Source organism: Phalangium opilio, unplaced genomic scaffold (assembly GCF_054372755.1).
Source record: "Phalangium opilio isolate 3A_F unplaced genomic scaffold, DU_Popi_V2 ptg000041l_1, whole genome shotgun sequence".
Lineage (NCBI taxonomy): Eukaryota > Metazoa > Arthropoda > Arachnida > Opiliones > Phalangiidae > Phalangium > Phalangium opilio.
Window position 1 is genome coordinate 801095 of NW_028324165.1, and position 61967 is coordinate 863061.

The window sequence follows — 61967 nt, forward strand, 5'->3', positions numbered from 1 at the left end:
TCCTGCTTATTATCGTCTACAAATTTAGCGCTGGCGTGATTATAAACCCTGTCGGTTAACTTGGCTTCAAATAATCCCCGATGAGCTGCGGCTAACATTACTCTGTGCTTTTCGTTTTGACATGACACACCTCGTTTGAAAAATGTAAATACACTTATGAATTTACTCGACTTTAAACCATACAAACTAGAATAAAACATGATTGTTTAGCCGAGTTCTGAAAACGCACAGGCTTTTATTTGCGGATGTAGTACATACAGGTATGCTACACTCGTAGATGTGTTTAAATTTTTGCAAAGAATCACAGCAGATGTTCATATCAAAAACGCAACCACTGACGCAACTACCATGGTATATGCACGCGTCAATTTATGAGTATCATAAAAACGATAAGTATAACACTGAAGCAAATACTTTCATGAAGGCGTTTCGTTATAAAACCATTTTCGTCACGGATAATTAAAACCCAAAAGCCCTAAGACCCGTGTACCTAATATTAAAGGAATCTGTTGAAATGTACGCGTGTTATTCCATAAAGGTCTTTTTCTTTCAGGGTCGCCATTGTTCAAGATGGTGACCTTTATTTCTGCGCGCCTACTGCTTAAGAATAACGTCCCTGTAAAAATTTCAGCCTTATAGGTCAAGCAGTTTGTACTGTGTGTTGAATATCAATCCGCCAGTCAGCACTTTCACTTACATCAACGCAATCACAGTGGCGAAAAACCCTTCAAATGTGATCAGTGTGACTTTGCAAGTGCGTGGAATCATAGTTTGATCACACATCAACGCATTCACAGAGGTGAAAAACCCTTAAATGTGATCAGTGTGACTTTGCAAGCACGCGGAAGGATAATTTGATCGTGCATCAACGCATTCACAGAGGTGAAAAACCCTTCAAATGTGATCAGTGTGACTATGCAAGCACGTGGAAGAATGCTTTGAAAAGACATCAATTTATTCACAGTGGTGAAAACCCCCACAGAATTTAATTAGTGCGAATATGCTAGTAATCTTTTGAGTAATTTGATGATACAATGGTGAAAAACGCCTCAAGTGTGATCGGTGGGACTATATATATGCAGACAGAAGTGTCATTTGATAGTACATAAACGTAGAAGTCACATGAACGTAGAAGTCACATGAATGAATAGATGGATTTTCAATTTAATTGTGTAGGACAATAACCATATTTCATCGGCTTGTGTAATGAATGGGCCGACACTGTGTATGTAACAATCCATTAAATTTCTCCATTATAAATTGTATTAACGGAAGCGCCGCTCATTTTCAGAGACAAGACTTTAGGGGCACTATATCAAGTTGTAACACCGCCATTTTCAGAACTAATTTTATATTAAATGTAATATAATTCACAAAGACGATGCTAAAATAAGTCATAATAAATTTTGGATACGTTTTTCGAATTGTTCCAAACTTGTTTCCAACGTTTGAGGTTTTTTCTTTCGAGCGATTTCCATTTCAGTTATCAGTCCCCTCGGAGCTTTCATTAGCACATAAATTGTCGGAAGTTTCTTCAGGTTTTGTCGTAGTACTTGCTAAAGGTCCTGGATCGTCATTTACGTCTTTAATTACTTTAACTTCGTCATCAGCTCATGTACTAGATGGTTTCAACAGAGACACGAAAATTGTCGCTAACCCGGACTTTACCGTTGAAATCAGGCTTGTTGTGTTTTCAGTATTTATTACGCTTATCACGTATAGAGGTTTAATGGCAGAATTTTACTGTTTGTTCATATTGTCAAGTTTATTTTATCATACATTTATCGGGTTAAGTTTTCAAGCTGATGATTCTGTATATAAAGTAAACAATGAAAACTTTTCTGTACCTTAATAAACATGTTTTTAATTAATTTCAATTAGAATGACCGAGTTGCAGTTAACGAGACCGGGATAATTCGAAAGTGGAGGTCAATTAGTATCTTTATGCTAAATTTCAAGGTAATTAACCGTGGGGGGGGGATTTAAGGTTTTTGTTTTTACTCGCAAAAACCTGTATTTTAATTAGCTCTGTATTGTAATTATTTTTTATTAGAACGAGTGATTTGTGAGTGTAGACATATGATTTGATTTCATCGCAAAATATCTACTTTTACAAAAATATTTAGTTTGCTTTTGAAAATTGTTATAGATAGTTTTTGCGGTCCAAGTCTGGCAGAATCTCCGATATTTTCTCGACATGATACTTCTAGAGAACCACAGTTCACTCCGCTGTAGGTAAATTTTATTTTGCAATTTCGATCAATTATAAAAATTAAAGTTATATAACAAATTGCTGAAGAACATCATAGAAAATAAACATAAATTCAATGTAAAAACCCACCCAATGCCTAATATTCGAATACAGTTTACTTCTTATTTGGAGCTCCTTTGGCTGGTGATGAAGCTACCGTTTTCTTGGAATTCACTGGTACGCGCTCCGAAGCCTTAGCACCATTTTTCTTCACAGGCTTTTGAGGGGCAAGTAAAAATGAGCCGGTTGCCCCACGTCCGGTTTTTTGTACTAATAATCCGTCCTCAACAGCTTTGAGCAATGCCTTCCTGATATAAATTGAGAACGATTTTTCACCTCTGTGAATGCGTTGATGTTCGATTAAAGTACACTTACGGGTACTTACATAGTCACACTCATCACATTTGAAGGGTTTTTCACCACTGTGAATGCGCTGATGTTCGATCAAATGAGACTTTCACGTACTAGCATAGCCACACTGATCGCATTTGAAGCGTTTTTCTTTGATATCCTTTCGAATGTCATGTTCAATATCCCTTTTATTTGCTGGTGAATATTCGTATCGAGCTGAACATTTTTTCTTGGATTTTCCTACAGAAAGGAATTAAATTAAAACCTCAAATGATATCATACAACTCGCATCACAAACATTTCACTATCCAAAGGGAATTGATATAACAAGTTATGCTTAGGCTTAAAAAAACACAAAGGCAAACGAAACAAGTTCAGAAACAATAATAATCCATGTCCGAGTCGAAACAGCGGTTTCCAAAGACCTGACCCTACCAAATCTATTATATGCGTTGAGAACGTGGAGGATTCAAACTTGATCCCACGTTAGACACTTGTGTAATACAGAATGCAAACTTCCCCGTAATAAACGTATAATAAAATATACGTGACAATATGAACAGCCATATTCTGCCATTAAACCTCTGTAGGTGCATGATAACACCTACAAACTAGTGAAAAAACACAAGTACGAATTCAAAGGTAAAGTTAAAATTATCGACAATTTTGCTGTCTCTCCTGATGTTTCTGCTGAAACCAACTAGCACCAGAAGTGATGACAAAGATGAAGTTATTAAAGAAGCAAATTAAGATTCAATGCAATAACATATTAATCAATTATTAGGGTAACATTTTTATTCTTTAATAGCGAAGATGATATTCCATTTTTAATATTATTATTGTTAGTTATAGTCAAATAAAGGGCTATATTCAATATTGTTGGTGAACGATTTATAAATAACTAACACAAACATAGTATTACTACCAGTTTTCCGTTAAGACGTTAGGCTAGTAACATTTCACAATTTTATAATACGATATAGCCTGTCCGGTGATTAATTCGTAACGATAGGCTTTTACAATTTTCCCACGAACAAAAACTTTTTTCTTAGTGAGCATCTACTACATTTAACAAGAACAGCAATGTGTGAAACGAAAATGAAAAAGCGTTGCGCAATTGACACATTTTGAAATGGTTCTTTCCAAGGTTTAAATTGCTGAGTATGCTTAACTTCAATCCATTTTATTAGTCCATGTGATTATAAAGACGATGTCTGATCAAACTAATCTTCTGCGTGCTGCCATAATCACACTGATCACATATGAAGGGCTTTTCGCCGCTATGAATTCGTTGATGTATGATCAAATGAACCTTCTGCGTACCGTCACACCGATCACATTTGAAGGTTTTTTTTTACAATTGTGAATATGTTGATGTCTGGTCAAATTACTCTTCCGCGCACTTGCGTAGTCACACTGATCACATTTGAAGGGTTTTTCACTACTGTGAATGCCTTGATGTCTGATCAAATTAATCTTCCACGCACTTGCATAGTCACACTGATCACATTTAAAGGGTTTGTCAACACTGTGAATTCGTTGATGGATGATCAAATCAACCTTCCACGCACTTGCATAGTAACACCGATCACATTTGAAGGGTATTTCACCACTGTGAATGCGCTGATGTTCGATCAAATGAGACTTCCACGTACTAGCATAGCCACACTGATCACATTTGAAGCGCTTTTCTTTGGTATCCTTTCGAATGTCAAGTTCGAGCTCCCTTTCATTTTCAGGTGAACATTTGTATCGAGTTGAACATTTTTTCTTGGATTTTCCTACAGAAAGGAAATAGATTAAAATCTCATATGATATCAAACAACTCGCGTCACAAACATTTCACTGTTCAAAGGCAATTGTTATAACAGGTTATGCTTGGGCTTAAAAATACACAAAGGCAAACGAAAAAAGTTCAGAAACAATAATCGATGTCCGAGTCGAAACAGCGGTTTCCAAAGACCTGTTCTTACCAAATCTAATATATGCGTTGAGAACGTGGACGATTCAAACTTGATCCCATGTTAGACACTCACACGTTAATAACACCTACTAAGAAGTGAAAAAACACAACCATGAATTCAACGGTAAAGTTAAGCTTAGCGACAATTTTGCTGTCTCTCCTGTTTCTGCCGAAATCAACTAGAACAAGAAGTGATGACGAAGTTAAAGTAAGGAAAGAAGCAAATTATGATTAATCAATTATTATGGTAAAAATATCATTCTTTAATAGTGAAGATATAATTACTTATATACCATTTGTCATATTAAATATTGTTAATTATACTTTAAAAAAGGGTTACATTAAATATTGTCGTGAAGGATTTATAAATAACTAACACAAACATCGTATTACTACCAGTTTTCCGTTTAGACGTTAGGCTAGTTACACTCCACAATTTTATAAAACCATGTAGCCTGTCCGGTGACTATTCCGTCACGAATGGTTTTTTAGTTTTTTATGGTTTTTCTATGATCGAAAACATTTTGTTAGTGAGCATCTACTACAGTTGTCAAGAACGGTAATGTGTGAAACGAAAATGAAAACACGTTGCGCAATTAAAACATTTTGAAATGGTTCTTTCCAAGTTTTAAATTGCTGAGTATGCTTAATTACAATCTATTTTATAAGTCCATGTGATTATAACGTCGATGTCTGATCAAACTAATCTTCAGCGTGCTGCCATAATCACACTGATCACATATGAAGAGTTTTTTCAACGCTATGAATGCGTTGATGTTTGATCAAATTATGCTTCTGTGTACATTTATAGTCACACCTAGCACAATTGAAGGGTTTTTCGCCGCTATGAATTCGTTGATGAGCGACCAAATTACCCTTGTGCGTGCTTGCAAAGTCACACTGATCACAATTGAAGGGTTTGTCACCACTGTGAATGCGTTGATGTTTGTTCAAATCTTTCTTCCGCGTACTTACATAGTCACACTGATCACATTTGAAGAGTTTTTCACCACCGTGAATGCGTTGATGAGTGATCAAATTACTCTTCCGTGTGCCTTTAAAATCACACTGATCGCATTTGAAGAATTTTGCACCACTGTGATTGCGTTGATGTCTGATCAAACTACTCTTCGTCGCACTTGCATAGTCACACTGATCACATTTGAAGGGTTTCTCACCACTGTGAATGCGTTGATGTTCGATCAAATGAGGCTTCTGAGTGCTTGCATAGTCACACTGACGCATTATAAGAATTTTTCACCACTGTGAATGCGTTGATGTCTGATCAAACCACTCTTCCACGCACTTGCATAGTCACACTGATCACATTTGAAGGGTTTTTCACCACTGTGAATGCGTTGATGTCTGATCAAGCGATTCTTCCACGTACTTGCATAGTCGCACTGTTCACATTTGAAGGGTTTTTCACCTCTGTGAATGCGTTGATGAGTGATCAAATTACTCTTCCGTGTGCCTTTATAATCACACTGAACGCATTTGAAGGGTTTTTCACCACTGTGAATGCGCTGATGAGTGATCAAATCACTCTTCCACGCACTTGCATAGTCACACCGATCACATTTGAAGGGTTTTTCACCACTGTGAATGCCCTGATGTTCGATCAAATGAGACTTCCACGTACTAGCGTAGCCACACTGATCACATTTGAAGCGTTTTTCTTTGATATCCTTTCGAATGTCAAGTTCAAGCTCCTTTTCATTTTCAGGTGAACATTTGTATCGAGTTGAACATTTTTTCTTGGATTTTCCTACAGAAAGGAAATAGATTAAAATCTCATATGATATCAAACAACTCGCATCACAAACATTTCAATGTTCAAAGGCAATTGAATAACAGGTTATGCTTAGGCTTAACAAGTCGGGAAAACCAAAATATTACCTCTCCGTGTCGAGAAGATTATATAAACTTGAGTATCCAATGAAAACGTCGACCTTTTTGCCCTCATCCTTTCGCGCGCTTTGCGCTTCCGCATTTCATCCTTACTCTTAACATTATCTTCCTCCATTTTACATACAAAAATCGAATACTCACAAAAAGGAGCGGCAAAAACCTGCTGGCTCTTTACAACCACTTAATTTGACTTAATATCCAACTTCCAAACACAAATATTTACTGGTAGATAAATTGACAACCTACAAGCAAAGAAAAATTCTTTAGAATGGCTCCCGCAAATTTAAAAGGTCTATTTTCAACTAGGTTTTTTTGAAATTTTTGGTCTAACTGTTATCTACACCTAGATGGTTTTCAGAGAAACAAACAAGGAGCATAAACACAATAATGGAAGCTTCAGTTTTATTTAAAACATGTAAAACAATTATCATCTCTGCAAATAGCTTACACATGTCTTTTTTACCAATGCCTAACCGTTTGGATTTTTCTAAAGCAATCTCAGCACCAAAAAATATTTTTTGATACAAAATAAATGTTTTATATTCTTATTAAGAATTAAACAAGAGGATAAAAAAGATCTGTCCTGTCTTAATTTTTTAAGCTTTTATCAAGATTACTCTATACAACAGTAACAAGGAGTATAAACCCATTAGTGGAAGCAGTATTTTTTTTTCCGAAACAATCTCGCTTATGTTTATCCTCTCTAGGCTTCGCTAAATACGTATTTCTCTTACGTAAAATATTAATAGACAGGCAAGGATTCAAACCATTAAAGAAGGAGAGCAATATTATCCATATTTCATCACAATGCACGGGCCTTGATAGATATAGGAGGCAATGAAGGAAATATATCGCATGCACGGGCCTTGGTAGATATAGGAGGCAATGATAATCTCTCTCTTTGCACGAGAAGTTTATCTTTAATATTTAAATAAATATAATTATTTTTAATTATTTTAATCTTCAATAATTAACATTAATAATAGTTAAATCGTTTAAAATAAAGTTATACCTATTATCATCTCAAACTTTGCTAATATTGACGTTTAAAGTGAAGGGTACCCCTCTTGCCCGCTTTTTTCAAATTTGGGGTATATATACGATTCGTTTCCATTATAATAGTAAGGAAAAAGCGCAATTGCGAAAACCTTTGGTGGAGATCCCACCTTAGGAGGCTAGACGTTTCTCGTAACCCTAGCTGATCGCCGCGTATATCCTAAAACCAAACGATGATAATGGAGTAGGAGCCAATGATATAGATTGGTGTCTATGTGGAATAGACTTTGTGGATGGTGGTGTTAGAAGCCAGTGTAAGTGCAGACTGGTGTCAATGTGGGATTGACAAAGAATAGAAGATGGTGGTGGTGGAAGCCAGAAAAGTACCAGACCGGTGTTCATTTGGGATGGACGAAGACCAAACATGGTGGTGTGAGAACTCAAGTATAGATTAGCCAAAGGAGAGAAATACAATTTTCCAAATTTCTGTGAACTGTCAATGCGGTCCGGAAATTGGGAACACGTTTGCTCCGATACGCAAACTGCGAACGCGGTCACGTGGGTGTAACAACGGACAGACACACAGACAGACACACCCACAGACACACACACACACACACAGACAGACACGGCCGTTACAGAACCTCTCCTGGACTACGTCACACGGAGAGGTAAAAAGACACAAAGGCAAACAAAACAAGTTCAGAAACAATAATAATCCATGTCCGAGTCGAAACAGCGGTTTCCAAAGGTTTGACCTTACCAAATCTAACACATGCGTTGAGAACGTGGAAGATTCAAACTTGATCCCACGTTAGACACTTGTGTAAAACAGAATGCAAACTAACCCATAATATACGTATAACATAATATACGAGACAATATGAACAGCCATATTCTGCCATTAAACCTCTGTAGGTGCATGATAACACCTACTAAGAAGTGAAAAAAACACAAGTTGGGAAACCAAAATAACCCTCTCCGAGCCGAGACGAATTTACTTTCTAAACACAGGTCCACCAGCCAATGAGAAAAACCGGAAATACATAGTTCAAATTGGCGAAATATTGACAAGGTGTTTAGCAAAGGCTTAAGCGTTTAACAATTTCCATTGTATCCTCAATAATTCTAATGAGGACCTAAAATGTATCACTGAAGGGTGTATTTAACTTTCGGCTCACTCTGAACCGTTAACACCTCCTATAAGAGGAGGCGAAACAAGGTTATTTCTAGTTTAAATCTAGGGTATCTTAGTTCACAGACCCAATCGTTTGTGGACAGATGAATAATTAACATCCATATTATCTAATGAATATAAAAAATGCGTTTACACTATTCTAGAGGGCCGGTAGGCCCTTCTAGATAAGAACCCACACCCTCCCGTAATGTTAAAGAAATAATTCACAGATTTTAGGCTTAGCGTCCCATAGAAAAAGCATGGAATTTTTGGTGGTCCACTCCATCGAATAACTCAGAAACTACTGCGAAGTTAAGGTTCGGAACACTTTTGAATTATCAAGCAACTATTGAATGTTTAACTTCTGAAGTTTGATTAAGAACAATTAAGTCTAAGTATTTTATTTTAATTAATTTATAAATCATGGTAAAACCGTTACATATATTACACTGTTGGCATATAATTTTGTATAGCCACCAGCGGGTTTGTGGAACATAGGGTAACGCATCTTCCTACGGAGTAGAAGATTGCAGGTTCGAGTCCAGGCAAGCTCTGAGTTTATTTTTACAGATCTTTTATGCATCACAAAAGAAATAATCCTATAAATACAATGTTTGAATAATTTTTTTTTGTTACGAAGTACGGGCATGTTGCGTAATGGATAGCGCGTTGGCATTCGAGACAAAACATTGAAGGTTCGAGTCTTGGAAAGCTCGTTGTCTATGTTTGATGAAGATTCTTAGTAAATAGAAGGGAAAGTTCTTAAATAACAAACTTTCAATGAAATGTGCGCGTGTTGGAGCATGGTTTAGAAATAACTTATTTTTTAAACCTATACAAAAAGGTCAACTGAACTTTACACTGAGATATGTGCCTTTGCTAGACTATTGCTGTAAAGTTTTGTTGTGAAAAAAGTGCACCCCTTGGTTGCGAAACCTTGGGTCTAACTCTGAAAATTATTTTCACGTCGTAATGTTAAGCTCCGTAGAGATTAACATTAAGAGTTTAGGATTGAGTATATATAGAAAATCCCTGACGCGGTTTTCTAAATTATGGGTCATTTAAAAATTTTATTGGACAAAGTTCCGTGTGCTGTTTTTATTTCCGGCCCAGGTCAGGATACGTGAAACTATCTCAGGGCCGTAAATCAGCACAGGACACTAGACATTGTGTTCCATAACTTTTATTTAAAACTAAAGGGGTCACGGATGACAAGCATATAATTAATTTTATAACAGATTAATACAAATTAAGGCTGAAGGAACAGATATTATATAAAAAAAGACTTGGTTAGCCCAAGCCTTAAAAACAAAACGATAAGAGTTTTTCCAGTTGACTGAAGCGTGGATATTATTTTTTCCATTGAATTTTTTAAAACAATCCGTATTTTACTACTCTTTAGAATTTAATTCAATCACCTGATTTTACGGCTAATGGATTCGTTTCCAGTAAATTAATTGAAATAAAAAATTACTTATCTCAGATTTTTCAACAATAATTCCATTTTCCTGAAACATTTTATCATGCATTTATTATTTTGAGGGATATCGTGTAAATTTAATCAAATTGACACTTTCTTTTTAAATTTCCGAGAATTTTCGTTTCAAAAGGTTTTAAACACATCAAGTTTTCATAATGTTGTCAACTAAACAGCAACTCAACCAACACTTCTAAAATCTTGCCCACAAGTTCTGATATACACAGTTCAATAATTATGGCTGTGCTAAAAGAAGAAACGAACACCTTTATCAAATATAAGAAAGGTGATGACAGCCCCCTTTTGTATTCGAAAAGACCGCATATAATACATTATTAATGAAAGTATTATTTGAAAATTAAAGTACGTTCTATCTTGAAAATGAAAAATTTCATAATAAAATGTTTCAGGAATTGTTGTTGAAAAATCTGAGATAAGTAATTTTTTATTTCAATTAATTTACTGGAAACTAATCCATTAGCCGTAAAATCAGGTGATTGAATTAAATTCTAAAGAATAGTAAAATACGGATTGTTTTTAAAATTCAATGGAAAAAATAATATCCACGCTTCAGTCAACTGGAAAAACTCTTATCGTTTTGTTTTTAAGGCTTGGGCTAACCAAGTCTATTTTTTATATAATATATAAATGTAATAAAGCTGAATTAAAAAGTAAACACCAAATTTGAAATGTTAATATCAAAAGATGTTCTTGGAATATTATGATGAGACAGAGCTTTATAGCTACACAACTACTTGAAGAATCGTAATGCCGAAAAATATTTAAATATTTCCATTTAATATTCTGCAAAAAGGAAATGCTATCGTTTTGTAAGAGATCTTATCATCCTACTCGCTTTATATTAACTTTGATATGCGTGTAGTGTTTCGATTCGGATGCAATCTTCATTACTCGTTCTATATAAACTCTCACTTGTGTCATTACATAGAAATAAGTTTACCTTAAATAATTAATTAAATATAAATGATATTAATTATTTTAATCGCCAGTAATTAACTTTAAAAATTGTTAAATCGTTTAAAATAAAGTTGTTCCTATTATCTTTCGAAACTGCTAATATTGACGTTTAAAGTGAAGGGTACCCCTCTTGCCCGCTTTCTTCAAATTTTGGGGTATATATAAGATTCGTTTCCATTATAATAATAGATAAAAACGCATTCGCGTGAACCGATGGTGGAAGCCCTGCCATTGGGAGGCTAGACGTTTCTCGTAACCCTAGCCGATCGCCGCGTATATCTTAAAATCAAACGATAACGATGGAGAAGAAGCCGAAATGGACAAAGACCTGCAGATGGTGGTGCATAGAAGCTGGTGTCAATGTGGGATTGACGAAGAACAGAAGATGGTGGTGCTTGGAAGCCAGCAAGTACAGGTTAGTGTCCATGTGGGATGGACAAAGACTAGCAGATTGTGGTCCTTAGAAGCCAGTTAGTAAAGACTGGTGTTGGTAGATGAATGGCCAAATTTCCGTGAACCGTGAACGCGTTCCGGAAATCGGGTATTTGTTTGCTCCGATTTGTAAACTGCGAACGCGGTCACGTGGGGTCTGACAGACACACAGACAGTTAGACAGACAGACACACACACAGACAGACACGGCCGGTGTAATACCTCTCCGTGACGTCATCGTCACTCGGAGAGGTAACAATCATGAATTCAACGGTAAAGTTAAGCTTAGCGACAATTTTGCAGTCTCTCGTTTCTGCTGAAACCAACTAGCACCAGAAGTGATGACGAAGTTAAAGTAAAGAAGCAAATTATGATTAATGAATTATTATGGTAAAAATATCACTCTTTAATAGCGAAGATATAATTACTAATATACCATTTGTTATATTAAATATTGTTAATTATAGTTTAGAACAAGTCGGGAAAACCAAAATATTACCTCTCCGTGTCGAGAAGATTATATAACCTTAAGTATCCAATGAAAACGTCGACCTTTTTGCCCTCATCCTTTCCCGCGCTTTGCGCTTCCGCATTGCATCCTTACTCTCAACATTATCTTCCTCCATTTTACATATAAAAATCAAATACTCACAAAAAGAAGTGGCAAAATCCTGCTGGCTCTTTACAACCACTTAATTTGACTTAATATCCAATTTCCAACAACAAAAATATACCGGTAGTTTAATTGACAACCTACTAGCATCGAAATTCTCATTAAGAATGGCTCCCGCGGATAAAAAACGGCAATTTTCAACTAGGTGGGCGTTATCTCATTAGATTTGAAAAATATCATTTGTCTTTTTTACCAATGCCTAACCGTTTGGATTTTTTAAAGCAATCTTAGCACCAAAAAATATTTTTGAATGAGGATAAAAAAAGGTCTGTCCTCTCGTAATTTTTAAAGCTTTTCTCATGATTACTCTATACAACAGTAACAAGGAGTATAAACCCATTACTGGAAGCAGTATTTTTTTCCCAAAACAATCTCGCTTATGTTTATGCAATGAATGAAATATATCACAATGCACGGGCCTTGATAGATATAGGAGGCAATGAAGGAAATATATCACATGCACGGGCCTTGGTAGATATAGGAGGCAATGATAATCTCTCTCTTTGCACGAGAGGTTTATCTTTAATATTTAAATAAATATAATTATTTTTAATTATTTTAATCTTCAATAATTAACATTAATAATAGTTAAATCGTTTAAAATAAAGTTATACCTATTATCATCTAAAACTTTGCTAATATTGACGTTTAAAGTGAAGGGTACCCCTCTTGCCCGCTTTCTTCAAATTTTGGGGTATATATACGATTCGTTTCCATTATAATAGTAAGGAAAAACCGCAAATGCGAAAACCTTTGGTGGCGATCCCACCTTAGGGAGGCTAGACGTTTCTCGTAACCCTAGCTGATCGCCGCGTATATCCTAAAACCAAACGATGATAATGGAGTAGAAGCCAATGATACAGATTGGTGTCTATGTGGAATAGACGGAAGACCAGTGGATGGTGGTGTTAGAAGGCAGTGTAAGTGCAGACGGGTGTCAATGTGGGATTGACAAAGAACAGAAGATGGTGGTGATTAGAAGCCAGTATGTACAGACTGGTGTCCACGTGGAATGGACGAAGACCAGAAGATGGTGGTGTTAGAAGCCAGTAAGAACAGACTGGTGTCCATGTGGGATGGACAAAGACCAGAAGATGGTGGTGTGAGAACTCAAGTAGAGGAGCCATTTCCGTGACTGTGAAAGCAGTTAGGAAATGGCGAACACGTTTGCTCCGATACGCAAACTGCGAACGCGGTCACGTGGGTGTAACAACGGACAGACAGACACACAGACAGACACACAGACACACACACAGACACGGCCGTTACAGAACCTCTCCTGGACTACGTCACACGGAGAGGTAACTGGACTACGTCACACGGAGAGGTAAAAAGGGTTACATTAAATATTGTCGTGAAGGTTTCATAAATAACTAACACAAACATCGTATTACTACCAGTTTCCCGTTAAGACGTTAGGATTGTTATATTCCACAATTTTATAAAACCATATAGCCTTTCCGGTGACTATTCCGTGACGTTAGGACTTTAGTTTTTACAATCTTTCTATGAACGAAAACCTTTTCTTAGTGAGCATCTACTACAGTTGTCAAGAGCAGCAATGTGTGAAACGAAAATGAAAACACGTTGCGCAATTAACACATTTTGAAATGGTTCTTTCCAAGTTTTAAATTAGTGAGTATGCTTAAATACAATCCATTTTATTAGTCCATGTGATTATAACGTCGCTGTCTGATCAAATTATGCTTCATTGTGCTGGCATAATCACACTGATCACATTTGAAGGGTTTTTCTCCGCTGTGACTGCGTTGATGTTTGATCAAATTATACTTCATTGTGCTGGCATAATCACACTGATCACATTTGAAGGGTTTTTCACCGCTATGAATGCGTTGATGTGTGATAAAAACATACTTCCGCTTACATGCATAATCACACTGATCACATTTGAAGGGTTTTTCACTACTGTGAATTCGTTGATGTCTGATCAAATCAGTCTTCCACGCACTTGCATAATCACACTGATCACATTTGAAGGGTTTTTCACCATTGTGAATTCGTTGATGTCTGATCAAATTAGCCTTCCACGAACATGCATAGTCACACTGATCACATTTGAAGGGTTTTTCAGTACTGTGAATTCGTTGATGTCTGATAAAATCAGTCTTCCACGCACTTGCATAATCACACTGATCACATTTGAAGGGTTTTTCACCATTGTGAATTCGTTGATGTGTGATCAAATGATACTTCCGCGTACTAGCATAGTCACACTGATCACATTTGAAGCGTTTTTCTTTGGTATCCTTTCGAATGTCAAGGTCAAGATCCCTTTCATATTCAGGTGCACATTTGTATCGAGTTGAACATTTTTTCTTGGATTTTCCTAGAGAAAGGAAATAAATTAAAACCTCATATGATATCATACAACTCGCGTCACAAACATCTCACTGTTCAAAGGCAATTGATATAACAAGTTATGCTTAGACTTAAAAAGACACAAAGGCAAACGAAACAAGTTCAGAAACAATAATAATCCATGTCCGAGTCGAAACAGCCGTTTCCAAAGACCTGACCTTACCAAATCTATTATATGCGTTGAAAACGTGGAGGATTCAAACTTGATCCCACGTTAGACACTTGTGTATACAGAATGCAAACTTTCCCATAATAAACGTATAATAAAATATACGTGACAATATGAACAGTCATATTCTGCCATTAAACCTCTGTAGGTACATGATAACACCTAAAAAATAGTGAAAAAACACAAGTATGAAGTCAAGGGTAAAGTTAAAGGGGCTGTTCGGACAGTGGGACAAACGACGATCTTGCTCATAGAGCTTAACATAGCGGTTGGGTAAAAAGGAGAGGGGGTTGGACAGCCCCTTTAAGCTTAGCGACAATTTTGCAGTCTCTCTTGTTTCTGCTGAAACCATAGCACCAGAAGTGATGACAAAGATGAAGTTGTTAAAGAAGCAAATTAAGATTCAATGCAATAACATATAAATCAATTATTATGGTAAAATTTTTATTCTTTAATAGCGAAGATCATATTCCATTTTTAATATAAAATATTGTTAATTATAGTCAAATAAAAGGCTATATTCAATATTGTTCGTGAAGGATTTATAAATAACTAACACAAACATAGTATTACTACCAGTTTCCCGTTAAGACGTTAGGCTAGTTACATTTCACAAATTTATATTTTTCCGGTGATTAATCCGTAACGATAGGCTTTTACAATTTTCCCACGAACGAAAACTTTTTCTTAGTGAGCATCTACTACAGTTGTCAAGAACAGCAAAGTGTGAAACGAAAATGAAAACATGTTGCGCAACTAACACATTTTGAAATGGTTCTTTCCAAGTTTTAAATTTGCTGAGTATGCTTAAATACAATCCATTTTATTAGTCCAAGTGATTATTACGTTGATGTCTGATCAAATTACTCTTCTGCGTGAATCCATAGTCGCACTGATCACATTTGAAGGGTTTTTCACCGCTATGAATGCGTTGATGTTTGATCAAATCACTCTTCTGCGTGAATCCATAGTCGCACTGATCACATTTGAAGGGTTTTTCACCACTGTGAATGCGTAGATGAGTGATCAAATTACACTTGATTGTGCTGGCATAGTCACACCGATCAGATTTGAAGGGTTTTTCACCACTGTGAATGCGTTGATGTCTGATAAAATCAGTCTTCCGCGTACTTACATAGTCACACTGATCACATTTGAAGAATTTTTCACCACTGTGAATGCGTTGATGTCTGATCAAATCCCTCTTCCACGCACTTGCATAGTCACACTGATCGCATTTGAAGGGTTTTTCACCACTGTGAATGCGTTGATGTTCGATCAAATGAGACTTCTGCGTACCTCTATAATCACACTGATCGCATTTGAAGAATTTTTCACCACTGTGAATGCGTTGATGTCTGATCAAATCGCTCTTCCACGCACTTGCATAGTCACACTGATCACATTTGAAGGGTTTTTCACCGCTATGGCTTCGTTGATGAGTGATCAAATGAGACTTCTGCGTACCTCTATAATCACACTGATCGCATTTGAAGAATTTTTCACCACTGTGAATGAGTTGATGTCTGATCAAATCTCTCTTCCACGCACTTGCATAGTCACACCGATCACATTTGAAGGGTTTTTCACCACTGTGAATGCGTTGATGTCTGATCAAGCGATTCTTCCACGTACTTGCATAGCCACACTGATCACATTTGAAGCGTTTTTCCTTGGTATCCCTTCGAATGCCAAGTTCAAGCTCCCTTTCATTTTCAGGTGAACATTTGTATCGAGTGGAACATTTTTTCTTGGATTTTCCTACAGAAAGGAAATTGATTAAAATCTCATATGATATCAAACAACTCGCGTCACAAACATTTCAATGTTCAAAGGCAATTGATATAACAGGTTATGCTTAGGCTTAAAAAGACACAAAGGCAAACAAAACAAGCTCAGAAACAATAACCGATGTCCGAGTCGAAACAGCGGTTTCCAAAGGTTTGACCTTAACAAATCTAATATACGCGTTGAGAACGTGGAAGATTCAAACTTGATCCCACGTTAGACACTTGCGTAATACAGAATGGAAAATTTCCCATTATAAACGTACAATAAAATATACGTGACAATATGAACAGCCATATTCTGCCATTAAACCTCTGTAGGCGCATGATAACACCTACTACGAAGTGAAAAAACACAATCATGAATTCAACGGTAAAGTTAAGCTTAGCGACAATTTTGCTGTCTCTCCTGTGTCCGCCGAAATCAACTAGTACAAGAAGTGATGACGAAGTTAAAGAAAGGAAGAAGCAAATTATGATTAATCAATTATTATGGTAATAATATCACTCTTTAATAGTGAAGATATAATTACTTATATACCATTTGTCATATTAAATATTGTTAATTATACTTTAAAAAAGGGTTACATTAAATATTGTCGTGAAGGTTTTATAAATAAATAACACAAACATCGTATTACTACCAGTTTTGCGTTAAGACGTTAGGCTTGTTACATTCGACAATTTTGAAAAACCGTGTAGCCTGCCCTGTGAATATTCCGTCACGATAGGTTTTTAGTTTTTTATAGTTTTTCTATGATCGAAAACATTTTGTTATTGAGCATCTACTACAGTTGTCAAGAGCGGCAATGTGTGAAACGAAAATGAAAACACGTTGCGCAATTAACACTTTTTGAAATGGTTCTTTCCAAGTTTTAAATTGCTGAGCATGCTTGCTACAATCCTTTAATTAGTCCATGTGATTATAACGTTGATGTCTGATCAAAATAATCTGCTGCCATAATCACACTGATCACATATGAAGGGTTTTTTCAACGCTATGAATGCGTTGATGTTTGATCAAATTATGCTTCTGTGTACATTTATAGTCACACCGAGCACATTTGATGGGTTTTTCACCACTGTGAATGCGTTGATGACTGATAAAATCAGTCTTCCGCGTACATACATAGTCACACTGATCACATTTGAAGGGTTTTTCGCCGCTATGAATTCGTTGATGAGCGATCAAATTACCCTTGTGCGTGCTTGCAAAGTCACACTGATCACATATGAAGGGTTTTTCACCACTGTGAATGCGTTGATGAGCGATCAAATTACCCTTCTGCATGGATCCATAGTCACACTGATCACATTTGAAGGGTTTTTTACAATTGTGAATATGTTGATGTCTGGTCAAGTATTCCTTCTGCGCACTTGCGTAGTCACACTGATCACATTTGAAGGGTTTTTCGCCGCTATGAATTCGTTGATGTCTGATCAAACCATTCTTCGTCGCACTGGCATAGTCACATTGATCACATTTTAAGGGTTTTTCACCACTGTGAATAAATTGATGTCTGATAAAATTATTCTTCTGCGTGCTACTATAGTCACACTGATCACATTTGAAGGGTTTTTCTCCAGTGTGAATGCGTTGATGTCTGATCAAAACACTCTCCTGCGTGAATCCATAGTCACACTGATCACATTTGAAGGGTTTTTCACCACTGTGAATGCGTTGATGGCTGATCAAATCAAACTTCCGCGTACTAGCATAGTCACACTGATCACATTTGAAGCGTTTTTCCTTGGTATCCTTTCGAATGTCAAGTTCAAGATCTCTTTCATATTCAGGTGAACATTTGTATCGAGTTGAATATTTTTTCTCGGATTTTCCTACAGAAAGGAAATAAATTAAAACCTCAAATGATATCATACAACTCGCGTCACAAACATCTCACGGTTCAAAGGCAATTGATATAACAGGTTATGCTTAGGCTTAAAAAGACACAAAGGCAAACAAAACAAGTTCAGAAACAATAATCGATGTCCGAATCGAAACAGCGGTTTCCTAAGGTTTTACCTTACGCGTTGGGATAACATGGGAACGTGGAAGATTTTTTAATTCCTGGTGTCACTGATATCAACCTCGCAGCTTGGTCGAATTTGGAAATTAACTAATCGTGACTGTGCATGTCATCAAGAACAAACAAACAACTTAATTTATTTTTCAAACTTCATCCCACGTTAAAACTTGCGTAATACAGAATGCAAACTTTCCCATAATAAACGTATGATAAAATACGCGTGACAATATGAACAGCCATATTCTGCCATTAAACCTCCGTAAGTGCAAAGTAGTGAAAAAAAAACACTACAAAAAGTATGAAGTCAAGGGTAAAGTTAGCGACAATTTTGCAGTCTTTCCTGTTTCTGTTGAAACCAACTAGCACAAGAAGTGATGACAACGATGAAGTTATTAAAGAAGCAAATTAATATTCAAAGCAAAAATATATTAATCAATTATTATGGTAAAATTTTTATTCTTTAATAACGAAGATATAATTACTTATATACCATTTGTTATATCAAATATTGTTTATTATAGTTAAATAAGGGTTATATACAATATCATGAGTGAATCATATACTAGCTCCCTATAAGTTACTCAGCCACACTGGCCTAATGTATCCAGCGTTTTCTTCCCGCCAAAAAAGTGTTACCTATATGCGGCCTTCAGTGAGAGAAAATAACACTTCTCCCGGCTCTTACGTATTTCCGGTAAAAAACCGGAAAAGGAGATCAACCAATGAAACTTTGAACTGAAAGGTAGTTAGTATAAGCATACGACGTTTTAGAAATGTTGTGATTGTTTGCGGACGGTTCACAGTCGTATTCTATCTTTGAAATTATTTTAAAGGGTTAGGGTTGGCGCAATAGGAAGTTTTATTTTTTTCGCATTAAAATGGCAGAAATTTGGATATTTTTTGACAAAGCCCAAATGATAGAAACTCTTTTAAATTCAGACTTCAGAGCGTTGCCTACGGAATAAAAATTTTTATTCCGTATAGGCAAAATTCAGAGGCAGGAACTATTTATGGTGAGAGAACCAAACTTTATCAAAAAATAAGAGCTAAACACCAACTTAATAGTCATCTCGAAAACCTTACTAAACTTTTTAATAGTGCGTCTGAAGAACTAATAGAAAAACTTAAAGAAAGGCCCAACCCATTTTTAACGAAGCCTGTTGTGAAACCAAAATTATTTTTCAATGAGCAAAAGAATGAATGTGACGCAAAGAAGTCAAACCTCCAAAACCGTTAATACCATTTGGAACTATCGTCACTTTCAAGTTCTCGATACATTAATTTCAAAGCCCTAAGAGAGGGCGCCGTCTACTATCACTTTCACCCGCCTCCCCTCCTCTCGACTACAATTCGGAAGAAAATGCTGGATACATTAGGCCAGTGTGACTGAGTAACTTATAGGGAGCTAGTATATGATTCACTCATGACAATATTATATATATTGTGATTGATACGTTGATATCTGATCAAAATATTCTTTTGGGTGCTGACATAATCAAACTGATCACATTTGAATGGTCTTTCACCACTACGAATGAGTCGATGTTTGATCAAATTATTCTTCAATGTGCTGGAAAATCACACTGATCACGTTTGAAGGGTTTTTCACCGCTATGAATGCCATAATGTGCGATTAAAGTACTGTTACGGGTACTAGCATAATCACACCGATCACACACTGAATGTATTATCAAAGAAAAGGAGTTTGGAAACAGAAATAATCCATGTGTCCGAGTCGAAACAGCGGTCTCCAAAGACTTGATCTTACCTAACCCAACATATGCTTTGAGATTGTGGAAACTTGAAAAAACAAATTGTAGGGTAATAAAAATATACAAAACATTCTATATTATTTATTTGAATGATATCCCACGTGAACCTAGGAGGTGCACAAATCTATGACTGTTGAATTATTTGCAGTGATGTAACCGGGTTCGATCAGGGAGGGGGAATGGAAGCTTTCCCCCTGATTCGATTAGTTAAACTTATAGAACCGTCAGTCTCTATTTCGAGACAACGCACAATCTGCTTTTAGATGTTTGGCTCGTGAGAATTTTATTTTCGATCCAGTACGAGCCGTTAAATCTTTGCAGAGACAATTGTAGTTAAACATTAATGTGCTTTGCACATTATATTATCTAAAGAATGACTGTCTCCGAAGATTTTACTTATCAGAAAGTGGAAACTAATGGTTGTTAATTATTAAGAAAATATTTAAGGTTTTAGTCTATTGCAATATATATATGCTGATGAAATAAATACACCACTTTGACATTACCTAGGGCGCCACAGCGGGCTACTGCGAACTAGTACTTATTAAGATGGGCAGGGAAAAAAACCGCGTGGGGTTGCGCTTTTGCTAGTAGGGGTAACAAAGAGCAGTTTCCAGTCTTTCCCCTTGAGGCGCTTCGAGCGCGGGGCATCGGGCATGCGCGCAACAGAATGTCGAAGTGGTGTATTGGAAGAAAAATGATATGACTGCCGTTATTGAAAGGCATTGTAATGTCCTCTCCTCTTTTTTGGTTCTAGGTGATCAAGTTAAAATGCAAGTAACTGCAATTCGTTAACACGTAACTCCAAATTAACTCAAGACTGTGTGGGAAACATTTGGCCCTGGCGTTACCCTTATGAACTGAATATGATGGTAGAGAAAGCGGAAAATTTTCGATAAGTTGGATATCATCATAATTTTAGGATATGATGGCCACTTCTCCGAGGCGTAAGCGGTGTATGTGACAAAATCGTGATTTACTTATTGCAACGATTAAGTCAGAAGAAAAGAAAACGTCTTGGATAGTTTGCAACGACTATAACATTATTTTGCGGAAAGGCTCAACCCAAATCTCAAGGATGTTTACCTTAACACCATTTTCTCTTTAAACCCCTTGTTTCCCCATACATTAAGTATTTTTCAATGCATTACAAATTGTGTCCATTATATTTTCAATAATAGATCGTTTCATATTTCATTATCAGTAAGACCAAAAGCGGTAAGGCTTCACACACAAAGTATGCATCTTGCGCCATAGGTGAGCTACACGATATATTCGAAACGCCTTGTATAGAACCTCCTAGCACGCGAAGGACAATTATTCTCAAGAACCGATTAACCACTTACAAATATTCGAGAACTGCTATAAAGACGGAGTAAGTTCTCTTAAATATTCTTTAGATGAAATTATTCACAGTTTCAAAGACCATTGGGAGTAAAGCACTAAGGTCTTCAATCTGAGCAACGTTTGCTTGGGCTCTTTAAGACACCAAGGACGGCCGGGTACCTGCATTTTTAAAAGGGAATTTTTTTCTCGTCCGGTGGCCACGGAGCTCAGGCTCAACCGCTGAATTTAGGTAACCAAGTTTTGAGCTTAATATTATTCGCAGGGACAATTTTCCGTTTAAATTTAAAGTTAAAAAACGTATTAATTTAAATGAGACAAAATTTTTAGAAACTTAAGATTTAAAATGCTAAACATTGAGGATTAGGTTGAAAAATCGCAGGGAAGACAGAAAGTAATCAGGGTTAGAAAGGACGGGGTTAAAAAACCTGTTAGGGGAACTACCACTAGAAAACTCCGAAACATCCTCTGTTTTTGGTGAGGTTTCTACTGTAAGTGCACTCTAAGAAAAAAAGGTTCTACTTGGCCGAGAAAAGGGTTCTTAACGCTTGTCCCCTATTTTAAACCCTTTTTTGATCTACAAAGAACTCTTTGATATGAGTTCTCTAAAAAGCCCTAAGGAGTTCATCTACGATCCGAGCTGGGGTTTTTCTTTGAACCAAGTTAGTTTCTTTTGGAACCGTATTAGGTTCCTCCCTGAATCATGTGGCGTGTGCATCAGAACCTTGTTCAGTTGTAATCGGAACCATGTGTAGTTTGACTGAGAACCGTGTTGAGTTCGACTCTGAACCCCGCTTCGTACGGCTAAGAATTGTATTGCGTTAAACCCAGAACCCGGTTTAGTTCGACCCAGAACCCTGTTTAGTTATAATCCGAACGCTGTGTAGTTCGACTCTGAACCCTGTCGAGTTTGCCTCTGAACCCTGTTTAGTTATAATCAGAACGCTGTGTAGTTCGACTCTGAACCCTATCGAGTTTGCCTCTGAACCCTGTCGAGTTAGCCTAAGAACCGTGTTGCAGTCATCCCAGAACCCGTGTAGCTCGAATCTGACTCCGGTTTAGTTCAAATCTGAACCTGATTTATTTTGACTCAGAACCCTCGTTTGTTTCAAATCCGTTGGATATATTATAGGGAGAGGGCAAACCCATTCTTGCAACGTCATAGGCTTATATCTCTTACCTCGATTCCATCCCCCTAACGGGGGAATTTCAGCATCGCGCCTTCTAACGCTCCCGTAAGTAGAGGTATAAAATGACGTCGGATGTTCTTTCCCTCCCTGACCAACGCCCTCTCCCTATAGCATATGACCACCTCATAGAGGTTCTTATTTTAACAGTGTTAGGTTGCAATCATGACAATGATATTCAATTTTTCTCTCTTGGTGACTCCTTAAAAACACTTCACCATGAAGTATAAGTTTACACTATATATAAATGTAGTAAAGCTGAATTAAAGAGTAAACACCAAATTTGAAATATTAATATAAAATCATTTCTTGGAATATTGAAATGAAACAGAGCTTTATAGCTACAAAACTACTAAAGGAATCGTAATGCTGAAACATATTTAACATATTTTCATTAAATATTCAGCAATAAGAAAATGTTATGATTTTGTAAGAGATCAATTCATCCTACTCGCTTTATATTAACCTTGTGTTTCTATTCATATGCAATCTTCATTACTCGTTCTATATAAACTTTCACTTGTGCCGTTCCAAAGAAAAGAAGATTATCTTAAATAATTAAATAAATATAACTGATATTAATTTTTTTAATCGTCAGTATTTTACCTTAATTCTAGTTAAGCCGTTTTAAGAAACATTATTCTTAAAATGAATTTAAACATAGCTATTGTTGACGTTTGACTTCTAGCGTATAGCGTTTTCACAATTTTTGGAAATTTAGGGTATATAAAGCGATTCATTCACAAATGATAAAAATGAGAGCAATTGCGTTAGCATTTGGTGGAAGCCCTGCCATTGGGAGGCTAAACGTTTCTCGTAACCGTAGCCGATCGCGCGTACATCTTAACCCCAACGATTATAATGTAGTAGAAGCCAAGGTTCCAGATTGACGTGTATGTGGTATACACAGAAGACCAACGGTGTTGTCAGAAGCCAATAAGTACAGATTTGCGTGTATGTGGTATATACCATACGGAAGACAAGTGTGGAGATACCGTAATGAAGTAGAATTTTCCCAATTTCTGTTAACTGCGAACGCGGTCCGGAAATTGCGAACACGGTTGCTCTGATTTGCCAACTGCGAACGCGGTGATAGACAGACACACACAGACACGTCCAGTGTTATACCTCTTCGTGACGTCATCGTCACTCGGAGAGGTAAAAACCTGTGTTAAGGGAAAATTCAAGTAATTTTATGAATTCCTCTAATTTGAAGACATTCCAGCATATTGAACTCTCCGAGAATTATTTCTCAATGACTTAAAAATGAAAAAAAATATGAGTTCCTTCAAATATTTAGTATAAGGTAGTCCGAAGAATTATAAATTAATTTTGATTATTAAAATCTTTGGGATATTTTTAGAATGTTTCACTATGCAGGTAGAATTAATAGATGATTTCTCTCTTCACCCTTCACGATCTAAGTTCATATTGAAAAACCTTTAACTTAAAAACACACCATATGAGGAAAAAAGTTGTTAAGTAAAGCCCAAAGGTGTTAATCCCCACCATTCAAACAGTTTGAAGTTAAACGACAATGCGATTCGGAATTGATTCGGTTAAAAACGGTTGTGTAATCGTGTCCAATGCGTTGGCAACGGTTGTGCAAGCTCGTGTAAACGCGGCTTATATTTCCGTTTATAAACATTTCAATAAGGGTCAATTAACACCGTGCCGTTTTTCTAAGCACCCAGTGATAGAACATCTTCCAACTGAAACAAAAACACCCTGCAGATTAAAGCACACCTGGAAGAGTTAATAAAACCTAAATGTGTTTCTAAGTACCAGTGAATCGCCATTTCCTTTAAAAATGCCTAAAAAGAGTCAACTAGCACGTTTTTACGGAGAAAGTACCATCCCAGTTACAAAACACTCTAAAAAACACCCATGAAACACCTGTTTTTCAAACAGTGTTCTTTCACGAACCTTTAAGGATCTTTCAAGAACCCGTATTTTTTTCATGAACCCACAAGGATCTATCAAGAACCGAAATGTTCTTTCACGAACCCTCAAGGATCTATCGAGAACCTGAATGTTCTCTCAAGAACCGTGAAGGCTCTCGCAAGAACCCAAATGTTCTTTCAAGAACGTTCAAGGATCTTTCAAGAACCCGAATGTTCTTTCAAGAACCTTCAAGGATCTATTAAAACCCCACACGTTATTACAAGAACCCTTTTAATTAGATACGATCTGCTAAGAACCTTCCTGTTCTACTGTGAACCTTCATCCACGTCTGGGAACCTGTAGCGTTCCAACTAGAACGTAAGAGTGCTATTGAAAACCCTCGAAGAACCCCTTTTTTTTACAGTGTGGCTCAATTTTGACGATTTTTGAGTCTTATGTTCCAGTCCCGAAAATCATTGCTGACCCTAAGCGTAAAATGACTTACCAATTTCCGAACTGGCAGAAGTTGTATTACTTTCGGAACTACTTGACGAGCTACTTTCGGGTGTATCAGAGCCGGACACTGAAGTATTATCTTCAACTTCAATCGGTTCTTTTGCTAAATCGCTTGGCAAGCACAGTTTCATAGTTTCATTTTGTCTATCATCAGTTTTCTTTGAATCGGTCAAGGTGGTTTTGGACTGGTCATCATCAAGATTCTCCCCTGGACCTTCTTCCTGAGAATTGCTTTCCTTATTTGCGTCAAGCGACGACAATTCCCCATGTTTTTCAAGGCACAATTTCTTGGATCGAGTTGCTATTCTCTTGGTCGAAGAAACTCGTGATTTGGGATAAGAATTGTTAACGTTAAGATTATTCTCGGGAGGCGAATCTCTCGTTGGGACAGGAGACATTTCGAACTGCGCTTCGCCTTCAAGGTTAAGTAAAGGAACACCGTCACGGCATTTGAGTTTAGGAATACATAGTTTCATAATTCACGTTGTAAAACGCGCATATTTTTGAGGTAGTTTTAGTTTGGGACGTGTTTCCTTTGCCAATCTCCGCATCACATTCAGGTGATTCTTCCTTAATGTCTTCTTCAGTCAGCGTGCCTTCGATATTGCAAGCACCTTCGGCTTTTACCAACGAACCTTGATGATCAAAACGAAAAAATAACCCTAATAGTTTCATCAAACTGGAACTACATCAGGTTGCGTGTCAGAATCACGATAATGTGACACCATACCTATCCCAAATTGCTCGAGGTTCGTGGCTTCCACTTTAAGCAGACTTTGGTAAATGTTGTTGGTAATCTCAGCTGGTATACTTTGCCAACTATCCCAATAAAAAATCGTCAAAACTGATATAGCAACAGTAATAAAAGATTAATACATTTTATCAGAAGGGGATAATAGAAAAAGGATGACACTCTTTAGTTATATCATGTAACATGATTCTTCCCTGGCGAAGGACCCCTTTTTGAACATCTGCTTTCCTGCTCAACAAACTTCAGATGGGCATCACAACGTGGGGTGAATTCTATAACTGTTTGGTATTTACTAAATCCTCAGCAATGAACCCTGCACAAACCCTGATTGTCTTGACGTGGGACAAAAATGACCACAAGCGCATGCATGCCCCTTGGCAAATAGTTAAGCACTAATTGAGTAAAAATGAGGGGGAACTATTTAACGCGTGTGATTTGGTTTAATACTAACCTTGCTCCAAATATAAAATGATGTTGGGAAGAATCATGTTACAATTACCCCACTTCTCCCTCGAAGCATTATATACTTCTGATTTAGTGATTTTATTCACGATTCTCAGGACAGGGCTTAACGAATTATACTTGAGCTTAAAGTTAACCATAGCCGAGAGTAGGCTATGGTTTAGTTCAAACAAATGACACTAGATGCTCCCGTAGTCGAGGGGTGGAGTTGACAGGCCTGCTTAGCTTAGCATAAGCAAAGGCTAGTTTTAGCTCCGCCCTCGTGGACAAGTTCTCATTGGTTTTTTGCTTTATATACCTTTGTATTTGTTCTTCTGTTTGTTGATTTATCAGAACAGGATGAGATAATTCCTGTTCATTCAGTCCTAAATCATTTTCAACAGGTTCTGATTTCACGCGTTCAATGTTGGCTCTTTCGTGTATTCCACTTTCCTCCTACGTTATAAACAAATAACAATAATTGAACTAATACTTTTAACCCGATTCTCTTTCACATCGACTACGAAAATGAAGAATGTTACAAACCATCAGATCCTGGATTTCACTCTCCAACTCCTTAATGACCCCATTGAACCTTTCAATTTCGTCCAGTTTCTTATTTATCGCAAATAAAATTGTCATTCTCACTTCTTTCATATTTGATATTAAAGCATTACACTGAAAAAAATAGACTGCGTTACAAAATAGGACTTTCTTTTATGCAGAATGTCTTTTAAAGTGTCCAGAAAGAAAACAGAGAAACCAGTGACGTCAACAAAGGGGGATCAGAAGGGGTTTTTTCGTCAAGGGCGCCACCAGAGGCTTGCGGGCGCGGTAGCTTTGCAAGAACCATAAGGAAGGTTGCAGTTTGTGTGTGTGAAGGCAGAGAGCTCCCACAAGGCTCTTGTGGTGCCCTTTAATAACACTTTAAATGGTCGAGGCATGTGTGATAGGCTTATGGTGTTTCTAATCACCCACCAATAAATATTGGTTTACTTGAGGTTTTTCTACTGCGATTTATACTTTGAAGCAAATATCACCTACTGTGGCGCGCATAACACACTGATTAACCTTCTACACACCAATTTTATGTAGCCAAAGGCAGGAACCAATCAGAAATCGTATATGAAAGGGCGGAGCTAGACCTGCCTTTGATAAGCTTATTGGGTCAGTCAACTCCACCCCTCGACTATGGGAGCATCTAGTGCCGTTTTTTTACACTAAACCACAGTCACAGCCGAGACTCGCTTTAAAGGGATACTAGATTGGATGTCTCATGCTGTACTGGCCAAAACGCTATAGGCTTTGAAACTCACCTTGGCTTTTAGTTGCTTTATTTCATCATCTTTGCTTAAGTGATCACAGTTACAATCATTCGCCTCCATTTCCTATAAACAAAGTCCAGTTTTTTGAAATTCAAAATTTCTGTGCAAACCACGGATAATTTCTCAAGTACCTCTTTAAGCGCCACACTTTGAAAACTTGTTAAACTCATTTCCGAAATGTCTGACTCTAAACTCTAAAGACATAACTTTTCCTTTACGAAAATCATTCCCCCAATGTTGCCAAATAAATTGCGAAGGAAGACAGAAAGCCTATAAGTTACAGAATAATAAAATTTAATGCGAAAATTCAAAACCCCTTCAGGTTGGGGCCAGTTTCGACTTGAGAGTGTCTATTCTCACCCCCGGGTGGAAATAGCCTACGCGCTATTCTCACCCCCCCCCCCCGGGTGAAAATAGCTTATACGCTATTCTCACCCCCCCCCGGGTGAAAATAGCTTATACGTTATTCTCACCCCCCCCCCACCACGTGACCTCCCGCGTAACGCCATGCGGCCGAGATTATTTTGGTCATTCCTTTGGTTGAGAGGTAAGCGAACTGTTTTCATTTTGTTCTTCCCTAAAAATTTTGTGTTTTATTTGTATACTCTTGAAAGTAATAATTTATATTAGTCCATATTACTTATTACTAATAATCTTAATATATTTTAGTGTATTTAATATGTTATATTTATATTATTTTATCAATTTATTGTTAAATCCTTTCAAGAAAGGAATCATCATGGACCAAGCCGCAAAGGCTTAGGTCCACGTGGTTTTTTCTTGCTAGCACAATACGGTTTTCATTTTGTTCTTCCCTAAATATTTTGTGTTTTATTTGTATACTCTTGAAAGTAATATTTTATATTAGTCCATATTACTTATTACTAATAATCTTTATATATTTTAGTGTATTTAATATGTTATATTATTTTATCAATTTATTGTTAAATCCTTTAAAGAAAGGAATCATCATGGACCAAGCCGCAAAGGCTTAGGTCCACGTGGTTTTTTCTTGCTAGCACATTTACCAAAATCATGCCCAAATAGACTAGTTAGCTTTTAATACGTTGGAAAATACCATTCTCGATTTCATTTAGTTTTAGTAATAATTGGTTGTTTTGTTAAGTTTGTACTGTTTAACTAATTTATATTTTTCAACTTATTTCATTTCAGATTTCTCCAGCTACTGTGTTTTTCCCTGCGTTTCGTTGTTGTTTTTGGACGAGCTGTTTTGAGGACGTTCAGTTGCCTTGAGGACGTTTAGTTGCCTTGAGGACGTTTAGTTGCCTTGAGGACGTTTAGTTGCCTTGAGGACGTTTAGTTGCCTTGAGGACGTTTAGTTGCCTTGAGGAGGTTTAGTTTTTTAGTGGAGGTTTTGTTGTTTAGAGGAGGTTTTGTTGTTTAGAGGAGGTTTTGTTGTTTAGAGGAGGTTTTGTTGTTTAGAGGAGGTTTTGTTGTTTAGAGGAGGTTTTGTTGATTAGAGGAGGTTTTGTTGTTTAGAGGAGGTTTTGTTGTTTAGAGGAGGTTTTGTTGTTTAGAGGAGGTTTTGTTGTTTAGAGGAGGTTTTGTTGTTTAGAGGAGGTTTTGTTGTTTAGAGGAGGTTTTGTTGTTTAGAGGAGGTTTTGTTGTTTAGAGGAGGTTTTGTTGTTTAGAGGAGGTTTTGTTGTTTAGAGGAGGTTTTGTTGTTTAGAGGAGGTTTTGTTGTTTAGAGGAGGTTTTGTTGTTTAGAGGAGGTTTTGTTGTTTAGTGGAGGTTTTGTTGTTTAGTGGAGGTTTTGTTGTTTAGTGGAGGTTTTGTTGTTTAGTGGAGGTTTTGTTGTTTAGTGGAGGTTTTGTTTCTGTTGATTTCGATTTAACAATGTCAAATTCTACTTTTTATAGCTCTGCTGTTGGCCCTTGTCCAGCTCCTCGTGGATTGGTTCCTGGCAGCAATCCCTTGTGGGTACCGCCAAGGACCTCACCGGCTTCTGTGTTTTGGAACCCTACTTTTATTGCTAGAGATGATGCCGCTAATTTCTGTTCTTCTTTATTGCAGGAATTTTCTGATGACTTTGCTGTAAGGATGGCTGTTCCCCGAAGAGTCGCATACCGAGGATCTTTCCCTTATCGGTATGGAAAGGTAAGTCATGAAGCTGATAATTCTTGGCCTGATGCTTTACTTTCTTTAAAGGTTCTTGTTGAACGTCAGCTTGGAGTGGCGTTCAACGCCGCTGTGGTCAACCTCTACCGAGATGGGCAGGACTCGGTAGGTTGGCACTCGGATGATGAGCGTGGAGTCCACAGCACCATTGCCTCTTTGTCTTTTGGTGTAAGTAGAACTTTTAAGTTACGTTCTCTTCGTTCTGGTGTCCCTGGTGTAAATGTTTCCTTGAACCCTGGTTCACTGCTTGTTATGGAGGGCACATGCCAACGGGTTTGGCAGCACTGTGTTCCGAAAGAAGCATGCAAGTCTGTGAGACTCAATGTAACTTTTAGGTATATGGGTAGTGCTATCTGTGGTCCTATTCTTCGTAATTCTGTCATTCGTCGTGCTGTGTCTGCCCCTTTGCCCATTTCAGGGCTTTCTGCTGTTGCCTCTCCGGAGGTGCCCTCGCCCGCCGCTGCCTCTCCGGAGGTGCCCTCGCCCGCCGCTGCCTCTCCGGAGGTGCCCTCGCCCGCCGCTGCCTCTTGTTGGGGATCTCGCTCTGTTTTGGTTTGTTGTCCTTCCCTACCGTCTGTAACTAAGTTACAGACAGTCTTTCCTCTTTTTTCATCTCTAGAAGAGTTTCCTCCTTTGCCTTTAGCTTCGGCCCCAGTCTGGGTATCGCTTTCTTCCCGTTCTTCTCGCCCGGCCCCGGTTTCTTCTCGCCCGGCCCCGGTTTCTTCTCGCCCGGCCCCGGTTTCTTCTCGCCCGGCCCCTGTTTCTTCTCGCCCGGCCCCGGTTTCTTCTCTCCCGGCCCCGGTTTCTTCTCTCCCGGCCCCGGTTTCTTCTCGCCCGGCCCCGGTTTCTTCTCGCCCGGCCCCGGTTTCTTCTCGCCCGGCCCCGGTTTCTTCTCGCCCGACCCCGGTTTCTTCTCGCCCGGCCCCGGTTTCTTCTCGCCCGACCCCGGTTTCTTCTCGCCCGGCCCCGGTTTCTTCTCGCCCGGCCCCGGTTTCTTCTCGCCCGGCCCCGGTTTCTTCTCGCCCGGCCCCGGTTTCTTCTCGCCCGGCCCCGGTTTCTTCTCGCCCGACCCCGGTTTCTTCTCGCCCGGCCCCGGTTTCTTCTCGCCCGGCCCCGGTTTCTTCTCTCCCGGCCCCGGTTTCTTCTCTCCCGGCCCCGGTTTCTTCTCTCCCGACCCCGGTTTCTTCTCTCCCGACCCCGGTTTCTTCTCTCCCGACCCCGGTTTCTTCTCTCCCGACCCCGGTTTCTTCTCTCCCGACCCCGGTTTCTCCTCTCCCGACCCCGGTTTCTCCTCTCCCGACCCCGGTTTCTCCTCTCCCGACCCCGGTTTCTCCTCTCCCGACCCCGGTTTCTCCTCGCCCGGCCCCGGTTTCTTCACTTCCGGTCTATTCTGTTTCTATAAGTAATCGCTTTGATTGCCTTTCTATGGATATTATTGATGGAAGTTCTGGGAAGTGTTCTTTTGTTTCTCAGCAGGGTGCCAAGAAGAACTCTGCAAAGACGAAGAACTCTGCAAAGAAGAGCTCTAGGAAAAACGCCTTTGTTTCTTTTGAAGATGCAACTTTTCTAGGTGGAGGAGAGGATGAATCCAACTGCCACCTGAAGGAAGATTCTTCAAAAGTTAGCAACTCGCCAATGAAGGAAGCAAGCCTGCCAGAAGCTATTTCAGTAGGAAAGGAATTTCCTAGTTTTAAGGATTTTGAAAGAACATTGGCCAAGTGGAGTGAAAGTAATAGCCACCCTTTGACTAAGCTCAGAAGCGAATTAGCAGGAGGTGAGTATAAATCTATTATATATGTCTGCAAGCATTATGGGGAAGTTAAAACCAAGAGTAAAGGCTTAAGGCCAAATCAGCAACACAATGCACGAAACTGCTTATTTAGATTTAAAGTTGCACGTAGGGGGTCTTCTTATCACATTAATTCTGCAAATCTTGTTCACAACCACCCTGTAAATCCTTCAATATTTGATAAATATCCACAGAATAGAAAATTAGGTGAAGTTGGGGAAAATGATGCTAAATTGTTGTGTGGTTTGCACGTACCAACCTTAAAAATTAAAGAATATGTTTCTGATAAGTATGGTAAGGTGGTCACTTCAAAAGATATTCAGAATTTAAGAGCGAAAGTCAAGTTAAGTAATGAAGGAGGCAGAACACAGGGACAGATTTTAATTGACCAGTTGAAGACACTCTTGCCTCAAGATTCTGTAATTGATATTTGTACTGACGAAAACGATGAGTTGGAATATGTGTACTTTCAAACGCCTACCATGCGAACATCATGTGAAAAGTTTCACGATGTTCTGTTTATGGATGGAACGTATAAGCTAAACATAGAAGGGTTCCCTCTCTATGTAATTTTATGCGAGGATGCAAACCTCAACGGTAGACCCGTTTCCTATTTCTTTGTTAGACGAGAAGATAGTGAAACTCTAGATAAGTGCATTTCCAAATTTGTCAAAGTTAATAGTTGTATTAGAGAAACTAAAGTTGTCATGGTTGACAAAGATTTCATTGAAATGAATCTAGTTCGAAAACATATTCCTTCTGCGCAGGTTTTGTTGTGTACTTTTCATGTTCTGAATAATTTTAAACGCAAAGTGAATCAATACGGTCAAAATAAGGATATTAAGAGGGAATTAATGGTGTATTTAACGGGTATGGTTTATTCTTTTGATCAAGACAATTACGAATTACAGAAAGAGAATTTTAGATTAGTTGCTAGTGATGAATTTTTCACGTATTTTCAAGTAAATTGGGAAAGTTGTAAAGAGAAATGGGTTATGTCTTATAGAAAGGGGTTAAAATCTTTGGGAAACAATACTAACAATTACGTAGAAAGCCATAACAGTAAAATTAAACATTACCTTAATTCGCGAATGAAACTATCTGAAGCTATTGGGGAGTTAATTAAATTTGAAAAGAATATAGAAAATGATATGGCTTTTAAATTATATAAAGAAATTAAAACCACTATTGATACAAGGCGCGTTGATAGCTTGCATGTCCAAATTGCTGAGGTTTGTTCGGTGGGAGCGACAAGAGTTGTTTATTCGCAACTTTGCAAATTGGAAGCGTTACAGAAAAACTATGAGTTTGATCAATTAAAGTTAGAAGTTAGGGTCTTTAAAGGTAAAGGGGTAACTAAAACCTATTCCATCATTAATTTGGTGGAGTGTTCTTGCTCATTTAACATTAATTTTGGTCTTCCTTGTTCGCATATATTTTTTGCAAGAAGAGAGAGTTTAGCAGATATGTTTAGTGAAGACTTAATTCTGGCAAGATGGAAGAAAGCCATTATATTTGAAAATGCTCCTGGGTTAGAACTTTTACCAGTGACTGTTACTAAATTCAAGGAGGGGAGTAGGGTTTTAACCAAGAATCAAAAATTTAACAAACTTATCATTTTAGCAAAGCAAGTTGTCGATTTAGCTTCTAGTGGGGGTATGTTAGAATACCGGGAAATGTACGAGTTTTTATCAGATGTTCTTAAAGCCAAACAGTTGAATCAAAAAATATTATTATCTAAAGGTAAAATTTCTAACAGTACGAGAAACTCTAATTTAAGTGTTAGTAGTCAGGATGGTGTGGGTATTAGTAAGGGTGATGATGTGGGTGTGGGTATTAGTAAGGGTGATGATGTGGGTGTGGGTATTAGTAAGGGTGATGATGTGGGTGTGGGTATTAGTAAGGGTGATGATGTGGGTGTGTCCGAATTAGAGGGTGTGGGTATTAGTAAGGGTGATGATGTGGGTGTGTCCGAATTAGAGGGTGTGGGTATTAGTAAGGGTGATGATGTGGGTTTGTCCGAATTAGAGGGTGTGGGTATTAGTAAGGGTGATGATGTGGGTGTGTCCGAATTAGAGGGTGTGGGTATTAGTAAGGGTGATGATGTGGGTGTGGGTATTAGTAAGGGTGATGATGTGGGAGATTCCAAATTAGAGGGTGTGGGTATTGGTAAGGGTGATGATGTGGGAGATTCCAAATTAGAGGGTGTGAGGATGGAAATTTCTAGAAAAGATCTTAATGGGCAAGATGTCGATGTTGGGGGAGAGACAGGATTAGAGGGGAAATCAAAGTTAAATGTATTGGGAAGGAGTAAAAAGGTACCAAATTTAGTAGAGGGTGGGGATGATGTTGTGAAAAGAGATTTTTACGAAATTAAAGAGTCAAATTTAAAATATTCTGAAAATTGTGAAGCCCCAAATCCCTGTCAAAGAATCTATTTTGAACAATCCTGTTTTAGCGATAATTAGTCATGAAGATGGGGAAAGTTTTACGAATAGTTTCAATGTTACAAATCAAGGTTTGGAGAGGGTAAGTTTTGATAGTTCTGTACCCGTATCGCAATTTATAAATATTGATGAAGATGATGCCAGTAAACCATTACATAATTGTAATATAGATTCTTTTATCGCAAACGTAACTAAAATAGCACCACTTTCATTTGAGGGCGTTGAAAGCTTTAGTAAGTCATCTGCACTATTGCCATTAGCTAGAAGCTCACCCAAGATTTTAGAGGGCCACAATTCCGAAAATATTAATGTCAGTTCGGGTCTAGATAAATTTAAAACAAGTAATCTAGTTATTAAAGCCAACCCTAAGTCCAAAATTTTAAAATCACCTAGATTAGTTACAAGTAAAAGGATGAGTCTAACAGGTCTTAGAGACAAATTAAAAATACCCATTGTTAAAAATCGTAGAGGTAGAAGTAAAAACAGTAAAAAAAGCAGAGCCACGTTTTCAAAGACAGGTTATAAAACTCCTATAGCTAGTCAGCATAGGGTTAAACGGAAGATAGACCAACCGCCTTCGCCTGCCAGAAATATTAAACCTAAATTAGATACAGTAAAACCAATTAAGTTAGATAACCAGAAGCCAGGAAAACATTGTACTTCTGTTACACAGGAAATTCAGGAAAGGTTAGGAAAAATGGATAGTTATTATTGCAATAACATAATAGAGAACTTTTGTAGTTTATTAGCTACGAAATTTCCTAAAAAGAAAGGCTTTCAACTAATAGGTAGAGGTTTTAAGTTAGGATTTGAAACATTTCGAATAGATATGATACAGGTAGTGCATTGTATAACAGCTGGACATTGGTTAGTAGTGTCGACAGTTGGATGTCCTGAGGGAACTGTACGCGTTTATAACACACTACCAAATTGTTTCACGACTGAAGTCTATTACCAGATTTGTAGTATCTTAAAATTTAAAGGGAAAAAGTTAAATGTAGAATTTGTTAGCGTACAAAACCAGTCCGATTGTCATAGTTGTGGTCCTTTATCACTTGGGTATGCGTATGTTTTGGCAGCAGATTTAAATCCCAGCTCAGTTAGATTTAACAAAACTGAATTAAGAAAACACATAAAATCATGTTTGGAACAGCAAAAAATTCTAGAATTCCCTGAAACAGTGTTTGAAAGGCCCGTAAAAGTGAAAGATGTTGTAATTAGAAAAACTGAAGTAATTGAGCTGTATTGTACTGATGAGTGTAGGCAAACTTCAGCTTATTTTGAAAAGGTAACTCATCCCTTTTTTAAAAAGGCGTTAAAGAACATGATTTTATGCATGGTTTGTAAAAATTGGTATCATCAAAATTGCAAAAACGTTGATGAAAAGTATTTTGAAAAAGGTTCCCCAGATTTTTTTGTAGTTTGAGGTGTAAGCAGAAAGGTTATTTGAAGTAACAAAACATTATAGTATATTAATTTATAGTCACACTCTAATATAATTTATAGTCACACTCTAATATAATTTATAGTCACACTCTAATATAATTTATAGTCACACTCTAATATAATTTATAGTCACACTCTAATATAATTTATAGTCACACTCTAATATAATTTATAGTCACACTCTAATATAATTTATAGTCACACTCTAATATAATTTATAGTCACACTCTAATATAATTTATAGTCACACTCTAATATAATTTATAGTCACACTCTAATATAATTCATAGTCACGATCATAATATAATTCATAGTCACGATCATAATATAATTCATAGTCACGATCATAATATAATTCATAGTCACGATCATAATATAATTCATAGTCACGATCATAATATAATTCATAGTCACGATCATAATATAATTCATAGTCACGATCATAATATAATTCATAGTCACGATCATAATATAATTCATAGTCACGATCATAATATAATTCATAGTCACGATCATAATATAATTCATAGTCACGATCATAATATAATTCATAGTCACGATCATAATATAATTCATAGTCACGATCATAATATAATTCATAGTCATAATATAAACAGTGAATAAAAATAATTATTTCGTGTATCCTTTTAATGGATACACGAAATAATTATTTTACCAGCATCTTAATTAAACAAAAAGTGCTTTAGTAACTATCTTTAGAACTGGGAACTTAATCTCTCAGGATGAAGTGGCTGGTTCTAGGGATAGTATATGCTAAAGAATTTTTTTTCATTAAGAATATTGATATCAGAAGGAAAAAGTATAACATTTTGGCTTTTTGGTATCAATCTGGGTTTGCTCTCGAAAGTGTGGCCTCCCCGTGGCGAGAGTGGAAACACTTGATCATTAGTTATGAACAAGTGGCTAACAACACAATTTAGTTCTACTATTTATTTGTATGTTGCCTACTACCAGAAGAAAATATCTTCTTTTGCTTCTACTAAGCGGAACAATTTTAAAAAACCCAGGAATTTTTTTTTAAAAAAAGTTCAAACCTGTTGCATGCAGCTTTAATAATTTTTACTATTTTATAGTTATGTAAACTAGTTTGTAGTACTGCAAATATCTCTGATAAATTTCACAAATAGTGAATGGAACTGGATACTATAAATTTGGTAAATATTTTTATCATGGGAACTACCTAAATTTAAGTTTTTGGAACTTGACTACTAAACTACTATTAATTTCAGCAGAATTTGGCTTGATTATTTATAATTGTATATCTTAAATTCTTTACAGCTTTCAACAGGACTTATGAAATTGTTCCTTGGTTATGAAGAGTAAGCGGAAAACCTCATCAAGATATTCATATTGTAGACGATAAAATAAAATATTAAGGGTGTGGTAGTATATTTTTTAATAACATTAAGAAAACACGGCATGAATAATTAACTCGTCTCAATTTTAATCTTACTCCAATTCCTCGACATAAATACTACACGGATTGTGTTCAACGCCTGTATACAACCTCTAATAAGTTATGGCAACGTCTTCTACCAGAATACTAATAAAACCAACATGACAAGACTGGACTCCCTCTCCACTAAGTGCGCAAAATTTATAAGCTAAACAAGCAAATACTCTTCGGCCACAGACGCGAAACGAACGGCCAATATTGCCTCCCCGTTATACAACTACCATCTTGACTTACTGACTTTCATGTACAAAATAAAATATAGACTGTCCCCCGATACAACTCTTGATTGGTTCACTGAGAACAACAATATAGAAAGAACAAGAGGAAACACTACCAATTTTACAAATGAAGCTTTTGACTCCAATTTCAGAGACAAAATCGTTAAATTTCGAGGCATCAAGCTCTGGAATAATCAACCCCATCAACCCAAAACCCAAAAAACCCTCCAGAAATACAAACTAGAAGTTCAAAAATATATCAATATTAATTATACTTTAATTTTATCTACCATAATAGAATTTTATTTACTTTAATTTAAAACAGACTGGACATCATTGTAAATAAGATCTTATCTTAATGATTGCTCCAATAAAAAGCCTTTTATTATTATTTATTATTATTATTATTATAATCTATTTTGTACTTTCTTATTTATCATATCTAATAAAATAAATATTGTCCTTTCACTAAGTTATTACCGAATATAATTGCACATTCCGATTAATCTATCGCAGCGCTCTCTCCTCAATGTTTTAAGTTAAATATTCAAAAAGGCGTTTTAAACGCAATTGTTTAGCTATTTAGAATAGAGAGCTTTCAGTTGGAGGAGGAGCTTAGTCTCGTGACATAATTTACGCTGCCATATTGGTGGGTTTAAAGCAGGAATGAAGCTGAGGCCAACCAATATGGCTACCAGAACAGCGGCAAGACTTGGGAAGGTGTGACGTACTACTATCCCATCTGAAAGCTCTATAATGACAATTAGGCCTAAACATGTCAGGGAAAATCATAATAAAAGTCAGGGAATTTGAATCTTAAAATTTCGTGGTAACCCTGAACTAGTCCAAATTCAAAAGTACCTGACATTTAACATAATTAAAAACAGTAAGGTAGTTAACTATAAAAATTTCATGGTAAATAATTTAATTTCTACACTATTAACTATTCGTCCAAAGTAGAAAAATCGAAGCAGGTAAGTTTCTCATTTAAGAAATGCTTGTTAATTTAGAAGTATTCCGAAAACTAACTTCGCTATAGTTTTTCCATCACACACAATTGCCTTAAAAAACCGAAAATTTTTTAATGCTTTTTCTAACCTAAAAGGTGTGACTTTTTCTTTAACATTACGGAAGGGTGTCATGTCATATCTACAAGGGCCTACCGGCCCTGTAGAATTAAATATTGATCATATTTTTATAAATATGTTTAAAAGTTCTAGTCTACTCTCGAATATACAGGGTGTTTTTGAAAGGTCCTTTCAAAAACACCCTGTATAATATACATCCTGTAAAACTCCAATAATTTGTAATTTTAAATTATAAAATTTACATAACATATGTTTGAACCTATAAATTGATCATTTTTGGACCTATAAATATCCTATAATTTTGGCGTTTCAGACCTATAATACCCATTATTTTTTGTGCACTAAGCGCTGGGAGCCCTGAGTGTTTTAAACAGCCCTCACCCAGAGATTTTCAGACCTATTTGTGTATCCCTCCCACTGGACCCTGGTATGTAGTTAACAATGAGCAAAGAGACAGAATGATATGACGTTGATAGCTAACACGCCTATCAGCATCATAAAAGTGTTTTCAACTGCCAACCAGAAAGGTGAAACATCCAATAAATTTATATGTCTATAGGCCTATAACGATCTTTTTATGCATTCAAAAGTTCTCCCAACATGAACAGTTTCTATAGTTTAAATATAAAAGTTTTTACCAAAATGACATTGAGTGTCCAAAATAATACTAACATGGTCTAAAGTTAACCTATGGTGTCCAAAGTTAGCTTTGGTAAGTTGTTTTAGGTTTACTAGCCTTTTGTGAACTTATCGTAATAATTTCCATATTTATAGTGCGTAATCTTTAAACGTATGGCTAACTTATTGAAAATTATAAAATATATAACAAGGGTTAACGTTTTTAAAATTTGCGGAATCTCAATTTCTTAGTCACATGGTAGGGTAGAAATAAAGTCTACGCTATGTTTACCCGAGGTAGACTTTTCACTTCACCGGGCGGTGAAAATAGCGCCCAAGCTATTTTCACCCTCCCGCGGTCCTTAGCTAAATTCTTAGTCACGTGGTAGGGTGGAAATAAAATCTACGCTATGTTTACCCGAGGTAGACTTTTCACTTCACCGGGCGGTGAAAATAGCGCCCAAGCTATTTTCACCCTCCCGCGGTCCTTAGCTAAATTCTTAGTCACGTGGTAGGGTGGAAATAAAATCTACGCTATGTTTACCCGAGGTAGACTTTTCACTTCACCGGGCGGTGAAAATAGCGCCCAAGCTATTTTCACCCTCCCGCGGTCCTTACTTAAATTCTTAGTCACGAGGTAGGGTGGATATAGCCTTGACGCTATGTTCACCCGGGGTAGACTTCACCGGGCGGTGAAAATAGCGCCCAAGCTTGGGCAACTTCGCGAGGCGTCCCGTTTACGGATTTTTCGCGCCATTTCCCTCCCCGTGGGGGTGAAGAGAGATAGGATTTTTACGCGCATTAACACACGAGTGACGTGATTCTGTGGACAGTACGGTCCTACGCCTTCCAACTGACTAGAGGCGTCTGCTAGAGGCAGTGAGGCACTCAGGCAGAATGGCAGAGGCTGGAATCGAGTGGTAAGTACTAAATTCATAACTTATTTTAAAATATGTCTTTATTTTTAAATACAATTGTATTTCGAAGTTCCAGGGAAAAAATTAACTTGTCCGAAGTTTTAAACTGTGATAGGGAAGAGTTCAAAGTAATAAAGTTGTATCCAAGTTGTTGTAGTTTGATTTTTAACATTGGGATTGGTTTGGGTAGATCTTACTTTTCCTTTCAACACAGAGTTTTCTTATCGGTAGTTTCCTTGTACGTTAAATCACACTGCGTACTCTTAGCGACATTCATTTTATTAAATAACCGAATTTTCGTCCTTAATTAAACCAATATCCGCATTAACCCGTTGCCTGACGTAACCCTAACTCAAACTGAAGCACAGCAGAAATATAAGCAGACTACACAGGTTAGTTCCACAGTTCGCTACATGGTGGCGTTCGCAATAAAATCTGGTACTATTTTATGCTTCGCGCCGATTGGCCAGATTCAAATTTTAAGGGTGGTAGGGGAATCGACCATTGTAAGTGAGAATCACTGGACGACTTGTATGGCTCAAGGCTACGGCTACCCACTTCCCCTATTTTCTTCTGGTTTTGACGTCATGATGCTCAGCGCTTGCTCATCAGAAAAACCATCTAATCGATATGGTTTTTTTGATGGCGTGACGTAGCGCTTGACTGATGTTGGCGCGGGATTTAAAAGTTAAATTCCAATAATGCTATTCCAACAGTAATTGTATTAGTTTTCTTTACAAAACTACTTCTACCATTCAAATGGACATAATTTTCTTAAACAATTTCATTATTTGCGAGCTCGTTAATAGTGGACAAGAACCATTTGCGCTTCGTAACGTTTTGAGGGCCAGTAAGACATTTCCCCAACCCCATTTTTGAAAACAGCGCTAACTTCAAAATGTGACTTTTCCATTCAACAACCTTTTACGTCACTGTGACGTCTCGAGGCCATCTACCAAACATCAAGAAAACAGCGATGTCTTTGAGATTTTCGTTACTGAACGTACCCCTAGTGTCTGAAGGGGTACTAGTGTCTGAAGGGTAACTAAGTTAGTTCCATGGCTCGACCTTAAAAAGACACAAAGGCAAACAAAACAAGTTCAGAAACAATAACCGATGTCCGAGTCGAAATAGCGGTTTCCAAAGATTTGACCTTACCAAATCTAATACATGCGTTGAGAACGTGGAAGATTCAAACTTGATCCCACGTTAGACACTTGTGTAATACAGAATGCAAACTTCCCCATAATATAGGTATAATAAAATATACGTGACAATATGAACAGCCATATTCTGCCATTAAACCTCTGTAGGTGCATGAGAACACCTACTAAAGGCTCTTTCAGACGATCCAACTTTTTGACTCAGCTCGATGGGTCAAAAAGTTGTATCAACTTGCCCAACTTTTGAAGGGAAAAGTGTAGTAAATCCTTCCTTTTCACACGACTAAACTTTTACCGCCAAATGGAACTTTTTAAGCGCCCTCTACCTTGGCACTTACGAAATAACCCGCGAAAAAGGCTTTTTTTGTAATTCATTTTGATTGGCTGGAGAAATGAACTTAAAAAGTTGAGTCAGCTAAAAATTGGATCACTGATCCAATTTTTCCTAGCCAACTTTTTTGGTGACTCAACTCATCCAACGTCTATTCACACGATCCAACTAGTTGATTCAACTCTAGTTGACCCATCAAGCTGAGTCAAAAAGTTGGATCGTCTGAAAGAGCCTTAATAAGAAGTGAAAAAACACAATCATGAATTCAACGGTAAAGTTAAGCTTAGCGACAATCTTGCTGTCTCTCCTGTTTCTGCTGAAACCAACTAGCACAAGAAGTGATGACGAAGTTAAAGCAAGGAAAGAAGCAAATTATGATTAATCAATTATTATGGAAAAAATATCATTCTTTAATAGCGAAGATATAATTACTGTTAATTATAGTTTAGAAAAAGGGTTACATTAAATATTGTCGTGAAGGTTTCATAAATAACTAACACAAACATCGTATTACTACCAGTTTCCCGTTAAGACGTTAGGCTAGTTACATTTCACAATTTTATAATACGATATAGCCTGTCCGGTGATTAATCCGTAACGATAGGCTTTTACAATTTTCCCATGAACGAAAACTTTTTCTTAGTGAGCATCTACTACAGTTGTCAAGAACAGCAAAGTGTGAAACGAAAATGAAAACACGGTGCGCAATTAACACATTATGAAATGGTTCTTTCCAAGTCTTAAATTAATATAAGACAACTGGATAAACTTAGCGATGATAACACTGTCAGCATTTTATTATCGTGATATTATTTAACTGTATAATAAAAACGTTATTTACACAACGACTTCATTTTTTCGAAATATAGTATAAAGGTAAGCCAATAATTCTTTTTGGGTATAGAACCAAGAAGGGATTTACTATAAGAAGGCCTGAAAAGGCGTCCGGTGCGCGCGTGATAGTCGACAATCCCCCTCATGGGTGGGTGGAGGGTGGAAACGGAGGCGGGACTTAATATTTTATCTTTACTCTATGTTTTCCACTATCTATCTCTTTTACCTTTCTGATTTTCCGTTGTAACCCTATATGAAGCATACTTTACTTTGCCCCTCGCCCTTTTTGAAACGGGTCTATTACTGACAATTCGTTCAAATCGTATATGAAAGGTTTTTAAAACGCTGACAATACGATTACATTAATATCTTAAATGACCACAGGCTTCTAACAATTAGAAACAGATTAACTTACCTGAAGTTTAGTTTTTTAAATAAGTTAGTAACTTTTCAAATAGATTGTAAAATATTATTAGAAAAAATACATTTTCAATTATCGCGCAAAATTCTTGGAGACTACAAAACATTTTACATAGGCAACTGGAACAAATTCATATTAAATCCCATAAAAAGAATGCAAAACAAGTCACGTTACTGAAAATAGATTTGTTTCGAAAAGAAAAAGACACGCTTTACATGTAGCTACTTTAAAATTGTTAATACAAATACCATTAATGATCTATTTTCGTGAATTAACTTTTCATTTGCACAAAATAGGCTATATGAGTATTTTTAAACTCAGATTTTGTCTTAAATCTAAATAACGATAAATTAACAAAAATTGTATTTTAAAAAATTGTGTTAATCTTGTTTAACTATGAAAAGTAACATTACTGTTATGTTGTTTTATATGATATGAAAATGAAACTCAGTTCAATTCAAATTAGTTCTGAAAATGGCGATACAGTTTTGGCCCATTCATTCATTTTAGAAAAGGATTGAATAGGGTTTTTGTCCAACACATTTAAAATGTAAATCCATCTAATCGTGCATGTGTCTTCTACGTTTATGTACGGTCAGATTACTCTTCTGCGTAAATTTATAGTCGCACTGATCACATTTGAAGGGTTTTTCACCACTGTGAATGCGTTGATGTTTGATCAAAGTACTCTTGATCGAGCTAGCATATTCGCACTTTTCGCATTTAAAGGGTTTTTCACCACTGTGAATAGGCCAGTGTTTGATCAAATCACTCTTCCACGTACTTGCATAATCACACCGTTCGCATTTAAAGGGTTTTTCACCACTGTGAATGCGTTGATGGAATTTACCTACAGAAAATATAAAAAGCACAAATTTAGTATCAAAAAATACTTTTCCATTCAAGCGAATCGAGGGGTTAGTCACTTGAATAATCAGGTGTACAAAACAGCAGAAATCGATTACTTGATTTCTAGAATTCTTTGAAAATCATCAGTAATCAAAATCATTTCTGCGGGTAATCAAAGGTAATCATAAATCTCCGATAATCACTGGAAATCACGTAAAATCTTGAGAAAATTAGAAATAATCACATGATTTACTAGCAATCTTTTGTAATCACCTCGGTAATCACGCCTTTCGTGAAATAATCACGCATAATCAATGGAGGAATTCGAAAATCCAAAATAAAAATCATAACAGTTGAAATAGAAATAATCACTGTATTCATCGAAATTCTCGAGGAATCCAGTGGTAATCACGGCATTCACCAAAAATCACCGGAATTCATTGGAATTCAAACGGAAATCACAAGTAATCAGCGGAAATAACTGGAAATCAGTGTAATGATTATGGAAATCACCGAAAATAATCGTAATCACAGAAATCAAGGAATTCGTCCAGTAATCATAGGAATTCATATAAAAATTCAGAAATCAGTAATCAGGTGTACAAAATTTTGGCGAATGACTAGCCCCTCGAAGCGAATTTCATAAAAAAGGTAATGCGCACGAAAACGCAGAAAAAAGGCGAGTTGATCAATTGAGGCGTTAGCCTAGAGTAAACGAGCATATCAACAAAAAGGGGGATGAAGATAAACTTAAATAAATGCAAATCCGAAAGGTTGTACTTTTAACTTTTCTTTGCTCGCAAATTAATTTTCGTTAAATCGTTTTAAGATAGGTTCATTAGAACTTTCTGCGCGATGAAACTAATTCTAAAGTATGTAGGACTGATTTAATTACGAAAATAGGAGGTTCATAATTGTTATGAATCATTAAAGAGCAGCATAAGAATAGATGCGCCAACATTTGTCGTAAGTCTAGCCATGTGGAGGTTACACAGTTCCTGTAATCTTATCCCTAACGATTATAATTATATAAAACATTAAAACGACATATTTCATATATCATTTATTTAGTATCGAAAATACACTAATACAGTAACATTCAAGGGAACTTCATTAAAATGTAATGCTGAGGCGAACGAAAACAGTGTTTATGAAAAGAAGCGTTGTTGATCAAAGGCGTTAGCTGATGAACAAACGAGCATATTAGAAGAGGATGAACATCAACTTAAATGGAGAAGAAACTTTGGCTCGAAAATCAAACGGACGTATTTTAAACTTTCCTTTGCTCTAACCATATTCAACGGATTTTCAGTGAATCAAATGCTAGGTGACGCTGCGTAATGACAAGTTACCAATTTATTTCGTTCTAACACCCCTCTCTGTTTTTAAAGTAATTTTGGCTGAAATAAGTAGTACCAGCGATGACGCTAAAGATGGCATTTTATTATATTCATTATTCAACAGGATGAAAGGTAGAAAGTGCTACAGTTTAAATATACGTTATGCATAATCTTAAAAATAACATAAAAAGTGTGAACGTTTTGTCCAACACATATGTTCCATATATGATATCAGAAGTAAATGAACCGAAGTTATCAAGGAATGGATAATTAACCAAATGCATTGGCCCCGTCGAGGGGGGTTGAAACATTTAATTATTTGTTCCCCATTTTCTACTGAGAAAGGTCATGCAATGGTTGATGGGATACTATCTGAAGCGCCATCTGAGAGCGACCTTTGGAGATCGGGATTACAAAAATTTGGCGTCTGCTATTGCTAGGCTTAGCTCTTCATGTAGTTTTCGATTTAGTCTGTGGCTGTAGATGAACTGAATTAATTTTTAATAGGGAAATTTGCCGAAAGATATTTTAGCACACCTTGCGAATGTTAAGCGGCTTTTTGTGCTTTCGAGACTTGATTCGTACCTAAAATTAATAGAATCTGATACTGCGAAAAGGTATGTGGAAAATTTGGTCGCTTTGTACAACAAGCTTAAAATCCAATGTAAGCCTCAAACGCCTATGCTTTACAATGTCATTTTCTTCAAAGGCTTAGCCTCTTTGTTGCCAGAATCTTTGTTTTTAAGAGCAATTTCTCCTATTTTACACGTTAACGCTTTATTTTTAGTTTCCACTTTGGGCAATAAATTAAAATTACTTTGTGTATTCAGGTTTTTAGTTCTTACAATTTCATTCAGCCAGCTTTCGTTGCCAACTGTTGAACAAACCCCACCTATGAAGGCCGCCATTTTAATTCACTCAAGCATACTCTAGTCTAAAGTCTCTCTCGACCGTTCGAGGGCGCCCTTTAAAAACGGCGCGATGGATAGACGTCATGAAAAGCGCGAAATAGGGTCGGGGTGGAGAGGGGGTAATGGGCAATTGCCCTTAACATTAAAACAATAGGAGTTTGACAACTTCGGTTCATTTACTTCTGATGATATTAATGAATTTTTTTTGGCTGCGTAGTCTTCAAATCCATTATATTTACCCAAGAGCGTTCTTCCTAAGGCACATTGATCACGAACAAGGGTTTTTCTCCATTTGTAAATGGCTTGTTAATTGTTTGACCAAATTAATTTCCCGTGTGCTTGCAAAGAAACACTAATCACAGTTAAAGACTTTTTCTTTTCAGCGTTTTTATGTGACGTTATAGATTTCATCCATACTAAGTTTGATTTTGAACTAAATATAACCTGAACGAAGCAAAACAACTTTTGCGGTACAAAGGACTACTCATCACATAAAGTTTACAATAATTTATTATATATGTAGAATTGTGCAGGCGCAATACCATTAAGAATGGAGAAATTTAATGGACTGTTACATGAACAGTTTCGGCCCATTCATTACAGAAGACGATGAAACATGGTTTTTGTCCAACTGTTCAACACATTTAAAATGTCAATTCACACATGTGTTTTCTACATTTATGTGCTATCAAATGAGTCTTCTGCGTACATTTATAGTCACACTGATCACATTTTAAGGGTTTTTCACCGCTATGAATGAGTTTATGTCTGATCAAATAATTTATCTGAGTGCATCCATAGTCACACCGATCACACTTGAAGGGTTTTTCACCATTGTGAATGCGTTTGTGTGTGATCAAATTATCCTTACGATTACAAGCATAGTCACAATGATCACATTTGAAGGGTCTTTCACCACTGTGAATGCGTTGATGTGTGTTCAAATTACTCTTGATAGTGCTGGCATAGTCACACCGATCACATTTAAAGGGTTTTTCACCACTGTGAATGCGTTGATGCATGATCAAATTACACCTGATTGTGCTCGCATAGTCACACCGATCACATTTGAAGGGTTTTTCACCACTGTGAATTCGTTGATGTTTGATGAAATCGTACTTATACTTGCATGAATAGTCACACTGATCACATTTGAAGCTTTTTCCTTCTTTACACTTTCTAATGCGACGTTGTAGGCCCTTTTTATATTCAGTTGAATATTTGAACCCGGTTGTATGTTTCATCTTCAATTTCCCTACAAAAAATATAAAATCACAAACATCATTTACAATTTAATATCAAAAATACAATAACGTTCAAGCGAACTTCATGGTAGTGCATTACAGAATAAATAAGGTGTGTTGAAACCATTATAGCAATTTTTGCTTTTTCCACTAACCTTGTGTAGAAACAGTGTTGATTAAAGGCCTTAGCAGATGAGTAAACGAACATATCAACAAAAAGGGGATGAAGATCAACTTAAATGGAGGAGAAACCTTGGCTCGAAAACAGAAAGGTTGTACTTTCAACTTTTCTTTGCTCTCAAATTAATTCTCATTCAATAGTGTTAAGACAGGTTCATCAGAACTTATTCCAAGATGAAACTTATGTTGAAGTAAGTAGGACTGATTTAATAACAAAAATACGAGGTTCATAATAGTTATGAATCATTAAAGAGCAGGATAAGAACAGATCCGAACATTTGTTGTAAGTGACAGTCGGAAAACGTGAACACTTTTACTTCCATACGCAACCTGCGAACGCGCTCTATTGCAAAAAAGACGACACAGAAACCAAGGAACATGGAGATAGGGAAGTTTGGTCAGTATAGGAATCTCTCATCACGAAATGTAGCAGGTCACATGACTTATATTCGGAGTTGGTTTGAACTGCGCAGGAAATCGGTAGAGGCGCCTATACTCAGCACGATGCGCGAGAAAAGTGCGGCGCGTACGCGCATGCACATCCACGCCGAAAACGGGATTTTTGGGCGACCGGAGTTATAGCGTTACACGAAACTTCCCAGACAGTGACTCTCAATGACATATGTCAATTGGAGAGGAAAAAAGTAGCGTTGATTAAGTATGTTTACCGAGGTAAAAAGTTAAAAACACCCACAGTCACACTGATCATATTTGAAGAGTTTTTCAACGCTATGAATGTGTTTATGCGCGATTAAATGACACTTGCGCCTGAATCTATATTAGCACTGGATCATATTTGAAGCATATTTCTTCGTTAACCTTTGAAATATGACGTTGTACACCCCTTTTATAATCAGTTTAATATTTGAACTTTAGAACCCCATTGTACGTTCCTTCTTGACTTCCCCACAGAAAATATATAAAAATATGAAAAACGACGTATATTGCCGAAGGGTCGTATTTCAAACTTTTCTTCGCTATCAAAATATTTAACGGATTTTTAGGGAATCAAATGCTAGGTGACGCTGCATGGTGACAAGTTACCCCTTTAATTCGTCCTCGTAGCCACTCTCTGTTGTCGAAATAAGAAAAGAGTGAAGACCCTTGGGAAAGTTTCATTATTCAATTCAATAAATGTTATGTAGAATTTTAAAAATAACATAAAAGTGTGAACGCTTTGCCTTTGTCCAACACATTTAAATATGTTCCATATAGGATATCTGTAGCCTTCAAATCCATTCTATTTACAGATGCTTTTTCAAAGTCTAGAGCACATTGATCACGAACAAGGGTTTTTTCCCCCCCATTTGTTAATGGCTTGTTCTTTGGCTTAATTAATTTTCAGTGTGCTTGCAAAGAAACACTAATAACAGTTGAAGATTTTTTTCCTGCTTCGCGTTTTAATGTGACGTTATAGATTTTGAATTAATATAACCCAAGATTAGTTTTGATCTAAGTTTAAAGCGGAATTAGATCCGAAAACTGAACACTGATTTTCCGGCAGGGAGTTCGTGTCTCCCACATTCGCGATTTTTGAAAGATGATAAAAAAAAAATACATTCGAATTTTATTAAGCAAATCGAGAGCGATCTTAGGGAATTCAAATGGAAGACTTTATATCGAGAATGCGGAAATAGTTGCTTAGAAATATGACTTCTCAATCTAGGTACTCAAGACTATTAAAGAATGAAATGACTTACCTGCAATTTCCGAACGAGGCGATGAGGTTTTACCTTCTGGATTCTTTGGAGCGACATCTTCAAATATCTCCGAGTTGGACACCGAACTACTATGTTGTACTACAATTGGAACTTCAGGTAAATCGCTTTCCATAGGAACGGAGGTCAATTCTGGTAGTTCAATTGGGTTACGTTCTAGTTTAGGAACACGCACTGGCACAGTCAATGAGCTCGGATCGACAAACAGTTCCACACTTTGTTTTTGTCTATCACTTTTTTTTGCACCTGTCACGGCGATTTCGAATTGGTTATCATCAAGTTCGTTTTCTAGGATTCTTTGTAGTGAATCGCTTTCGACATTTGTGTCAAGAGAAAGATCCAAATGTTTTTCGGTTTCAACACTCAATTCAGGAACACGAAATTCCTTCGATCGAGTTGTAATATCCTCAGTTTCTCCTTCTGTCGAGACACTTTGTGATTGAAGAAGAGAGTCGTTAATGTTAATATTGTTCTCAAGAGTTTCTCGTGGCGAATCGCTCTCCGTTTTCGTGTCAGGAGACATTTCGAATTGGTTTTCGACCTTAATTTTTGGTGAAGGCGCACTGTCACTGTATTTCGGTTTAGGGACACACGGATTCGTATTTCGCGTTATAAACCCCATATTTTCATGTTTTTTTGAGGTAATTTCAGTTTCTGTGTTTGTATTGTAAACCTCAGCAACATATTGAGGTTCAAAAACAAGTGATTCTTGAATAATATCTTCTTTATCCAGAATGCCTTGGACACTGTGCATAACAATAGGAAGGGATAACTTCTGGCCATTAATTTCCAAATCATTTTCAACGAGTTCAGTTTTCACGTATTCATAATTGGCTAAATGAAGTATTCCACTTTTCTCCTATTTTTTAAACAATTAACAATAAGGCTCATTCTTAAAATAATTCATTTTTCCATCGACTATGAAAGTGAAGGATCTTGCATACCATCAGATCTTTGACTCTCTTTTCCAAGTCTTTAATGACCCTATTAAGTCTTTTAATTTCGTCTATTTGCTTATTTATCGTTAACGTTGTTTTCACTCTCTCTTTTTCCAAGTTTGAATTTAAGACATTACACTAAAAAAATGAGATTCCATTACAAAACAATCTTGGGACTTTCTTTGGCTGAACGTATTTTAAAGGGACAAGCAAGAAAAAGGGGAAACCTATGACACACAAGAAGAGGGATCAGTAACAATGGTCCTCTTTAATAATGACGGACATGTTACCAATCCCCTTAGATTAAAGCCTTTAATTAAGAGACAACAGATTCGACAACTCATCCTGTGCATATAAAATTGGCTATGATCCCAAAAGGGTCTCATATTTTTGTGCTCCCCCTATGCTTTGAAAAATACCTCAGCTTCCAGTGTCCTGACTCGATCATCCCTTGCTTTCACTACATGGATAAGATCATCTTTGCTTAAGTGATCATAGTTACAATCTTCCTCATCTTTCATTTCCTAAAAACAAAGTTTCAATAACTTTACTCAGTTTGTCTAAAACAAAAGGAATATTGCAATAATTTCGCAAATACCTCTTTAATCGCCACTCTTTGAAGATTTACTAAACTCATTTCGGAATTTTGAAAAGAGTGCTTGTGAAATTGTATATCTTCCCTAAAATGAAATAATTTTTCAAACTGAGGGTATATCAAAAAAGAACAAATAGCAAGAAATGTTAAAAAAAGCTAAGAAAATATGGCAAAGCTTAATTAGTTCTAAAGATTGTGATAATTAACGCTGCAATTTTGTTCAAGAGTTATCTCAGAAACCTTAGTGTGACGTCACCCAAGCCCATAAAATCTAAGAAGTACCAAACATGGCCGCCCACTGCCAAAGTCAATCGTCACAATCATGTGACCCTTTACCAAGGCACTGACGTCACAATTGAGATAGTTCTATTCCTCAACCACATTTTATGAATACGGCAAAATGCTTCATTCCTAAAAGCTATACCGATGTCCGATGATGGAGAAAATACTATGGATAGATGCATATTGACTACTCATGAGGCATAATTCAGACAAAATTCCCTAATTCAGATTTTGAGTGGTCACGATTTCGTAAGGTTTTACTGTTCAATATTCAGCAAAGAGGGTACATCCTATATCTATGGGCAAATGGGTAGATCTCACATGCTTAACTAAATCGCATAATAGCTAGGAAATCTTACAATGTTACACCAGTGGCTAAATGTGCGCCTCTTTTCAATAAACATGCTAATCAGCAATAATTTGGAAAGGTAGCAGTATTCAGGGTTTAAACTTTTTGGAATTTATTCTATAGGTTACGGTTTAGATCCGTTACATGCCTTGTTGACATCCAAGTTGCATAATAATCATCACTTACCAACTTAAACGTTCAACCATAACACGACAATCTTTAACAAAATCCATCACTCTTTGTACAGTCTTCCTGTTAAGATAACATACGAAACCTTTTAATAATAATAAAAATATGTACATAAACAAACACTTAGTGTCACTAATGTACATTGTCACTTACCAGTCAGGGTCCTCAGGGATGATATGAAACTATGAACACTTTTCCGGGAAACACTATTTGACCTTCAATTTCCTTTTGATCAATTTTTACTAAATTACCCCAAATTCTAAAATAGTAGAAATCCTCCTATGCGTCGTCTGCTAAAACATTTTAATGACTTTGGCTTCCGCTTTTAGGGGCAGCCATGGAAATAACACAGGTTTACAGGTCCAAAACCACTTTATTAATTACTCAGACTAGTTTTTTTATTCAAAAACCGAGGGTCACGAGTCCTAGGGACTTGTTTATTAATTCTAATTTTTGATAAATATTGAATGGGGACCAGTTTATTAATTCAAGGTTTTCTTCAAATTTCGACTCCTTTCACATTGCAAGGAGTCTTAATCTTATTTCCTAATTATCTCTACTCCTAGTCGTAGTTTCAGATTTCGTGTAAAATCAGTACAGCGTTGCCAGACGTACGATAATTATAGTACAATGCGATAATTTTAAGAGTTTTTTCGAAGCGTACGATAGTTATGACGCTGTACTAGTACGCTAAATTCGATAATTCGGCTTCGGCGTACGATAATTTAGCGGGAAATCTAACTAATCTGGGCACAAAAGGCTCGCTAGAGGAAGAAAAAGGTGAAATAGGATGGAATTATTCATATTTTAAGTCCAAAGGCAGGATGAGAGAAACGTTTGGAGACGTTATTTGTTTTGTCCATCTCCTTCAGGACCCTTGTAATTGGTACCGATTTTAGTATAAATACAAGGTCAATCAGAACACCGCTATTTTGAAGGCGCTCGGAGCGTACGATAATTTTGGTTGAAAATCGATAATCTTTTGGATTTCGTACAAAAAAAAAAAAAAAAAAAAAATACTACCCAAGCCAAAAAAGGCTTACATGTATTCAACCCAAATAAATAAATAAATTAAAAATAAATAAATAAATAAATGTAGTCAAAGATGGCTAAGTAAAATTGTTAAAAATGATTTGGGACCATGTAATTTTATATGTATAAATAATTTTAAAGTGGGACCAGTAGTAAAATAAATCGAACAGGGGTAACTGGTCTTAGGGACCAGTTTGAATATTGTTGATGTAGGGGTCGCTGGTCCCGAGGACTAGTTGAAAAAAAAACCTTATTTCCATGGCTGTTTAGGGGTAACATAGTGAGTTTCGGCAGAACATTTTGTGGGGTAAAATTTAAAAATGCGAAAACTCCAATAAACGTCGCAATTAAAGCAGGTTATTTAAATCCGTTTCAGAAACTAAATAAACCTAACTAAACTACCCTCCCGCCTTACAACTTAAATTCCAAGTTACAAAAAAACTGAAATTAAATTAAAACGCATTTTTTACGTGAGTATCAAGATATCAATTAACACGAAACTGCACGAATCTATTAGAACATGAAAAGGCGCGAAATTCGAACATATTGGGTAAAACAGAAAATATACATAAAAATAAAAGAAACTATACTAAACATTGCATTTAAAGAAAATTATTTATTTCAACTCGTTTTATACGCTTCAAGGTATATGTCAAATGAATTAAATATATTTAACATGAAATTATACCAAAAATATCTTTTTTTAAGATAAAAAGTCGAATTACTCATATCTAAACTACTTAATTAAGATTAAAACTACACGAGCCGTTTGTCAAACCCCATGTTTCGTGTTAAAGGCTAAATTAATTTACATTTTCATCGAAGTACATGAAAAGGCTCGAAATTCAAAGGTTTGGGGTAAAATAGGGAATATTCGGCAAGAATCATTCCATCGCAATTAAAGTGAATTGTTTATTGAACTCATTTTCTACTCTGCCGAAGTACAATCCAAAGTTAATTTCGACTTACTTAAGAATAATTAACGAGAAATTAGACCAAAAATATACACTTTTGGATAAAAATTATAATAATCTTAATTAAACTACTTAATTAAGATTGAAAAAACGAGCCGTTGGTCAAGCCCCTTATTTCCTATTTCACACTTAGCTAATTTATACACAATTTGTTCGTCCAACCTCATTTTACTATTTTACGTTTAAATTAATCAAAATAATCATTAAAATACACTAACAGTAGTGAAATTTGAAAGTTTTGGGGTAAAATAGTGACTATTCGGCATTTTTCAGGAAAATAATATGGGGTAAAATGAAAAAATATGCCGAGCCTTTCAAAAAGCGCGAAATTCAAAAGTTTGTGGTGAAATAGTGAATGTTCGGCAAATATCCAAAACTCCACTATGTATTGCAAATAGGCTCATTTTTTCAACTAAATTAACTCTAACGAACAACGATGTAACGTTTGTTTAAACTTAGTTAACGTGAAATTAACCCAAAATTACAATTTTTTTGGGTAAGAACTGTTCCAATATCTGATATCAGAAGTAATATAAGAAACCTCCCTACGGGAGGGAAGTATACAAGGCGCCATAGCCCTAACGTTAAAACACGCGATACATCCTCGAAACGCCAAATACCATATTCAGACACTATTGCTCATGGACAAGGTACGGTAGTCCTTCGATATGGTCGTTGGAAAAGGAAAGAGGAAAAAGCGCTTCAAACTAGTGTAGTCTGCTTAGCCGTCTGTCGTAAGAAACAGATGATTCCTGATTTTACTAATAAATATTCACATACGGTTATTTCGAAACAAAAATCTAGTTTGAAGATGATGAAAATTATGAATACAAGAATAAAATTTCGAGATAGATAATAACACCATTATAAAATCTATCTATGTATAGTGTTAGTCATGTACCTTGGCTAGGTAAGGATTTAATTAAAATTTTATGCAAAGACCTATGAAAATCCTATAATCTAGTCACTGCCTGTCTATTAATGATTTATTATCATCAAAATCTAAAAATACTGCATGAATTATTTCATTGAAAAAGTTTAAAATTTCAATGAGTTTGTGAAATTGACGAACTTAAGCAGCCGACGCAATCACTTAAGCAGCCGACGCAATCGCTTAAGCAGCCGACGCAAACGCGAGATCAGAGAATGTATTCCTACGCTTTACGCGGCGCGGCCCTATTTTTTAAACGTTGTTTACGGCCGTATAAGTGCGCGGGGACATTCGCGGTACGAGGATGTATCGCAAAAAATTCGGCTTTGTATACTTTCCTCCCGAAGGGAGGTTTCTTATATTACTTTTGCTGATATTTAACAAAACTGAACTGAACCGAACTAGACATCTCTCTCTATAAGACTAGAGAGTGATCAACAGAACTAACCACTACTCAGGAGAGTAGGTCAGGATTAGGAAGTAGTAAAAATGTAGATACCCGCTACCTCAATAAAGATATTTGTTAATAGTTAAAACTGACCCTCATTTAAGGCATAAGTAACACGAAAGTTATATAAACAAGTAGAGAGAAGAACATAACAAAACATGGTGTCAGAACGCGGACTTTTTGCTGCCGTACCCTGTTCCTGCTAAGCCTTGCCTGCCTTTCTTTGTTGGGATCCTTCGCTGCTCTTTGTGTCCGCCCTTTCTCTCTCTCGTCCCGGACATGTCTTTACACATCCCGCCTCCGACTCCCGTCTCTCTTTCGGATGGGCAAGCTGTCGAAAAATGGAAATTCTTCCGAGCTCAATGGGCTAACTATGAAATAGCCACTGGTCTTGATAAAAAGGATGAAGCCATTCGCATCGCCTCTGTTCTCTCTCTCATGGGTGATGAATGTTTCAAAATTTATCAGAATCTTCCGCTAACTACAGCACAAAAAGGTCAGCTTAAGGATATCTTAGATGCTCTCGATGTCTACTTTGAACCTCTCTCTAATGTAATCTATGACCGAATGATCTTCAATTCGACCACTCAAGAACCTCATGAAACTATTGATCAGTATGTCAATAGACTCCGGCATCTCTCTCGGTCTTGCAACTACAAAACTTTTGAAGATGAACTTATCCGCGATCGAATTGTCGTTGGAAACAAAGATCCAAGTACTCGCGCTCAATTGGTCAAAGATCAAAAACTGACACTAGCCTCTGCTATCGATATTTGTCGTACAAATGAGTTAGCTGAGCAACAATTTACAACTCCTGGAGAATCAGCCTCTGCACAAGTTCATCGGGTAGAGAATAAGTCCTATCACACTTCAAGAAAAAAGGTACCACCAGTCAAGAAACAACAGGAAATGCTGTCACGTCCTTGCAACTACTGCGCTTTGATACACGCTCGTGATAAGAATCAATGTCCTGCTAATGGAAAGATTTGCAATGTCTGCGGTAAGCCAAATCATTTTGCAACTGTTTGCCGTCAACCAAATCGAGGCACACCTTCTTCAACTAAAAACAAGGCACAAAGCTCCAAAAAACGTAAACCGCCACATGTCAATCAAACCAGTTACTCTGAGGAAGTTGAAGCTACAGACTCAGATGGCACTCCTCAGGCTGATGAGATGGATGAAGTTTACGCCCTTGAACAAGTGAACATTATTCCTGCGATAAATTGCCGTGGTCAACAATGGTTTGTCACGTTAAAGGTTGCTGGCCAAAATAGCGATTCAGACCTAATATGTCAACCGGATAATGGATCAACGTGTAACTGTCTACGTGAAGCTGACTTCAAACGGCTACCATCAGACCAGAAGACATTCAGAAAGGTCAAAACTTCACTCAGATGCTATGATGGCTCACTCATGACATCTACGGGAATCGCCACTGTTAGATGCCTCTGCAACAATAAGCCATATGACATTGAGTTTCAAGTGGTAAAAGGACCGAAACCATCATTGCTATCAGGCTCTACCTGTATCCAACTTGGCTTAATTACCATGCATGTTCCTGCTGCTGATGTTCATGCAATCACCACCCCAAGACAATCAGTTCCCAGTACTCTCACTAAAGAGCGAATTTTAACTGACTATGCTGATGTTTTTGAAGGGTTGGGTCGCCTTCCTGGGGAATGTCATCTTGTCCTTAATAAAGATGTTACACCAGTCCAGCACCGTCCTCGTAACGTACCAATTGCATTACAAGAACCATTAAAACAAAGGCTAACTGAACTTGAACAAGTAGGAGTCATAGCGAAAGTCACCGAACCTACGGAATGGATTTCCAGCATGGTATTAGTAAAGAAACCTACTAAGCAAGTAGACCCTAAACAGCCGTTAGAAGCACAACATCTACCAGTCAAGACCAAGGATCTAAGAATATGTATCGATCCCAAAGATTTAAACAAGGCACTTTAAGTACCAAAGTACCCACTTCCTACCATTGAAGATATACTTCCGAAACTCAACAACGCGAAAGTCTTCACAATCTTGGATGCTAAAGATGGGTTTTGGCAAGTCAAATTAGATCACGATAGCAGTATGTTGACGACTTTTTGGACCCCTTTTGGTCGTTACCGTTGGTTAAGAATGCCTTTCGGAATTGCCACTGCACCCGAGGAGTACCAGCGCCGCCAACATGAAGCTTTTGAGGGGCTTGAGGGAGTAGCAGTCATCGCAGATGATGACGTTGTTTTTGGTTGTGGAACCACTATGGCTGAAGCTATTGCAGATCACGACAGGAAACTGATCAAAGTGTTGGATCGAGCTCGCCAGATAAATATGAAATTCAACAAAGAGAAAATGCGTCTTCGGCTGACTGAAGTACCGTATATTGGTCATATCTTATCCGCTGAAGGAGTCTCACCTGACCCTAAAAAGGTGCAAGCTGTTGTCGATATGCCAACCCCGACCAATGTACAACAACTACAAAGTTTTATCGGGTTCACGACCTACTTAGCGAAATTCTTGCCGCATCTCTCGGAAAGTCTCGAGCCGATGAGAAGACTTATCCATAAAGGTGTTCCATGGGTTTGGTCAACAGACCAACAACAAGCGTTTGAGACCATTGAAAAACTCGTCACTTGTGTTCCGGTCCTGCGATATTATGACGTACACAAACCAGTCACTCTCCAATGTGACGCAAGTGATGTGGGTCTCGGAGCTGCTTTACTTCAGGAGGGCAAACCCGTTGCTTTTGCCTCCCGAGCGCTGACCCCCACGGAACAGAGATACGCTCAAATTGAGAAAGAATGCCTCGCAATTGTTTTTGGATGTGGGCGTTTTCATCAATATCTTGGAGGTCGCGACAAAAGCACAGTGGAAACAGATCATAAACCCCTGGAAACCATTTGGAAAAAACCCTTACTCAACGCACCGAAACGACTTCAGTGCATGCTGCTCAAACTGCAAAATTATAATTTGGATGTCACATACATAAAAGGCTCACAGATGTTTGTGGCTGACTGCTTATCTCGTAATTTTGTGGCACATCTCCCGAATGCCCAAGAAGCACATGAAGATCGTCCCGTGTACCACCTCACCCGGGAGACCAGTCACCAAACATTCTTGGAAACAATAGACCATTCTACTAATTTACGCGTCTCGGATCGCAGACTGGAAAAGATTAAAGTCGGCACTGACACGGACTCGTCATTGCAAGCCGTCATCCACATGGTGAAGCGCGGCTGGCCTCCACATAGATCAGCCACGCCTAGTAACGTTCGTCCCTTTTGGACATATCGAGATGAACTCACAGTGGACAACGGAGTTCTTTATAAGGGTCAACGGGTTGTTATCCCCACAAGCATGCGAGAAGACATCTTAAAAATTCTCCATACAAGCCATTTAGGCATACAAGCGTATTTACGGAAGGCTCGAGATGTAGTCTTCTGGCCTGGAATCTCCGAAGATATAAAGAATACCGTCGGACAATGTCATGCTTGTAATGAATATCAAAAATCCCAAACAAGAGAACCAATGATATCTGTGCCTCTTCCATCTCTCCCTTGGCAGAAAATCGCCATGGATCTTTTCACCATGGAAGCCAATAAGAAAAAGTATTTGATTATGGTTGATTTTTATTCTGACTATTGGGAAATGGATCAGATGCCAACTACTACTGCTGCCGCCGTCGTTGAGGTGTGCAAGAAACATTTCTCGCGGTTTGGAATTCCGGAAACCGTTATTACAGACAACGGACCACCTTTTCAAAGCTTTGAATTTCGCGAGTTTGCTGATTTATGGGGATTCACCCACTTAACATCGTCTCCCTACCATCCTCAAGGCAACGGCAAAGCAGAGTCTGCCGTTAAAATTGCCAAAACTATGTTAAAGAAACTTGACAAATCGAAGGATGATCTCTATCTTGCTCTATTGGAGTGGCGTAACACCCCAACTGACGCTGTCAAAGCAAGTCCAGTACAGAGACTCGTGTCTCGACGAACAAGGACCACACTGCCAGTTAACCAGAGTCTACTGACACCAAAAGTCATTAAGAATGTCAAGACTACGCTAGAACAGAAACGAGATCACTGTAAAGAGGGATATGATCAACATGCAAAATCTTTGTGTGAACTAAGTCCCGCAGAGCCCGTTTGGGTCAAAGTTTATCCAAACGAAACCAAGTCGACGTGGACTATGGGTTTTGTTCATGAAAAACTCGATAATCGCTCGTACGTTGTGGACATCAAAGGAAGTCTTTATCGCCGCAATAGAATCGATCTGCGACCTGCAAATCGTTCTTTTAGCAAACCAATGCCTTTGGCTGGACCAGCCCCTCGCATCATACCTGGAGCTGCGTTCGCCCATGATCACAACCAACGCACACCCGACCACACGACTCAACCACCGTCTCCCCACACTCAAACGGATACTAGAATACCGGAGAGACCTCCTATCTGTCGAGATACGGAGAGGTCAACCACAGAATCAGATAATGGATCTGTTACACCCGATCTCATCACCACCGACAACCAGAACCAAATCTCACGATCTCCGTCTGCACTTTCAACACTAAGACAATCCAGATCTGGCCGTATGTTAAAGAAACCATCCTATCTGAAAGACTATGCTACAAATTAAAATTGTAGTTAAGGTTAATTAACTATGACTATATTTAGTGAGAAGCTATTTAGTGAGAAGCTATTTAATGAGAAGCTATTTTTTTTATTGTTACAGTAATAGTGATATTTTGTACTTGTACTAATTGTCGTTTAAACAAACGGGATGTTCCAATATCTGATATTTAACAAAACTGAACTGAACCGAACTAGACATCTCTCTCTATAAGACTAGAGAGAGAGCAACAGAACTAACCACTACTCAGGAGAGTAGGTCAGGATTAGGAAGTAGTAAAAATGTAGATACCCGCTACCTCAATAAAGATATTTGTTAATAGTTAAAACTGACCCTCATTTAAGGCATAAGTAACACGAAAGTTATATAAACAAGTAGACAGAAGAACATAACAAAACAAGAACATGGACAAATTTGAGATTAAACTAACAAAGTAAGATGAAACTTCACATGGTGTTCGTACAGCCTCAAATGTTTCCTATTTTACGGATAATGGGTGTCTATTACTGAACGATAATTTTAAATAAACCCAAATCAAAAGCGTGAACATTTGGTGGATGCCCTGCCATTTGGAGGCTATTAACGCCATTTAATATAAAATTAATTCTGAAAACGGCGGTTAGTGAACCAAGAGTTCTGTCCTTGACAATGCGCACCGTTTCCGTTAATACAATTGAATTCAGAAAGGAGAAATTTAATGGATTCTTACGTTAACAGTTTCAGCAAATTCATTACAAAAGAGGATGAAAGATGGTTTTTGTACAACAAATTTAAAATGTTCATTTTAAGATTAAAAAGAAATTTTACATTGTCTAGCAGCCTTCTAATCCATCTATTCATTCTTGTGACTTCTACGTTTATGTTCTATCAAAGAACTCTTCCGCTTACATGCATAATCACACTGATCACATTTGAAGGGTTTTTCACTACTGTGAATTCGATGATGTCTGATCACATCAGTCTTCCACGCACTTGCAAAGTCACACTGATCACATTTGAAGGGTTTATCACCACTGTGAATGCGTTGATGCGCGATCAAATGAACCTTCTGCGTGCTTGCATAGTCACACTGATCACATTTGAAGGGTTTTTCACCACTGTGAATGCGTTGATGTGCGATTAAACCAATCTTCTGGGTACATTTATAGTCACACCGAACACATTTGAAGGGTTTTTCACCACTGTGAATGCGTTGGTGTTTGATCAAATTATTCTTCCACGTACTTGCATAGTCACACCGATCACATTTAAAGCGTTTTTCTTCGTTACCCTTCTTAATGTGACGTTGTGGACCCCTTTTATATTCAGCAGAATATTTCATCCGAGTTGCACGTTTCTTGCTGAATTTCCCTACAGAAATTTATTAATGAAATATAAAAACGACACATACATCCTTTACAATATAGTATCAAAAATACAGTAACATTCAAGAACAATACGAAAACTCATTGTTTTTTTTTAAAGTATGAGTAATATAAACAAGTTAAACAACAAGTTGGGAAACCAAAATATACCTCTACGACTCGAGACGTTGTTCTTAATTAAATATAATTTATATTGATTTTTTTTATCGTCATAAATTTAGCTTAATATTAGTTTAGTCATTCTAAGAAACGTTATTGCTAAAATCATTTTAAACATAGCTATTGTTGACGTTTCAATTCAAGCGTATGCCTCTTTAACAATTTTTGGAAATTTAAGGTATATAAGGCGATTGAATCACAGTAAATGAAAAGAAAACCGGCAATTGCGTGAACCTTTGGTGGAAGCCCTGTCATTAGGAGGCTAGACATTTCTAGTGGGTGATCGCCGCGTACATTTTTACCCCAACAACGATAATGCAACTGTGAACGCGGTGACAGACACGTCCAGTGTAATACCTCTCCGTGACGACATCGTCAAACGGAGAGGTAAAAAGGGGATGAACATAAATTGAATTGCAAGAGAAACCTTGGCTCGAAAGGACGTATTTTCAAATTCAACGGATGTTCGGAGAATCAAATGCTAGCTGATGCTGCGTGCAGACAAGCTACCATTTTCTTTCGTTCTGGCACCCACTCTCTATTGTCACATCTAGGTTTCACTTTGTTTCTCTGCCTAGCAAAAGTCACCCTGAGTACAACTACATCTTCTTCTTCTACTTCTGATTGAACGTTGTCTTCGTAAAACAAACCGAATAATTTCCCTAGCCAGATTATTTAGCTCAAAGCGAGATAAGGGCAGCTATTTACTCTCAGATTAAAACTCACGCAAGAGGCGTTACTCCAAAACGAAACCCTGTCGATATCTAGTTCGACAACTTGTCGATACTCGACAACTTCTGACAGAATACCATTTTTGTGATTTTCGAGACCGAGAGAGATGTCGATCGACAACTCTCTTTCGAAGCTTACAGAATAGGCACCCTGGTGTTGTTAAATAAAAGTCGTACCTGATTGATACTCAATGCCCTGGCCTAACCGTCCCCGCATAAATGTTGCAGGGACGTTAAAGAAATAGGTTTAAATCCGCGGACATCTTGAAAAATGGCGGCTAGAAATGTGAAGTTTCTTGTGTAATTTGTAAATGCATTGATTTTCATCAAATTCATTTCTTGCGTGCTTCCAAGGGAACACAAATCTCATTTGAGGGGTTTTTCTGGTTCGCGTTTTAACGGGACGTTATAAATTTCATCCTTACTAA

The 61967-nt window shown here is 37.2% G+C and overlaps 3 protein-coding genes and 2 long non-coding RNA genes across 5 annotated transcripts; 2 read left to right on the forward strand and 3 right to left on the reverse strand.

Annotated features, from left to right (window-relative positions):
• Window positions 1–15384: 15384 nt before the first annotated feature.
• Window positions 15385–25993, reverse strand: LOC149679176 (uncharacterized). The gene is made up of 2 exons (XM_089834844.1): window positions 25267–25993; window positions 15385–16518 (listed from the first exon to the last, which is right to left on the reverse strand). The coding sequence occupies exons 1-2, from the start codon at window positions 25751–25753 to the stop codon at window positions 15584–15586; spliced, it is 1422 nt and encodes a 473-aa protein (XP_089690970.1). The 5' UTR covers window positions 25754–25993; the 3' UTR covers window positions 15385–15583.
• A 2265-nt stretch (window positions 25994–28258) lies between these two features.
• Window positions 28259–34190, forward strand: LOC149679177 (uncharacterized). The gene is made up of 3 exons (XM_089835803.1): window positions 28259–29147; window positions 29604–30101; window positions 31407–34190. Exons 2-3 carry the CDS (start codon window positions 29652–29654, stop codon window positions 34188–34190), a joined length of 3234 nt encoding a protein of 1077 aa, XP_089691929.1. The 5' UTR covers window positions 28259–29147; window positions 29604–29651.
• A 2288-nt stretch (window positions 34191–36478) lies between these two features.
• Window positions 36479–37783, forward strand: LOC149679178 (uncharacterized). The gene is made up of 2 exons (XR_016365703.1): window positions 36479–36790; window positions 36915–37783. It is a non-coding gene; the product is annotated as an uncharacterized LOC149679178 (long non-coding RNA).
• A 7170-nt stretch (window positions 37784–44953) lies between these two features.
• On the reverse strand, window positions 44954–45779 carry LOC149679180 (uncharacterized). Its single transcript, XR_016365700.1, has 3 exons — window positions 45717–45779; window positions 45409–45456; window positions 44954–45359 (listed from the first exon to the last, which is right to left on the reverse strand). It is a non-coding gene; the product is annotated as an uncharacterized LOC149679180 (long non-coding RNA).
• On the reverse strand, window positions 44954–51476 carry LOC149679179 (uncharacterized). Its single transcript, XM_089834837.1, has 7 exons — window positions 51431–51476; window positions 51275–51362; window positions 50461–50542; window positions 50282–50386; window positions 49869–50000; window positions 48907–49783; window positions 44954–47037 (listed from the first exon to the last, which is right to left on the reverse strand). Exons 2-7 carry the CDS (start codon window positions 51319–51321, stop codon window positions 46427–46429), a joined length of 1854 nt encoding a protein of 617 aa, XP_089690963.1. The 5' UTR covers window positions 51322–51362; window positions 51431–51476; the 3' UTR covers window positions 44954–46426.
• Between the last annotated feature and the right edge of the window lie 10491 nt (window positions 51477–61967).

What these genes read in the sequence shown, in the direction of transcription:
- LOC149679176 (XM_089834844.1), bottom strand. Translation starts at nt 25,753, where the DNA reads ATGAAACTATGTATTCCTAAACTCAAATGCCGTGACGGTGTTCCTTTA. An exon ending in TTCTGCCAGTTCGGAAATTG is followed by an intron (nt 16,519 to 25,266) that starts GTAAGTCATTTT and finishes TCCTTTCTGTAG; the next exon opens with GAAAATCCAAGAAAAAATGT.
- LOC149679177 (XM_089835803.1), top strand. Translation starts at nt 29,652, where the DNA reads ATGTCAAATTCTACTTTTTATAGCTCTGCTGTTGGCCCTTGTCCAGCT. An exon ending in TTGCCTCTTTGTCTTTTGGT is followed by an intron (nt 30,102 to 31,406) that starts GTAAGTAGAACT and finishes TTTGTTTCTCAG; the next exon opens with CAGGGTGCCAAGAAGAACTC.
- LOC149679179 (XM_089834837.1), bottom strand. Translation starts at nt 51,321, where the DNA reads ATGGATTTTGTTAAAGATTGTCGTGTTATGGTTGAACGTTTAAGTTG. An exon ending in AGAGAGTCAAAGATCTGATG is followed by an intron (nt 49,784 to 49,868) that starts GTATGCAAGATC and finishes TTTAAAAAATAG; the next exon opens with GAGAAAAGTGGAATACTTCA. An exon ending in GCCTCGTTCGGAAATTGCAG is followed by an intron (nt 47,038 to 48,906) that starts GTAAGTCATTTC and finishes TATTTTTTGTAG; the next exon opens with GGAAATTGAAGATGAAACAT.